This window comes from Medicago truncatula, chromosome 3 (genome assembly GCF_003473485.1).
Source record: "Medicago truncatula cultivar Jemalong A17 chromosome 3, MtrunA17r5.0-ANR, whole genome shotgun sequence".
Taxonomy (NCBI): domain Eukaryota; kingdom Viridiplantae; phylum Streptophyta; class Magnoliopsida; order Fabales; family Fabaceae; genus Medicago; species Medicago truncatula.
The window spans coordinates 19,976,872-20,048,960 of record NC_053044.1 but is presented as its reverse complement, the minus strand read 5'-3'; the positions used below and the strand labels follow the sequence as shown (position 1 = coordinate 20,048,960).

Genomic DNA, 72,089 nt, shown 5'->3' with positions numbered 1-72,089 from the left:
ATAACCAAAGTGCCTTTCCGAGAGTCAAGTCTCGTGTTTTGGTTCATGTGGTATAACCCCACTCAATGGAGGGATCTTGGAAGTAATTTATGTCGGCATGAGTAGTCGTGTTGGCATTGTATTTTAAAGTAACCGTCGATGTTGAGGACCTTTAGTACCATTAACCCATCTTGGCCTTTTAGGACGTAGTGCGGTGGCTAATCAAGAGTAGTCTTGAATTGGTTGATACGCGATACTACACCCAAACGAGACTTTCCTACGAATACTGTTGGAATGGGAGTAGTTGTTGGAATAAGCCCTAATAGCCAATCTATATTTTATTGGGTTTGGCTTTGTATCATGATATTGATATAAATATATATTGTGAATATATAATAACAAGACATTTCTTTATTGATTTTGTTTTGTTTCAAAATAATAAAGTCCCTAGAATAGTTAGTCCGTTTAATGGAACATTAAGTATAACTTAATTGTGAGACCCCATTAAACATAAGGAAACTATTCTCAAAGTATCCGTAGTCAAGCTTTGTTGAGAAGTGGGATATCATTAAAGCATAGAGACTATTATGTAGGTAGACTGATGATCACATCTCACAGATCATGGATAAAGAGTTATCAAGTCTTCACATAGATATAAATATTAGGAGTAATATTTATATTGGATTGATCCGCCATGAGAATACTACATAGTAAAAGTTATGAAAAGTGTCATAAGATATTCTCATAGTGATAGTGGTGTATTCCACCCTTCGACCTGAAACCACTATGTACCCTAGATGTTGGAGTCGAGTGCTTTGTCACCATTCAAACGTTGTCCGTAACAGGATGACTATAAAGTTGGTTGATGGGTACCCCATGAATCATGCTGAGGGACATGAGTGACCTAGATGGAATTTGCCCCTCCTACATAACAGGAGAAATGTCTACGGGCCCAATATTGAACTAGACAAGGATGACACGGTCTATGCCTTATGTTCAATATAGACATGAGGGCAAAAGGGTAATTATACACATGATCACTATCACAGAAAGGTTTCGTCAGATCACATGACATTCTCGTCACTTGGGTAGCAGTGATGTGTTGCTAGATACCGCTCACTGTTTATAATATTAAATATGTGATTTAATATTATTGCCAACGTTACGGGAACCTATAGGGTCACACACAAAGGACAGATAGATGAGAGAAATAAATAAGTAAGACTTATTTATAAAATAATAAGTGAGACTTATTATTAATTAAATAATTAAATATGACTTTATTATTTAATTTACGAAAAATAGAGAAACGCGGTCCACCGTAAGGTATGGTGTATTTAAGTGTTGTCTTGTTGTCCACACAAGTGATTCTATAAATAGAACCCTTGTGTTGAAACATTACTAACTTTTTGTGAGTGCTTAACCTAATTCACAAAAGTTGTGAAACCCTAGCCGCCGCTCTCTAAACCTTGTTCTCTCTGAATCTTCGTTGGAATTGGCTAGCACCGGTCATCGAAGAAGTTCTGTTCGTGTGGACTGAGTAGAGGCATCGCTGCTTTGCTTTGCTCGTGATCAGAAAGATTTCTGCTACAAAGGTTCTGCTCTTCAAGAGGTAAACACATGAATCTTAAAGTGTTTAAGTTTCTGTTTGATTTGTGATTAATGATTTAATCAAGATCCGTTTCAATGGGATTTCTTCCGCAAAGAGGATTAAAATTTTGAAAAACCCCTCTTAAAATCCCTTCAGTGGTATCAGAGCATCCGGTTATCATTAAATCATTGAATTCGAATCTGTTGTTTTCCTGACATGATTAGATGCTTTATCAATTCGTGAATATGATTCAATTTGATTAGCATGTTCCTTTTTGTTTACGAATCACTTTCAAATCGTTGCGTAAGTTTAGCATGTTATCGTAAATTTCTTTTCATTCGATGAGGTTTAATTTACGTTTTTAATTTGATTCAAAGAAAACGTGTGTTGTTAAATATGTAAGCAATTAGTTGTTTTGATTCCAATTCTTTGAATAAAATTTATGGCATGGGTTTTGAAAGTCAACCGTAGTGTATTTGATGCACGCATAAATATATATGTTAATCCTATATGCTTAGACCTGATTATATGTTTCTGGTTTTAATTGATTTTAGAAATCAATTATATCAATGTAAATTGGCATTGGATGTCTCTGTTTATTATTATATTATGGTGATTTTCCTTTTAAATCAAAATTTGATTTTGGATTTAATTGTTAATAATTAAGAGAAATAACTTTTGATTTTGTATATTGCACGATTGGTTTTGGAATATCTAAAAAATTAAATTTTCAAGAGATTTTGCCTTTTATTTTGAAACCAATCGGATTGTGAAAATCAAACTATATAATTAATAATTAGTTCCATATTGTCAGTTTTAAAGGCATCATGATATTTGCAAGTTTTGTTTTGGAAACAAATCGAATCAAACAATTGTTGTTTGATCTGCGGTATGGTATTACGAAAGCGTTGTTCCGTTTATGTCTCATGCGATTAGGAATATTTGTTTTGAAATCGTTTTAAAAACAAATATTATTTTATTTTGGAAGTTGTTCTAAAATATAGGAATATCTTGTATGCAATGTATAGGATCGAAAGTGGAAATATTTGTTTTGGATATTTTGTGTTTTCAAATATTCCTTTAATTTTTGATTTGGTAAATGAAAGCAAATATCACAATTAATATGATTTCTTGTATTAATACCCTGACATGCGTTTCAATTCAAATCATAATTATTATTAAATATTTAAATAGTAATACATAGTTGTTATTATTTATTATTAATTTAATTGTGAATGGTATATGGTTATGACCTTAGTTTTTGGCGTTGATTTAGCTTATTTAAAAACGGCCTGCGTGTCGTGGTTTATTGTATTTAAATACGACCTGCGTGTCGTGGTTTATTTTAATTATTTTATTTAAGAGTTAAATACTGTAAACTCTTCAAAAGAGTTGAAGAGAAGACGACGCCAAACGATTCTGAATGAGAAACTTTTTGAAGCTTGCTCGCGGGTCAAAGAATTGTAATAAAGTAGTTTATTTAATTCATACGCATTAGAAGGTCATAACCATACTACCTAATTTATTTTATGTATGTGATGCATGAAATGTATGATTATTTAGCGCATGTATATGATGTATGCTTAAACATGTTTTAGATGTATGTTAGCATGTATATTTTAAATGTTTTATATACTTGCTTTCTATGAGCATGACTGTCATGCATCTTTAAAGACGCGTGTATGAGATACACATGTCAATGAGATTAAACTAAATAAAAATCCTTCAAATATAATATGAAGTAAATTATTTTCAAAGTATAACACACTTCAAGACTAATATCGAAATGTGTAGGTTTCGCCTTCGCGAGGTGCACTTTCTATACTAGTAAGTTGTGGTGCGGTAATTCCATTTACCGACTGTTATTTTGGATCTAACTTAACTATATTATTTTAATAAGATTAAAATATATATATATATATATATATTTACTTCAAAAGAATATTAAGTTAATTGCTTTCCAAAGGATGACACCCTTCAAGACTAATATCGAAATGTGTAGGATTCGCCTCCGCGAGGTGCACTTTCTATACTAGTAAGTTGCGGTGTGGTAATTCCATTTACCCGACTGTTATTCTTTGGGTCCAACTTAACTAAATTATTTTAATATGATTAAAATAAATTTAGAAGCAATGTTTGGGAACATCTATATGATAGATTAGAGTAAAAAGTTATTCACTCAAATGATTTGAAAGTTGTATGAGATACAATTGGAAGGAGTTCCTACCTAAATAACTAAGTTTTGAGTACAGCCCCCGTTGACTTAAAGCAAGGTGAAATATGGATTTCAATCCACTAGAAAAACTTCCAATAAGATTTTCCGATTCAAATGTTGAAGGTCATTTGTTTTGAGTAAAATAGTGGGAGCATATTTAATTAAAGACCTAATTAATTACGTTTTTATATCATGATAATTTTTTTTTATTTATTTTCTGTATTTAGAATTTCTTCGGCATATACATTTTATTATACTGTTAAATGTTCTTATGAAGAATAAAATCTTCAGAAAGGTGTTTCTGAATTGGTACAAAGTTAAGAATTGTTCTTAAGAATGAGAAAAACTGTTAATATTATGAAAGAGTCAAAATAGAAGTAAGACTTCTTATTTGGCCATATAGTTATAGAAAGTTAAATTTCTACTTCTGCATCATAAGTATATGATACTTGATGGTTAATCTCATATTTGTTGAAATATAGAGAGTTTTAAAGAAGCGGGACATTAACTATAAGCGAAGTCCACTTACGTCTAGAATGAGACAAATTGTTTCATTGACATAGGAGCTAATGCTTGGACTTAAATTAAACTTAATATGGAACAAAATAATTGTTATTAAATTCCATATAAAATAGAAGCATTAAATCATAAATCTTGTATTGACAAGAAAATGATTGTATAGTTGAATAAAAAGATAAATGTTGTCCTATTATCCAAATAATGTTTTCTATACAAGTGTGCTAATCAAGTAATGGAATTGAGTTCCATGATCTTGATAAGCTGGTCTATAACTTATGAGAAAAGGATCAAATGAGATTAGAACCTTTTGTATATCATTGGCATCCCTGTTTAGTACAAACAAGTGTGAATCACATTTCTAAAATCCATAGATATGGAATATTAGACTCATTTGATTTTATATCATTTGAAGGATCTGAGTCCCACCTTTCAAAATAGATTAGTATACCGGTCACCAACAAAGGTGATAGGACACGTAATTTATTTGAGTTTATATACATATGAGATGTATACGGAGAACTAAACATATTTGCTAGATATTGTTTCTATTACTTCATCTGACATTACTAAATCATTTAGTAGATAAGAAAAGTGTATTTGACACGATTCATGAAAAACTTTGAAATTGTTCAATGATTTCAACAATGAAGTAAAAGGAATAAGTTTGAAAAGTATAAAGACTATACGAGTAAGTCGTGATGGTAAATGCTTGATTAATGAGTATAATGATTATTTATATCGTTTCATTTTTGACATGACTCGATCTAAAATAGTTTGATTATAACTCAAAGACTCTTAAAATTAATTAAATTACAGTTATTCTTCACGCACAACAAGTTCTGATTGAGTAATCATAAATGCACCATATTAGATATGGAGGTAAGAGTACCTATTTTGACTTTATGATAATTTGAGGTTATATGGTTTACTAGATAAACTAAACTTCAAATTAAATGAATGTATACTTGTGGAGGTTCCCTTAGGAAACTAGAGGATACTATTTCTACATCTTCTTCCTTGACAAAAGTTGTTTGTCGCTAGAACTAGAGTATTCCTTTTCAAGGAGTATAGCTTTGCAAGAGCTAGTGGGACTGATGTAGAACTTGAATTAAGTCAAGTACCACAAAATACATGTTTCTCTAAGAATGGAACATGAATTGATTCAACAAAGGGTTGTTGGTAATTCGCTAGTTCGAGTAGCACATGATCTAGATGAGTCTGATATGTCATAACACTAGGATGAGAAACATGATTTTGTCATGACTCAACAAGGTGATATGATGCTCATGGAAGATGAGTACATGACTTACTAGAAGGTCGCAATGGCCTGATTTTGAGAAATGGCTAGATGCCATGAGATCTTATAAAGAATCCATGTACACAAACCATATATGGATATTGGTTATATCATCCAAATGAGTATGACTCATAAGATGAATGTGAGTTTTCTTGTAGAAAACTGACATGGATGGTATTATGAATACCTTTAAGATGTGATTGATTGTAGAAAGTTTCATGCAACTCATGATGCAAATCATGACGAAACTATTACATCATCGTAATGCTTAAATCTAAAGATCCCAATTGTCTTTGTTGTATAATACGAATTCTAGGAGATGGATAACGATGTTGCATTCTTTAATTAGAATGACCTTATATATGTATTTGACATATATGTAGGGTTCCGTTAATCCAAAGGATACTAGAAAGGTAAATGTATTACAAAATTTATTTATTAGAGAAATCTTCTCAAAGTTAAATTGTTTATTTTATTAACGAAGTTTTATGAAAACTTTGATTAATAAAGAAATCTTGTGCACATAAGGAGATTAGTGGGAGCATTGAAATTAGTTTGGTGGAGTATGTAGATGACATACTAGTCACCAAAATAATTTATCTACACATGTAAGACATGGTTAGAAAATTATTTTCAATATGTACCAAAATTGATTATAGTGTTCGACACTATAATACCTTCAAGAATATCCATGGATGTCTTAAAGGACTATAGATTGTTTCTTGAACACAGATGAAAGAAACATTGTAAATGAGTTACAATGATGTTGACTTTCATATCAGTGTACAGTATATCCAGATCGTAACTTGGAATAAATGTTATGCTAGGATATCAACTATGAAATTTGTAAAAGTACAAGCTTCAAATAGTTGTTGTTTCTATTACAGATGTCAAATATATATGATTTGGATTGTTTAGCTCATAACTCAGTGAAAACATGTGTTTCTTGCGTTGCGGGTTCCATTGATCTCGTATGAGGTAAAATTGGTTTAAATCTTGCGAGCAATGAAAACTTGATCTCACCAATGATCCAAATGTATACTTTGACACTTCAATTTCTTTTCGATAGAAGATTGATAGTGGAAATTGAAAGAAGTATAACCTACCAACATAGGAAAGAGTTCCTTATCTGCTAGTATAGTATCTTGTCAAGAGTGTGCTTGATGCTAACACTTGACCAATAGATATTGAGTTAATATTTGATTGGCTTTTAGTGCTAGTGGGAGATTGTTGGAATAAGCCCTAATAGCCAATCTATATTTTATTGGGTTTGGATTTGTATCATGATATTGATATAAATATATATTGTGAATATATAATAACAAGACATTTCTTTATTGATTTTGTTTTGTTTCAAAATAATAAAGTCCCTAGAATAGTTAGTCCGTTTAATGGAACATTAAGTATAACTTAATTGTGAGACCCCATTAAACATAAGGAAACTATTCTCAAAGTATCCGTAGTCAAGCTTTGTTGAGAAGTGGGATATCATTAAAGCATAGAGACTATTATGTAGGTAGACTGATGATCACATCTCACAGATCATGGATAAAGAGTTATCAAGTCTTCACATAGATATAAATATTAGGAGTAATATTTATATTGGATTGATCCGCCATGAGAATACTACATAGTAAAAGTTATGAAAAGTGTCATAAGATATTCTCATAGTGATAGTGGTGTATTCCACCCTTCGACCTGAAACCACTATGTACCCTAGATGTTGGAGTCGAGTGCTTTGTCACCATTCAAACGTTGTCCGTAACAGGATGACTATAAAGTTGGTTGATGGGTACCCCATGAATCATGCTGAGGGACATGAGTGACCTAGATGGAATTTGCCCCTCCTACATAACAGGAGAAATGTCTACGGGCCCAATATTGAACTAGACAAGGATGACACGGTCTATGCCTTATGTTCAATATAGACATGAGGGCAAAAGGGTAATTATACACATGATCACTATCACAGAAAGGTTTCGTCAGATCACATGACATTCTCGTCACTTGGGTAGCAGTGATGTGTTGCTAGATACCGCTCACTGTTTATAATATTAAATATGTGATTTAATATTATTGCCAACGTTACGGGAACCTATAGGGTCACACACAAAGGACAGATAGATGAGAGAAATAAATAAGTAAGACTTATTTATAAAATAATAAGTGAGACTTATTATTAATTAAATAATTAAATATGACTTTATTATTTAATTTACGAAAAATAGAGAAACGCGGTCCACCGTAAGGTATGGTGTATTTAAGTGTTGTCTTGTTGTCCACACAAGTGATTCTATAAATAGAACCCTTGTGTTGAAACATTACTAACTTTTTGTGAGTGCTTAACCTAATTCACAAAAGTTGTGAAACCCTAGCCGCCGCTCTCTAAACCTTGTTCTCTCTGAATCTTCGTTGGAATTGGCTAGCACCGGTCATCGGAGAAGTTCTGTTCGTGTGGACTGAGTAGAGGCATCGCTGCTTTGCTTTGCTCGTGATCAGAAAGATTTCTGCTACAAAGGTTCTGCTCTTCAAGAGGTAAACACATGAATCTTAAAGTGTTTAAGTTTCTGTTTGATTTGTGATTAATGATTTAATCAAGATCCGTTTCAATGGGATTTCTTCCGCAAAGAGGATTAAAATTTTGAAAAACCCCTCTTAAAATCCCTTCAGTAGTCCCGTCACCTGATAATATTCGAAAGTGGTTAATGACTTTGGGAACTTGGTAGAACCCGTGATACAGGTACATCTGAAACCGTAGTCCTTACCAAATGACGTCTTTACCCTTGACTCCAACACTTAAACCTCACCATGCATTCCATGTTCTTTAGCATAATCATGCATACATGCATTCATTCATAAAACTTTTTTTCCTCTCATCAAAATATCGAAGGACTTATACAGTTTCTTTTTAAATATCATAGATATGGAGAGAAGGAACACTAGGAAGTTTACTTTCAGGAAATTGGATTTGGTGAACTTAAGGGAGCTTGCAGTTAAGGTAGCTAGTCCGGAAGACTTTTGTGATCGTCATGGAGGGTTGCTTGGTATCCTCTGGACAAATATTGAGAAGGGATGCTTGGAGACCTTGGTCCAGTTCTATGACCCTGCTTACCACTGTTTTACTTTTCCTGACTACCAACTTGCTCCTACCCTCGAAGAATACTCCTACTTGGTTGGCTAGCCAGTGCTTGATAAGGTACCGTTCACTGGCTTTGAACCCATTCCAAAAGCTGCCACTATTGCGGATGCTCTCCACCTCGAAACCTCTCTCATAAAAGCGAAACTCACAATCAAAGGAAATCTTCCAAGCCTGCCTACCAAATTCCTTTACCAACAAGCCTCCGATTTTGCCAAGGTCGACAACGTCGATGCCTTCTACTCTATCCTAGCCTTACTCATTTACGGCCTTGTACTATTCCCAAATGTTGATAATTATGTTGACATCCATGCCATTCAAATGTTCCTCACAAAGAACCCTGTCCCCACATTGTTAGCCGACATGTATCATTCCATCCATGATCGAAATCAAGTGGGTCGTGGAGCTATCCTTGGATGTGCACCCTTACTATACAAATGGTTTATCTCTCATTTACCTCAAACCCATTCCTTTCAAGCCAATCCAAAAAATCTCTCTTGGTCAAAAAGAATCATGTCCCTTACTCCATCTGACATAGCCTGGTATCACGCTCCTTGTAACTTCAGCAACATCATTGTTAGTTGTGGAGAATACTCAAATGTACCCCTTCTTGGTACGCAAGGAGGAATTAGCTACAACCCTATCCTTGCAAAATGTCAATTTGGATGCCCGATGGAAACTAAGCCGGATAACATCTACTTGGAGGGTGAGTTCTACTTTAACCATGAAGATCCCTCAAACAAAAGAGGGGAATTTGTTCAAGCTTGGCGTGCTATTCACAAACTTAATAGAAGCCAATTGGCGAAGAAATCAGACTTTTCATATGGGTCTTACACTCAATGGGTCATTGATAGAGCTTCCAATTTGGTTCTACCCTATCACCTGCCAAGATACCTATCTTCAACTACCCCAGCACCATCCTTACCCATGGCCCCTGAGACAGTGGAGGAGTGCCAGGAGGAATTGGCCGAATCAAACCGCGTAGGTACTACTTGGAAAAGGAAGTATGATGAAGCTATGCTCAAGATGGAAACTATGGGTGGTAAAATAGAGCAACAGGAGCATGAGATTCGCAAGTATAGGCGACAAATAGTAAAGAAGGATGTTCAAATCCGAGCTCAGAGCACGAGGCTTGCACAATTTATCAGTGCAAGGGAGCGTTGGGAGTTCTTCAAGGATGCACATTCAGATTCCGAGGAGTAGTCTACTTCAAGAGCTCAAGCGTTTCCCATTTGTTTTATCTTTTATGTTTTTAGCTTTGGAGTCTATCCCTTGGCTCAATTTGTTAAAAAGGGAATTATCTTGTTTTAATTTGTAAGTTTATCCCTTGGCTTTGTTTTTAGAAAGGGAATTATCTTGTAAGTACTTTTAATTATTCAATGAAGCTCTCAGTTATAATGTTTACAAAATTGCTTTATAAGTCCTTCGATAAATAAAATATGTCTATCTTTTTGCATAACATCATGCATCATCCTGCATTTCATAGTCTCAAATCAAAGTCTCACACAAATTTTCTTTTCCAGAAAAAAGGTCAACCCATTTCAAAAGGTGGCCCCACGTATCCTCTACAAGTCTACCCGTACTCACTACACTCGAGCAAACGTAAAGAGGAGGATGGATTATCTCGAGCAAGAAAATCAAGTACTCCGGGGAGAAGTGGCATCCATGCAGGCTCAAATAAATGAAATGACTGAAGTGATGAAGACAATGAGGGAAGCACAAGCTCAAGCACAAGTTCAAGCCCAAGCTCAATCACAAGCTCTAGCACAAGCCCTAGTACAAGTTCAAGCACGATCAAAAGCGCCTCCACCTCCTCCTATCAGTACTCAGGCCGAAGCATCTTCCTCTGCTATCCCTGAATGGACAATATGTGCCGACACACTCTACTCCACAACGTTCCGTGCCTTGGTTCCAGCCACTTACTACAGGAGAAATATTCCGCCCTATTGCTTGTGAAGCTCAGATGCCTACCCATCAATACATGGCTCATGTTCCCCCGCCTCCCGTAAGAGTTCCTCTAGCTGCTATGACCTACTCAGCACCTGTGATGCATACAATTCCACAAAGTGAAGAACCAATTTTCCATTCAGGGAATATGGAGGCCAACGATAAGGTGAATGACTTACAAGAGAAGTATGAGATGATGAACCAGGAAATGAAAGCTCTCCGTGGGAAAGAGAAGTTTGGGAAGACCGCCTACGATCTCTGTTTAGTGCCGAATGTCCAGATACCCCACAAATTCAAAATTCCAGATTTCGAGAAATATAAAGGGAACTCTTGCCCTGAGGAACATCTGAAAATGTATGCAAGAAGGATGTCCGCATATGCCCGGGACGATCAAGTCCTCATTTATTACTTTCAAGAGAGTTTGGCCAGTCCCGCCTCAAAATGGTACACGAATCTAGACAAAACAAAGATCCAAACTTTCCGTGATCTATGTGAAGCTTTTGTGGAGCAATACAGTTATAATGTGGATATGGCTCCAGATCGATGTGATCTTCAAGCTATGACTCAAGAGAACAAGGAAACATTCAAGGAGTACGCACAGCGATGGAGAGATACCGCTGCCCAAGTCAACCCGCGTATAGAGGAAAAGGAGATGACCAAGCTCTTCTTAAAAACTCTCAACTCTTTCTACTACGAAAGGATGGTTGGAAGTACGCCCAAGAACTTTGCTGAGATGGTTGGTATGGGTGTGCAGTTGGAAGAAGGGGTCCGACAAGGACGTTTAGTAAAAGATGCAACTTCTGCCAGTGGAACCAAGAAATTCGGGAGTCACCTCCCAAGAAAGAAAGAACAAGAAGTCGGTATGGTGGCTCATGGAAGATCTCAACAAACTTATCCAATCTATCAACCCGTTGCTGCTATCACACCCGCCGCCCATACTATTCAACCAACAAATAGCCATCCTCAATCCCCACAATATCCTCAATTCCCACAATATCCCCAACAACAATATCCTCAACAACAATATCCTCAACCACAATATCAACAACAATATCCTCAACCACAATATCTTCAACAACAATACCCTCAACAAAATCTCCAACAACCATACCAACAACGCCCATATCAACAACAACCTTATCAACAACAAAAACCTCGACCACCAAAGATGCCGATTGACCCATTTCCTGTCCCCTATGCAGAGCTGCTTCCAGGGTTACTCAAGAAAAATTTGGTCCAAACTAGAGCACCTCCTCCGGTACCAGAAAAACTGTCGTCCTGGTATAGACTTGGCCAAACTTGCGATTTCCATCAAGGGGGTCGTGGTCATAATATTGAAACCTGTTATGCCTTTAAAAGCACGGTACAGAGGCTAATCAATGACGGAAAGATAACTTTTACGGACTCAGCGCCGAATGTTCAAACAAATCCATTACCAAACCATGGTGCTGCAGCCGTCAACATGGTCGAAGATTGCCAAAGGACTCACCTCATTCTTGACGTCCAACACATCCAAACACCCCTAGTCTCGTTACATGCCAAGTTATGCAAGGTGAACCTTTTTGAGCATGATCATGATATCTGCGAAGTGTGCCAGCTAAAATCCGGGGGATGTCAGAAAGTAAGAGGTGACATTCAAGGACTTTTGGACCGAGGAGAACTCCTGAACAGCCTTTTGAGATATTCTGTGACAGTCGGAAGTCAACAGCTGCTCCTTTAGTGATCTGCTTGCCTGGTCCAATACCGTATGTATCCGAGAAGGCTATTCCTTACAAATACAATGCCACTATGATAGAAGGTGGTCATGAAGTTCCAATACCGCCTTTGCCTTATGTGAGTAACGTTGCCGGGGACAGTAGAATACTGAGAAATGGGCATGTTGTTCCTATAGTGTTCTCGAAGAAAGATAGTGCTCCAATGATTGAGGAAGCTCCGGCTAAGGATCCTAGTGCTGTCAAAGAGGTAAGCCAGTCCAATGGGGCCAATCCAAGTTCAGAGTTCGATGAAATTCTCAAACTGATAAAGAAGAGTGAATACAGGGTTGTTGACCAACTGATGCAGACTCCGTCAAAAATATCCATAATGTCTTTGTTACTGAATTCCGAGGCTCACAAGGAGGCACTGATGAAGGTCCTGGAACAAGCTTTTGTGGACTATGACGCAACCGTGGGCCAATTTGGTGGGATAGTCGGGAATATCATTGCATGTAACAATTTGAGTTTCAGTGATGAAGAGCTCCCAGCAGAAGGAAAAAACCATAATTTGGCATTACATATATCAGTGAATTGCAAGACTGACGCTTTGTCAAATGTACTAGTAGACACCGGTTCGGCTCTGAACATGATGGCCAAAACAACCTATGACCAACTCTCTTACCAGGGTATGCCTTTGAGACGGAGTGGAGTAATGGTGAAAGCTTTTGATGGTTCAAGGAAGAATGTTCTTGGAGAGGTACTCCTGCCTATTACAATTGGGCCACAAGTTTTCCAGATTAATTTCCAAGTGATGGACATTCAGGTATCATATAGTTGCCTGCTAGGCCGACCCTGGATCCATGAGGCGGGGGCAGTGACGTCTACACTGCATCAAAAGTTGAAATTCGTGAGGAATGGGAAGCTGGTAACAGTGAATGGTGAAGAGGCTTTGTTGGTGAGCCATTTGTCGTCTTTCTTATTCATCGGGGCTGACAGTGTTGAAGGGACACCTTTTCAAGGATTTTCCATGGAAGAGGAGCGTACCAACAAGAGTGAGGCATCTATTTCTTCTCTGAAGGATGCTCACAAGGTAATACAAGCCGGAGGATCTGCAAGCTGGGGAAAGTTGATAGAACTGCCAGAAAACAAACGCCGAGAAGGGCTGGGTTTCTTTCCATCAGCTGATTCGTCCAAGACAAGAACCGTCGTCGAGCCAATAAAGGGTACTTTCCACAGCTCCGGTTTCATTCATGCAATCATCAAAGATGATCCGGAAGAAGTGCCTCGAAGTTTTGTGACACAAGGAGGGTCTAGCCACAATTGGGTTGCTGTTGATGTTCCTTTTATTGCTCACTTGTCCAAGTAATGCACTTGTTTTGTCTTATGCTTTTACAAAAAAATCCTTTCGCCCCGCCCCAAGCGAAAGTGAATCTATCTAGGGCTTTTTGCTTTAAAAGATTATCATCAATCAAATAAAAATGTCGTTTTGTTCCCGAATTTTTCTGGTCTTATTTTAAGCTTTTCTGAAAAATGGTAATACAAAAAACCAAAGAAAAAACATAATAACCTTCGAAAAATCTGCATTTACTAATTTTCTAAAATCATCAATCATATGTGCAGATTAAAAAACGATGAACCCTTTGAGCAACATAGCCCTATGATCTCTCCCAACTTTGAGTTCCCTGTGTATGAGGCGGAAGAAGAAGAGGTTGAAGAGATTCCCGACGAAATCTCTCGGCTACTCGAACGGGAAAGAAAGACCATTCAGCCTTTTGGAGAAGAATTAGAAATGATCAATTTGGGTACCGAAGAAGACAAAAAAGAGGTCAAGATTGGGGCATCGCTCGAAGTAAGTGTCAAGAGGCGAGTGATAGAGCTTCTTAAAGAATATAGTGATGTGTTTGCCTGGTCGTACCAAGATATGTCGGGTCTTGATACTGATATTGTGGTGCATCATCTGCCTTTGAAGCCTGAGTGCCCGCCAGTCAAGCAGAAATTGAGAAGAACCCGTCCTGACATGGCTCTCAAGATTAAAGAGGAAGTACAGAAACAGATCGACGCGGGTTTCCTTGTCACATCAAAGTACCCTCAATGGCTAGCCAATATAGTGCCTGTTCCAAAGAAGGATGGTAAAGTCAGAATGTGTGTTGATTACCGGGATCTAAACAAAGCCAGTCCCAAGGATGATTTCCCGTTGCCTCATATTGATGTGTTGGTTGATAGTACTGCAAAATCCAAAGTCTTCTCATTCATGGATGGTTTCTCCGGTTATAATCAGGTCAAGATGGCACCCGAAGATAGAGAGAAGACGTCTTTTATTACACCTTGGGGCACTTTCTGTTACAGAGTAATGCCGTTCGGGTTGATCAATGCTGGAGCTACTTATCAGAGGGGTATGACTACTATCTTTCATGACATGATACATAAAGAGATTGAGGTCTATGTGGATGATATGATAGTCAAGTCGATTACCGAAGAAGAACATGTAGAGTATTTGTTGAAGATGTTCCAGCGGTTAAGAAAGTACATACTTCGTCTGAATCCCAACAAGTGCACTTTTGGTGTTAGATCTGGGAAGCTTCTAGGCTTCATTGTCAGTCAGAAAGGTATTGAAGTAGATCCCGACAAAGTTAGAGCTATCCGAGAGATGCCTGTTCCGAAAACAGAAAAACAAGTAAGGGGGTTTCTCGGACGACTGAATTACATCTCCCGTTTCATTTCTCATATGACAGCAACGTGCAGGCCGATATTCAAATTACTCCGCAAAGAACAAGGTATTGTGTGGACAGAGGATTGCCAGAAGGCTTTTGACAGCATCAAAGAGTACTTGCTAGAGCCTCCGATTCTCATCCCTCCAGTTGAAGGAAGACCACTGATTATGTACCTGACTGTGCTAGAAGATTCTATGGGTTGTGTACTCGGACAACAAGATGAAACTAGAAGAAAGGAGCACGCCATTTATTATTTAAGCAAGAAGTTTACTGACGGTGAATCTCGCTATTCCATGCTTGAGAGGACTTGTTGTGCTCTAGCCTGGGTTGCCAAACGCCTCCGTCATTATATGATTAGTCATACTACTTGGCTGATATCTAAAATGGATCCGATCAAGTACATATTTGAGAAGCCCGCTTTGACAGGGAGGATTTCCCGGTGGCAGATGCTATTATCCGAGTATGATATTGAGTACCGTTCTCAGAAAGCAATCAAAGGCAGTATCCTTGCTGATCACCTGGCTCACCAACCACTTGAAGACTACCAGCCTATGAAGTTTGACTTTCCCGATGATGAGATTATGTATGTAACACCCCGTTTTCCCAATATACAAATTTCTTAAACATTTATCAGAGTAAAAACCATAAACGGGATATCACATAGAAACGTAATCCAAAAACAGTTAAATAATAATTTAACTTCCACATAATATCTTAACATAGCAGCGGAGTATTAGTTCAGAAATCATAAATCGGTTTGGCACGCAGGCCCCAACAAAGTATCTCAAAAGAGTTAATCAAAACAGAAATTATCATAATAGTTCACGTAAAAGAACGAAGCATGTTATAGCATATAACCCCATCCCGTTACGTATCAGAGCGACCTAGACGACACAGAGAAGGCAAGGCCACTCACGACGACAACTGCACACTAAGCACGATCACCTGCACGTTACCCACGGTCGAGGTAACATTCAAACAGAAGGGGTGAGATTTCATAACAGAATAACATTAATCAATGCAATAAAGAATCATGAATTAACATCCTAATTAATCTTGATCATAATCAATTTAAAACATAATCATCATTGTAACCTTAATAAGCTTTTATCAAGTAATCACATAATTAATCATCTTCAACAATATAACGTTATCACGTAATCACATAATCAATCATCATCAACATAGCATAATAGACATGACAATGTGACAATGCTCCTAGACTCCGTATATGCATGTGGTACCAATCGTCATCATAAGTATAAATATACTTTAATCGTGCGGAGGACAAAGCTCCTATAAAACGTGCGGAGGACAAAGCTCCTAATATTCGTGGTGAGGACTAAGCTCAATGATATGCTATGCATGGACTCTTAACAACAAAACATCGTAATCATGTGCATTCAATAACTTGAAGCGAAACGTCATCATTTTCATTATATTCATAAATAAACATTGCATACTCAGTTAAATAACAGCAGCAGCATAGTCAAGTCACATATCAGCAGGGAGATATCAATATATCAACAGCAATTCAATAGAATCATAATCGTTTCATTATATCTCACATATTGCATAATACATTAATCATGCTCAATTAATATCAACATATCTTAATAGCTTTTACAGACTGCATTAAACGTTATCATAAGGTCTCATTACCAATTAGGGGTTCACTCTTGATCAAAAGGTGCGACACAGATCGCACCACCACTCAAACAGCTACATTCTGGACTTGCTCGCGAGGCGAGGGTTCTTACTCGCCATGGCGAGTACCACTCAGATTCCCAACTAATGTTGTTTTGGGTTCAATCCTGTCCTAAAATCATTCCTAATCATCTCTAGGTATGTTTAGGCACTTAAAGGCACTCAAGGTCCAACTAAAAAGTCGAAACTACAAAATATGACATGCACTCTGCCTAAGCTCGCGAGGCGAGGAAGGTTTTCTCGCCATGGCGAGTTGCACCAAACAACTCGCGAGGCGAAGGGAAAAGGCTCGCGTGGCGAGCGATGAACTTCATCACTCGCGAGGCGAGGATCATAGCTCGCCGTGGCGAGCGATGAATGTCGCTACGGCCAGGCTTCCTAAAAACACCAAAATCCGTCGATTCACATGGTTCTAAGCTTGGTTTTGATTCCAGAATTCTTCCTAAACATATTCTAAGGTTAAAGGATGGTTCTTTCATCAATCTAAACAAGTTTTACCGTTTATTCTCAAATTTTAGGGTTTTGACCTAATTCCAAAACTTCTCTAAATCAATCCTAACTTTGTCAACTAATCATCAGAATTACAGAGATTAATGTTACTGAGTTATTAGTCCCACCCTTACCTGGTTATGAAGAAAATCGCAGCCCTCTTGGTCTCTTGCTCCTCTCTAAGCTTTTCTCCCTTTTCCAAAAGTTTTCACGTACAATGAGTTTCTAAAATATTAGGTCCTCTCCTATTTATATCTCTTCCTAATTACTTACCTTATCTCACTTTCACCCCCAAAACTATCTAAAATATCAAAACAGCCCTCAACTAAATATTTTATATTATTTTCAAATCTTTATTTTATTTAACAATAAAATAAATCTCATATCATAATCAAATCCTCCAAAACTCATAACTTATCACGTCATCAATCAAGTCATCAAAACATACCAAAATCATGCATATACTATATAATTATAATATAATTGCCTAAACTCAATTAAATCAACGATTAAACGAAAGTGGGCGTTACAACTCTCCCCCACTTAAAAGATCTTCGTCCTCGAAAATTTACCTCAAGCAAACAACTCTAGATAAGACTCCAGCATCTTACTCTCAAGCTCCCACGTCAAGCTTTCACCAGTCGCTCCCGACCAAACGACTCTCACGAGAGGTATCTCCTTGCCTCTCAACGTCTTCACTTTACGATCATCAATCCTCAACGGTAAAGTCTCTACCGTAAGGTTGTCTCTAATTTGCACATCGTCGCTTTGGATTACATGAGATGGATCCGGAACATACTTTCGAAGTTGCGACACATGGAAAACGTTGTGCAAATTCGCAAGATGCGGCGGTAAACCCACTCGGTAAGCCACCGTTCCAACTCTTTCCAATATCTGATACGGACCAATGAACTTCGGGGTCAACTTCTTTGACTTCAAAGCACGTCCTACACCAGTCATAGGAGTGACTCTCAAAAACACGTGGTCTCCTTCCTGAAATTCAAGATCTTTTCTACGCTTATCATGATAACTCTTTTGTCGACTCTGCGACGCCTTCATTTTCTCTTGGATCATCTGAACTTTCTCAGTAGTTTGCTGAACAATCTCTGGTCCTAAGACCACTCTTTCTCCTGATTCAAACCAACACAACGGAGTTCTGCATCTCCGACCATACAAAGCCTCGAACGGTGCCATTCCAATACTAGAATGATAACTATTATTATAAGTGAACTCGATCAACGGAAGATGACTATCCCAAGTTCCTCCTTGCTTAAGAACACAAATTCTCAACAAATCCTCTAGCGACTGAATTGTCCTCTCCGACTGACCATCTGTCTGTGGATGATACGCCGAACTCAATCTCAACTTCGAACCCAAAGCCTCTTGCAAACTTTTCCAAAATCTAGAAGTAAATCTTGGATCTCTATCTGATACAATGCTCGAAGGAACACCATGCAGCTTCACAATCTCTTTGATGTAAATCTCTGCCAACTGGGCAACAGGGAAACTAATATTAATAGGTAGAAAATGAGCTGACTTCGTCAACCGATCAACAATAACCCAAATTGCGTCGCTCCCTCTCGGAGTATTCGGCAAACTCGTCACAAAATCCATCGATATACTATCCCATTTCCATTCTGGCACGTCTAAAGGTACCATCATCCCAGCAGGTTTCTGATGCTCAACTTTCGACTTCTGACAAACTAAACAGGAATACACAAACTGTGCCACATCTCGTTTCAAACCAGACCACCAGAAAATCTTCTTTAGATCATGATACATCTTCGTAGCTCCCGGATGAATACTCAAGCTACTTCTATGACTCTCTTCAAGAATCATCTTCTTAATCTCTTCATTGTCTGGGATACAAATTCTTCCTCGGAATCTCAACACACCTTGATCATCGATTTTAAAATCACTGTCTTCAGTCTGATCTCTAGCAACCAACAAGTCTACAAACTTTACATCAACTTTCTGTGCTTCCTTGATACTTTTCAGAAATTCACTATCAATCTTCAGCATACCCAGTTTCACACTCTGAGGTGACCATTCGCAAACCAAACTCATATCTCTAAACTGTTCAAGCAATTCGAACTCTCTGACCATCATGGCGGACATATGCAATGTCTTCCTACTCAAGGCATCTGCAACAACATTAGCTTTACCTGGATGATAATTCAAACCAAAGTCATAATCCTTCAACAATTCGAGCCATCTTCGCTGCCTCATATTCAATTCCTTCTGATCGAACAAATACCTCAAACTCTTGTGATCACTAAACACTTCAAATCTCGAACCATACAAGTAATGTCTCCATATCTTCAATACAAAGACTACGGCCGCCAACTCGAGATCATGCGTAGGATAATTCTTCTCATGAATTCTCAACTGTCTTGAAGCATAAGCTACCACTTTACCTTCTTGCATAAGTACACCTCCTAAACCCAACTTGGACGCATCACAATATACCACAAAAGGTTCATCCGACTTCGGCAAAATTAACACTGGAGCAGTCGTCAAACGCTTCTTCAATTCACCGAAACTTTTCTCACAATGGACGTCCCACACAAAAGTTTTACCTTTACAAGTCAACTGCGTTAGCGGAAGAGCTAACTTAGAAAATCCTTCAATAAACCTTCTATAGTAACCAGCTAAACCCAAGAAACTTCTAATCTCAGTAACTGACTTAGGAGTCTCCCACTGTGATACCGCTTCAACTTTAGACGGATCCACTGCAATTCCATCACCAGAAATAACATGGCCTAGAAAACTCACTTCTTTCAACCAGAATTCACACTTAGACAATTTAGCATAAAGTTTCTTCTCTTTCAACACTTGTAAGACAATCTTCAGATGCTCAACATGTTCTTCTTCAGTCTTGGAGTAGATCAAAATATCGTCGATAAACACAACCACAAACCGATCCAGAAATGCATGGAAGATGCGATTCATATACTCCATAAACACTCCAGGTGCATTGGTCACACCGAAAGGCATAACTTTATATTCATAGTGACCATATCGCGTTCTGAAAGCTGTCTTCTGCATATCTTCATCCTTTACTTTAATCTGGTGATAACCTGATCTCAAATCAATCTTGCTGAAAACTCGTGCACCCACTAGCTGATCCATCAAATCATCAATTCTCGGAAGTGGATACCTATTCTTGATAGTTACCTTGTTCAACTGTCGATAATCAATACACAACCGCATACTACCATCTTTCTTCTTTACTAACAAAACCGGCGCTCCCCAAGGTGAAACACTTGGTCTAACAAACTTCTTCTCAAGCAAGTCTTCCAACTGTTTCTTCAACTCAGATAACTCGGAAGCAGACATACGATAAGGTGCCATCGAGACCGGCTTCGTTCCAGGAACAAGATCAATAGAAAACTCAACTTCTCTCTCTGGAGGCACATCAGGAATCTCATCTGGAAAAACTTCAGGAAATTCACACACCACCGGTAACCTATCAATCACTGCTTGATTCTCAATAGATAAAGTAGCCATTAACGAAAACATCAAGATACCGTCGCGTTCCAGTTGCTTCAGCTGCTTAGTAGATAAAAACTCTGCACCACTTTCCTCTTCGACGGAAGAGAAATGCACTGACTTGCTAAAACAATTAATAAGAACGTGATTGTACTCTAACCAGTTCATACCCAGAATCACATCCATACCATTCAAAGGTAGACAAACTAAATCCATTTCAAAATCACGACCAAACATAGACAAAGGACATTTCAAACATACGAGAGAAGTAGTCACCGAACCCTTAGCCGGAGTTTCGACAACCATCTCTCCATTCATATCAGACAAATCAAGACCCAAAGCAGAAACACAATCGAAAGCAATAAAACAATGCGTAGCACCAGTATCAATAATAGCAACTAAAGGAGTATTATTAATATAGCAAGTACCTCTGATCAAACGATCCTCATTCTCTGTCTGAGTCCCAGTCAAAGCAAAGACCCTACCAGTAGTCGGCGCCCTCTTAGGCTGAGTACACTGTGAACTAATGTGACCCTCTCCGTTGCAATTAAAGCAAACAATGTCTGTACGGTTGCAATCAGCCACCACATGACCCTTCTTACCACACCGGACACACTTCTTGATTTCCTCAGAACAGGCGTTGCTCTTGTGGCCTTTCTCACCACAATTGAAGCACACAATCTCCGCAGCATCCTTCCTCTTAGGCCGCCTAACATCGACCATCTTCTGTTTCCCTTTGTCAGCGGGGGCACTGTACGGCTTAGGACGACTTTGTTGTCCCTTGCCCTTCCTTTCATTCACTACCTTGTAGTGAGCCTTCGTATCCTCTTTGTAGATCCTGCAGCTATTAACCAAATCCTGAAAAACTCTCAGCTGTTGGTATCCAATCGCCCTCTTAATGTCGGGCCTCAAACCGTTCTCGAACTTGATGCATCTCGAGAACTCAGCATTCTCTGCAGTATAGTGCGGATAGAACTTAGACAGCTCCACGAACTTGGCAGCATACTCTGTCACAGACATATTTCCTTGCTTCAGCTCAAGGAATTCGATCTCTTTCTTCCCGCGAACATCTTCCGGAAAGTATCTTCTCAGGAACTCTCTCCTGAAAACAGCCCAAGTCACAACAGCTCCCTCCTGCCCAAGGGTAGGCAGAAGAGCAACCCACCAGTCATCAGCTTCCTCGGCCAGCTGATGAGTACCAAATCGCACTTTCTGATCCTCCGTGCACTGCATAACCCGGAAAATCCTCTCAATCTCCTTAAGCCACGTCTGGGCTCCATCAGGGTCATAACGTCCTTTGAAAGTCGGAGGGTTCTTCTTCATGAACGTCTCCAACATCCTAGCTTCAGCATTTGCACCAGCATTCACGTTAGGTTGTTGTCCCACAGCTTGGGCAACAGCTTGTAGAGCAGCAGCTAACGCAGCATCGTTTCTTCCAGCCATTTTCGAGATTCTACAAAAGTAGCAACAACAACATAAGATAGTAATATAAATATTACTAAGACTCGACACGACTCTCTAATTGACCGGACGGATCGACCTGCTCTGATACCAATTGTAACACCCCGTTTTCCCAATATACAAATTTCTTAAACATTTATCAGAGTAAAAACCATAAACGGGATATCACATAGAAACGTAATCCAAAAACAGTTAAATAATAATTTAACTTCCATATAATATCTTAACATAGCAGCGGAGTATTAGTTCAGAAATCATAAATCGGTTTGGCACGCAAGCCCCAACAAAGTATCTCAAAAGAGTTAATCAAAACAGAAATTATCATAATAGTTCACGTAAAAGAACGAAGCATGTTATAGCATATAACCCCATCCCGTTACGTATCAGAGCGACCTAGACGACACAGAGAAGGCAAGGCCACTCACGACGACAACTGCACACTAAGCACGATCACCTGCACGTTACCCACGGTCGAGGTAACATTCAAACAGAAGGGGTGAGATTTCATAACAGAATAACATTAATCAATGCAATAAAGAATCATGAATTAACATCCTAATTAATCTTGATCATAATCAATTTAAAACATAATCATCATTGTAACCTTAATAAGCTTTTATCAAGTAATCACATAATTAATCATCTTCAACAATATAACGTTATCACGTAATCACATAATCAATCATCATCAACATAGCATAATAGACATGACAATGTGACAATGCTCCTAGACTCCGTATATGCATGTGGTACCAATCGTCATCATAAGTATAAATATACTTTAATCGTGCGGAGGACAAAGCTCCTATAAAACGTGCGGAGGACAAAGCTCCTAATATTCGTGGTGAGGACTAAGCTCAATGATATGCTATGCATGGACTCTTAACAACAAAACATCGTAATCATGTGCATTCAATAACTTGAAGCGAAACGTCATCATTTTCATTATATTCATAAATAAACATTGCATACTCAGTTAAATAACAGCAGCAGCATAGTCAAGTCACATATCAGCAGGGAGATATCAATATATCAACAGCAATTCAATAGAATCATAATCGTTTCATTATATCTCACATATTGCATAATACATTAATCATGCTCAATTAATATCAACATATCTTAATAGCTTTACCAGACTGCATTAAACGTTATCATAAGGTCTCATTACCAATTAGGGGTTCACTCTTGATCAAAAGGTGCGACACAGATCGCACCACCACTCAAACAGCTACATTCTGGACTTGCTCGCGAGGCGAGGGTTCTTACTCGCCATGGCGAGTACCACTCAGATTCCCAACTAATGTTGTTTTGGGTTCAATCCTGTCCTAAAATCATTCCTAATCATCTCTAGGTATGTTTAGGCACTTAAAGGCACTCAAGGTCCAACTAAAAAGTCGAAACTACAAAATATGACATGCACTCTGCCTAAGCTCGCGAGGCGAGGAAGGTTTTCTCGCCATGGCGAGTTGCACCAAACAACTCGCGAGGCGAAGGGAAAAGGCTCGCGTGGCGAGCGATGAACTTCATCACTCGCGAGGCGAGGATCATAGCTCGCCGTGGCGAGCGATGAATGTCGCTACGGCCAGGCTTCCTAAAAACACCAAAATCCGTCGATTCACATGGTTCTAAGCTTGGTTTTGATTCCAGAATTCTTCCTAAACATATTCTAAGGTTAAAGGATGGTTCTTTCATCAATCTAAACAAGTTTTACCGTTTATTCTCAAATTTTAGGGTTTTGACCTAATTCCAAAACTTCTCTAAATCAATCCTAACTTTGTCAACTAATCATCAGAATTACAGAGATTAATGTTACTGAGTTATTAGTCCCACCCTTACCTGGTTATGAAGAAAATCGCAGCCCTCTTGGTCTCTTGCTCCTCTCTAAGCTTTTCTCCCTTTTCCAAAAGTTTTCACGTACAATGAGTTTCTAAAATATTAGGTCCTCTCCTATTTATATCTCTTCCTAATTACTTACCTTATCTCACTTTCATCCCCAAAACTATCTAAAATATCAAAACAGCCCTCAACTAAATATTTTATATTATTTTCAAATCTTTATTTTATTTAACAATAAAATAAATCTCATATCATAATCAAATCCTCCAAAACTCATAACTTATCACGTCATCAATCAAGTCATCAAAACATACCAAAATCATGCATATACTATATAATTATAAATTATATCCTAAACTCAATTAAATCAACGATTAAACGAAAGTGGGCGTTACAATGTATCTGAAGATGAAAGATTGTGACGAACCACTATTCGGAGAAGGTCCTGATCTAGACTCAGAGTGGGGTTTGATATTTCATGGTGCTGTTAACGTCTATGGTAATGGAATAGGGGCAGTAATCCTTACCCCGAAGGGTACTCACATCCCTTTCACTGCAAGACTTCGGTTTGATTGCACGAACAACATTGCAGAATATGAGGCTTGCATCATGAGTATTGAAGAAGCCATTGATTTGAGGATTAAGAATATCAAAATATATGGAGATTCAGCTCTCGTGATTAACCAGATCAAAAGAAAATAGGAAACTCTCAATGCTGGACTAATACCTTACAGGGACTATACAAGACGTTTGTTGACTTTCTTCAACAAGGTGGAGTTGCACCATATCCCTCGGGATGAGAATCAGATGGCGGATGCCCTTGCTACTTTATCTTCAATGATCAAGGTGAACCATGGTAATGACGTGCCACTAATCAGTGTCAAATTCCTTGATAGGCCCGCTCATGTGTTTGCTGCCGAAATAGTTTTCGATGATAATCCATGGTTTCATGATATTAAGGTGTTTCTTCAAACTCAAGAGTATCCTCCCAGAGCATCCAACAAAGACAAGAAAACTCTAAGAAGACTGTCTGGTAATTTCTTCCTGAATGGGGACATTTTGTATAAAAGAAACTTTGACATGGTCTTACTCAGATGTGTAGACAGATACGAAGCTGATTTATTGATGCATGAAATACACGAAGGATCCTTCGGAACTCATCCTAGTGGGCACACAATGGCTAAAAAGATATTGAGAGCAGGCTATTACTGGATGACGATGGAGGCCGATTGTTACAAGCATACCAGGAAGTGTCATAAGTGTCAGATATATGCCGATAAGATTCATGTGCCGCCAACTGCACTCAGTGTTCTTTCTTCTCCGTGGCCTTTCTCTATGTGGGGCATCGACATGATTGGAAGGATTGAGCCCAAAGCTTCAAATGGACACCGCTTCATTCTAGTGGCTATTGACTATTTCACCAAGTGGGTTGAAGCTGCTTCTTATGTTAATGTGACTAAACAAGTGGTGGTCAAGTTTATCAAGAATCATATCATCTGCCGTTACGGTGTCCCCAGTCGGATCATTACAGACAACGGGACGAATCTAAATAACAAAATGATGAGAGAGATGTGTGATGATTTCAAAATCGAGCACCATAACTCTTCGCCGTACAGACCGCAGATGAATGGTGCTGTCGAAGCTGCAAACAAAAACATAAAGAAGATTGTCCAGAAAATGGTGGTAACTTATAAGGATTGGCATGAGGTGCTTCCCTTTGCATTACATGGATATCGTACTTCGGTACGCACATCAACAGGGGCAACCCCTTTCTCTTTGGTATACGGCATGGAGGCGGTACTTCCGGTAGAGGTTGAGATTCCTTCAATGAGAGTTTTAATGGAGGCGGAATTGTCAGAGGCTGAATGGGTTCAAAATAGGTACGACCAATTGAATCTGATCGAAGAAAAGCGCATGGCTTCTCTTTGCCATGGACAACTATATCAGAAGAGGATGAAACAGGCTTTTGACAAGAAAGTTCGTCCCCGTGAGTTTAAAGAAGGTGATCTTGTGCTCAAAAAGATTTTGACTTTCCAACCTGACTCCAGGGGCAAATGGACGCCTAACTATGAAGGCCCATATGTTGTCAAGAAAGCCTTCTCAGGTGGTGCCATGACTCTGCAAACCATGGATGGTGAAGAACTTCCACGTCCTGTAAACACGGATGCAGTCAAGAAATACTTTGTCTAAAAATCTTACAAGAACAGCTCGGTAAGTCGAAAACCCAAAAGAGGGCGGCTTAGGCAAAAATTAGCGTCTCGGTGGACTGAAAACCCGAAAGGGCGGTCCAGGCAAAATTTAGAGACAATAAACAGAAATCATTATCCTGATAGGCTGAAAACCCGAAAGGGCGGTCTATGCAAAAGTTAAGGATCAAAAAGACAAAGTAATTGCATCTGGTCAGGCACAAATTCACTTGGAGCAGGCCTACTATCAGGGTATCTCCCGATCTGAAGCATCAATAACAGCGGATTTCAAAGTTGCTAGAGAGAGTAGGGTTATGAGGCTCAATGTACCACTCCATTTTAAATTACCATTTTTTTTAAAAGTTTTGTAAAAAATCTATGAGTTCGTGCCTTTGGCAGAATGTCATTCAATCAATAATATTTGAGCCTTTGCCTTTTTGTTCGAAATTCCCCGTTTATTTTATCTCCCAAATTTCTTCTACTTTTTTTTATGATAAGATCTTGAAGCAAAATTCTAAAAAAAAAAAAAGAAAATTTCATGTCTCTTAAAAGCATAAACAAATAAGTGCAGCTCAGGACTTGAGAGTGAAAGAAGCATACGTCAACACGTTTCTCGAGAGTGGTTGGACCCCACTAGACAAACATGGCTAGGCATTGTGGTAAGCCTTCGAAAAATTAAAAAAATATATACAAAAAATCAAGGCTCGCTAAGTTGAAAACCTGAAAAGGCGACTTAGGCAATAGAGTTCGTCCCGGTGGACTGAAAACCCGAAAGGGCGGTCCAGGCAAAAATTAGGGGCAGAAAAAAGGAATATACTCCCGGTGGATCGAAAACCCGAAAGGGCGGTCCAGGCAAAAGTTAGGGGGTCAAAAAAAAAAAAACAAAAAAAAAAACAAAATGGCACGATGACTAAATGTGTAAATGGAAGGACATTCTGTGTCAGTTTGCAAATGGCGACTTCTTCTAGGTTTTTGATGGACTCTCTCACCACAGGGCACCAATTGTCACTTTGTCTTCAAGGAGGATATCTCCAAGGAAAGTTTGTCGAGGGTGTAGTACTGAAATGTTGGGCCATTTCCCACCTCACAAGCCCTACCTTTGCCTCATCGAGTTTCATCTATCACCTACAAGAGTACAGTCATACAAGTTCCATTCATGCATACATGCATTCATGCATCAATACTTTCAAATATTCACACACATCATATACATTTCGCATCAGTAATCCAAAGTTTTATTTGACAGCGTCTTTCCAGTTCAGCTCTCGTACCATCATTATGTCAAGTGTCAAATTCTAACAGGTGAACATCTTGTTTCGCTTTCTTTATCAAAAGTGTCATCCCCAGCGTAGCTGTTCCAGAGATGTCACCAATCAAACATTTCAAGTGACCAGTTCCAACCAACGAACAGCTTGCATCTATCCTCTTACCTTATAACAAGTGACAAGTTCCAACCAACGAACAGCTTGTGTTTATCTTTTACCTTCTTTATGTCAAGTGACCAGTTCCAACCAACGAACAGCTTATGTTTATTCTTTTACCTTTATAACAAGTGACAAGTTCCAACCAACGAACAGCTTATGTTTATTCTCTTACCTTTATAACAAGTGACAAGTTCCAACCAACGAACAACTTATGTTTTTTCTTTTACCTTTATAACAAGTGACAGGTTCCAACCAAAGAACAACTTGCATTTATCTCTTTACCTTATAACAAGTGACAGGTTCCAACCAAAGAACAACTTGCATTTATCTCTTTACTAAGTGACAGGTTCCAACCAAAGAACAACTTGCATTTATCTCTTTACCTTATAACAAGTGACAAGTTCCAACCGACGAACAGCTTGCATTTATCTCTTTACCTTATAACAAGTGACAAGTTCCAACCAACGAACAACTTGTATTCAGCTATCACTTTGTTTCAAGCCACCAGTCCACCAACGGACGCTTGAGTTTACCCTTTTATCTCATTTCAAACTGCCAAAACGACGGTAGACAATCTCTTTCCCAAGTGAAGCTATATTCCCCTAGTGGAGTCGGATCCCTCCCTCAAAAAATTCGGGTATTCGTTGTCATTTCTCAATCGAGTCAAGTCATCTTTGTCGTCTTGCATTCATAATTACATCATGAGCATTCATAACATCTTAGGTCAAAATTCGTGCACTTTTGTATTTAAGTCTCTTCGACCCATCGAATCAAAGATTTCATCTCAAAATCTCTGGACGAAGAAACTTAAATAGGGCAATCTGTCATACCCCAGTTTTTGACCTAAGGTCCCACTGACGCGTGTCGCTTAACCCTAATCAATCTCTGACGTTTTAGTAAAAATTCGGTAGGGAGGTATTTTAAAATACCTCATTTGGTTCCAAGTCAGGCCTTTTCGCTCCGTCTTTAATCATTTATTTCCATCTTTTATTTTTCAATTAATCCTAATTTTATTTTATTTTTCTTTTAATTTTAAAATCAGTATTTCTTTTAATTCCATTTTAGATAAGTCCAAAGTCAAGTCTGCATTTATTTTTTATGTTTATTTTTATTTTTATTTTCTCATTTGTAATTTTATTCATGTGTTATTATCCGAAAAAAAATCCAAAGGTCCTGATCCAAAAAACAGCCTGTCTCACGCGTTTCAATCATCCAAATCCGATTCCAACTCAATCCAGCTTTCACCAAGCCGCATCTGCAGAAACTCAGGAACAGAATCACACTCCTCTCTCCATCCCGATCACCTAATTTCTGCGGATTTTAAACAAACCCTAGCCTCAGCCCAGCACTATAAATACAGAACCTGCAGAGCACAAAAAACAAACGGCAGAACACAAAACACGCACAGAAAGCAGAGAAGAAATACACACACAGAAAGTCAGAGACGCACACAAGAAGCTAGATCACGCAGCCGGAGTCCAACCGCAAACCTACCACGCCGTACAACACCAAAACCGTGACACAACAGCACCGGTAGCCGTTTCCAGCATCAAAGAGACCGTGAAACGCTTCAATACAGGCCGATTCAACACCGTTCAAAGAAAATCCGAATTAAAAAAAGGTATAAAAAATTTCTTCCCTTTTTAGATCTAGGTTGAACCGTGCCTGTTTTGAAAGTTTCAGACATAAAATTGAAACCAGAAGAAGGAATAGAGTAGGTTTAGAGAAAAATAAAATAAAAAAACTATATGTTTAGGGTTCCAGCACGGTGGCGCCGCCGCACCGGCCGGCCAGCCGCCACCAGAACCCCTCAACTTGCCGTCGGAGAAGAAGAATAGGAAGAGAGAGAAGAGAGCAATTTTTGAGAGAAAATAGGGAAGAGAGAGAATGAAGGTGTTAAAATAAAGAAAAAACCGGCACACCACGTATATATAGTACCCTGAACCGGTTCGGTTCTCCTGAACCGAACCAGGCTTAAACCGAACCGGTTTAAGCCCAATTTCCCCAACCCGTGAGGCCCAACGCGCGCCTCTGAGCCCAGTTCTTTTTTTTTTCTGCACCTCCTGAATGCTGCTACAGCCCCTACCTTGTGATTGAACCACTTTTTATTCGTTTTATTTATTTCATGCATTTTTATTTTTATTTTTATTTTTTTTTAGCATTATAATTATTATTCTATATACTCTCATGCATATTTTATTTATTTATGTTATTTATTTCATGGCATAGAACTTAGAATGTGTAAATAGGCTTTAATGTAATTTATTTTTTTATTTTTATTTTGTGCATAGAACTTAGAATGTAAATATAGGCTTAATATAATTTATTTATTTTATTGTAGACCTTAGAATGTAAATAGGCTTTTATGTAATAGTTGTAGGTGCATGGGTGTGTGTGTGGGTGTATGCTTTATTTTTACGCTTTTTTTTTTAGTTTAGGATAGTGGTCTTTGTGGTGATCCAACATCACTACAAAGTACCTACGCATTTACTTTCTCGCTCCGTTAGTTTTAACTTTAGTTATTATTCAAAAAAAAACAACAAAAACATGCAAATAACAAAAATCACAAAAACATTTTCATAAACAAACCTTGATCAAATATCAATTAATTTAATCATACTTTGAGTCATCTTCCTTTTAATAAAAGACACAAATCAATTCTTATTTTGCCATTTGGCTTTTCCTTTTAAAACCTTTTTCAAAACCAATAAAAAACACACCACCAACCAAACGTCAATTTTTACCCCGAACTACGAGATTTTGATCCCTCACGGGTACGTCGGCAGAGGACCATGTCCTTCCAAACAATAAAAAATGTAGATAAATTAGGTCTCACTTTCTTTTTCTTTTTAATCGTCTCATTAGCTTATTTTTCAAAAGCAAGCAAGTTATAGCACATTAAATTAAATAAATTCAAGAGGTTCCCGTAGAGTACTACGGACATAAAGGGTGCTAATACCTTCCCTTTATGTAACTGACCCCCGAACCCTAAATCTTTTCAAAATGGGGTTAGTTTTAACTTTTTCCCCCTTTTCATAAAAAAATTAAATGTTCAGTCGTGAAATAATTAGTGAGTCAAAAGCTAATCAAATAGCTTTGATCTCCGAAAAATGACACGACACGTTGTTTGTGCCAGATTGGAAATGGGATAACATTTCTATGGATTTTGTTGGAGTGTTGCCTAAGACTAATAAGGGTTTCGATTCGATTTGGGTGATTGTTGATCGGTTGACGAAGTCTGCGCATTTTGCTCCTATCAAAACTGGTATGTCGGTAGCGAAGTTGGCTGAGATCTACATTGAGCAGATTGTTAGATTTTATGGTATTCCTTCTAGTATTGTGTCGGATCGGGATCCGAGGTTTACTTCTAAGTTTTGGGAGAGTTTGCAAGCTGCTTTGGGAACTAAGTTGAGATTGAGTTCTGCTTACCATCCTCAGACCGATGGGCAGACAGAGAGGACTATTCAGAGTTTGGAGGATTTGTTGAGAGCTTGTGTTTTGGAGCAAGGTGTCAGTTGGGACGAATGTTTATCGTTGATTGAGTTTACTTACAACAACAGTTTGCATGCTAGTATCGGAATGGCACCGTTTGAGGCTTTGTATGGTCGGAGGTGTAGAACACCGTTATGTTGGTTTGAGTCTGGAGAGAGTGCTTTGTTTGGACCGGAAGTTGTGCGAGAGACTACGGAAAAGGTTAAGATGATTCAGGAGAAGATGAAGGCGTCTCAGAGTAGACAGAAGAGCTATCATGATAAGAGGAGAAAGGATATTGAGTTTCAGGTTGGTGATCATGTGTTTTTGAGGGTGAATCCTGTGACCGGAGTTGGTCGTGCTTTGAAGTGTAGGAAGTTGACTCCTCGTTTTGTTGGGCTGTTTGATGTGATTGAGAAGGTTGGGGTTGTAGCATACCGGATTGCGTTGCCACCGTCTTTGTCGAATCTTCATAATGTGTTTCATGTGTCTCAGTTGAGGAAGTATGTGCATGATGCGTCTCATGTGATTCAAGTGGATGAGTTGGAAGTAAGGGATAATTTGACGGTTGAGACTTTGCCGGTTAGGATTGAGGATCGTGAGTTGAAGCGTTTGCGTGGCAAAGAGATTGTTTTGGTCAAAGTGATTTGGGTTGGACCAACTGGTGAGAGTGCCACTTGGGAGCCGGAGAGTAGGATGAGGGTTTCGTATCCGGAATTGTTTCCTTCAGGTAAATTTTCGAGGGCGAAAATTCTTTTAGGGGGGGAGAGTTGTAACAGCCCGATTTTTAGCTAGATTTCTTTTAATTACTTTTATTATGTGTTTGTGTGTGATTATTTGTGCTTGTGTGTATTTAATTGTCATCGGGTGCATTTACGTGGATTACCGTATTAGAAGGGTATTTTGGTAATTTTGTGAGGATGGTTAAAATTATAATTTTTAGTTGGAATTGCTTTTAGTAATTAGTGAGAATGGTTATTTCGTTAAGTACTAGAGAAAGTTGAGATTTTACCGTTAGTGACATATTACCGTTATTAATTAAAATATCGTTTGGAGTGTAGTAATATTTTTGGTTTGAATAGAAATGGGTTAAGCCCACTAGAAACTAAGTTAAGCCCATTAGTAGAGATAACACTAGGGTAGTGTTAGAAGAACCAAATCATTTTCATTTCACAAAACATTTCTAGAGAGAGAAAGTGGGAAGAGAAGATAAGGGTTTGAAGAGAAGTTAAGCCCGTAACTTTTGTTCTGCAGAATTTTGAATGGTCACTTAAGCGATGCTGCAAGCGACGCTAGTTGATGTCTGATGAATGCACGCTTAAGCGTGCTGTAAGCGAGCTGGTAAGCGTGCAGTCACAGTAGCTACTGGAACTTGGACGCTTAAGCGTGCAGGTGGACGCTTAAGCGTGCAGTTCTTTTTCCAGCACTTTTGAAATTTTGTTCAAAGCTTCCTAGGGCCAATCCAAACTTCTTAAAACACTTCTTTTAACTTGTATAATCATTAGTCTCATACTTAATCCTACTGGAACATCTCCTTGAATGAAATTTGGACTTGGTTTGTAAAATCAAAACTTAACTTTGAAAATTGTTCAAAAACGTTGATTTTTCTGGAAAATGGAATCTTCAAGGAAATGAAATGGGATTAAGATAGAATAGAGATTATATGATTACTGAAAATGGTAGTGATTGGTTTCCTTGAGTTTTATTTGGTTTTGGTTTTGAAAATGGAAGATTCTTGTAAAATGTTAAAGAGAGACGAACATTGATGAAAATATCCTTTTAAGCCAATCACCTTATGAATCTTTCATATTTAGTGTTGTATGACTATATGGAAGTATTTGATTGTTAGTTCAGTATTGAATATGATGTTCATCATGAGATGTGTATGCTATCTTACTAGAATGTAAGGAATGTTTGAAGTGGTGAAACTAAATGTGGTAGTTGATGTTGAATGACATTGATGATTATTGATAATCATGTTGATATGTGATGATGAATACTATGATTTAATTGTGTGTGGACATGTTTCCTTGGTAATGCAATGTTGTGGAGATGATCAATATAATTGGGTGTTGTCCTATATATTGAGTTGAGATTGTGATTTGTTGTCGCATTATCGAGTCCTTACACATGTCCATGCATCATAGTCGAGTTGTTGTAAAAGAGTCCGGCTCTTTTACTTCGAAAATTATGTAAGGAGTGACCCCTTACATGCGACTTTAACTTGTCCATCGGAGGTGACGACCTTTTGGAGATTTGGTACCACATGCATTTATGTGTCAATAAGTGCATATCATAACATGAGTCTTATGTGAAATTCGTGATTGGTGATGGAATGAGATGAATGATTATTGATGATGTTGTGATCGATGCTTGCGAATGAATAACTATGAGTGGATAATTGTTCAATAATTGATGTTTGTGAATCAAGATTTATGATTGGATAATTTTTCATGTGATTGATATATGTTGATATGAGTTATCAAGTTGCAATGTAAGTATCTATGCATGAATAATATTATTCAAATACATGATATTATTGAATTTGATTATTATCTCGATTATGATAATGTAATGCTTACCCCCAGTGGTTTTAACCGCCTACTTGCCTGTATGGGTGAGTAGACGTTGTGCAGGAGTAGTCTCGGTGAGTCTTTGCTTGGGATATCGGGAGCTTCCTCCGATATCGGTGTCGTGTCGGCTCTGATCTAGGCTTGTCGTGTCGGTCTAGATTAGGTTGTTTATATTTTCATTTGGATTATTATTTTGTTGTTGACTACCCGTATGTTTGGGTTTTGAGATTTATCCTTGGGATATGATTTATTTGCTCATGGCATGTATATATTTGATCACTCTGATTTATATTCCGCTGTAACTGTTGAGGTTTACATACATGTCTATTGGTTTTTGAATTTTGAATAAGACGTAATCTCTATTTCTTGAATAAATGTATTATTCGCATGTTTAATTGCTTTAATAGAAATAGGAGTGTTACACTTTTTAGTTTAGTTTTATTTAGATTTTATTTGATTTTATATTAGTATTATTTCCTTTTTAGGATAGTTTACTTTAAATTGCATTTTATTATATTTCAAGAAAGAATATTCGATGGATTGAATCTTGGAGCAAAAGAAAGGTACTTGGAGCCGATTGGATGCAAAAATATGAAGATTGAGAGACAAAAATATGTCTCCCACAAGTCAGAAGCTTGGCACGGCCGTGCCACCCTCCAGGGTGCCTTTTGCTGCTTTTGCTTAGATTTTAAGCTACTCTATTTTTAGCCCAAATGTAATAGCTTAGATTTTAAGTCGATCGAATGCTATAAATAGAGTAGCCATCCATCACAAATATTCATCTTTACTTGGAATACAATAAGTGACAGTTGCTTTTCTAATTAAAGTTCTTTTCTTTTCCTTTACTTTCTTGTCATTTACTTTTATGCTTTCTCTCTTCTCCCCCATGTCTACGATGAACATGAGTGAGTAGACTTCTCCTTGTCTTGGGATTGTTGGATAAGTCTAAATGACATAATCCTAATCAAACCAAGCTCTAAGCCTTAATCTTATGTAACCCTAACTTCTTATCTGAATTCACCGTCTTAACATGGATCAACCATTATCAAACTGTGGAAACGAAAGTGGAGGGTTTGATAATTGTTTATCCATTATTCCAAATATCAATTCATAAAACGAAAGTGGAACTTTGATATTCGAACAAGTGAATTCAGACAAGGATTGCAAAGTCAGCGAAATAGGCTTTGCAATCTTTGAGACATATAGTTTTGATCTTCAAGGGAACTAATAACAATCAAGTCAGCGAAATAGGCTTGGTTGTTAGAGGAACCAAAATCTAATAGTAATCAAGTCAGCGAAATAGGCTTGGTTGCTAGAGGAACATAAGAGAAACTATCTTGAGAAATTAGGTCTAACATAAGATTATAAGCTTATAGTTTTGGTTTGAGAAGGACTTGTCATTTAGAGGAAACCAACGATCCCAAGGCTCTTTTTATTATTATTATCTTTCCAACGCTTGAAAACCCCCAACTTACAATTCTCTTCTCTCTTCTAATCATCTCTAAAAAGTTAATTGAATTGAACTACTCCCTGTCGGAACGATACTCTTTTATACTACTTCGGTAAGACCGTGCACTTGCGGTTTTATCTCATCATCTTCCTTATATATTGAAGCAGCTTAAGCTAAATAATTCGTTGGGCTTCAACACAATGCAGATCGGTTAAGCTAATCTGCAAATTAGAAACAAATCAGAAAAGTCTTAAAATGTCGGAACATTTATAGGATCGTTCCAAACAATAATAAATATTTCCTAAAATATAAAATACACTTTTGAAATATTCCACAGATGATTCTTAGAAGATATACGCGTTGGTTGATCAATAAGATAAGGAAATATTGTTTCCTTAAACAATAAAGGGTGTGCGTACAAATAGCCGATAACTCAGGCACACTGAACCTTGCCAACATGTTAGAGCGTTGTATCCAACATCTTACAGAGACGCCTAAACACTTTGAACATTGGTTCCAACTTACAGATCAAGGATATTTGTTTTAGCAACAATGCAGCCAATACAAATACCCAACAATCTCCCCCTTTGGTAAATTTTTGGCTAGAACAAATTAAGGCCAATACTTATAAAACAGAGGGATAGAGAAGACCATTTCTTCAAGAGGATGAACACATAGCTATGAAGAAACAGCTAGCACATAAAATCTAAAGAGATACCTTAGATACATTTCCTCAAGTCATCACGAACACATATTCAAGAAGAAGAAGTAGCAGGCAGTATGACTATAGAGATGTAGCCGAAGTGTGCATACATAGAATACCTCACGAGTCTTCAATCTCAACTTCAGCTGGTAGAGGTATTACACTTGATCAGAGACATGCAGCAGCGGATCAGATAAATAGCATAGTCTCACAAGAGCTGAGGAAGAAATAAATTCCTATGCTACATAGAGGAAACATGAGTTCCCTACAAACTGCATGTTTCAACATCCTTCACAACATAAAGCATAGGAAAAATAAATTCCTATGCTACACTCAGGGAAAATGAATTCCCACAAACATTAGGATGTTCCAGCATCCTTTAGCACAGAGAGCAGAGGAAAAATCCTATGCTACAACTAGGAAGAACACTTCCTACAGATAGGAGAACCTACCACACATAGAGGCAAGGAAAGCAAACTTCCAAACCTACGGAATATGATGTTTTAACAACCTACACCACATCAGACAGGATCACCTATCACACATAAAAGCAAGGAAAAAATAAATTTCACATATTTACAGAGCACTGTCAATAACGACGACTAGAAGTGAGGAAAAATAAATTCCCACACCTACAAGTGACATGTATGGATCTCTTCAGAGTACTGTCACTAAACACATAGAAAAGTAAGGGAAAAATAAATTCCCATACTTACAAATGATAGACATGGATGTTTAAACATTTGATCTGACATCCTGTCAACCAGCTTGAACTAGCGCAAGCACACATAGAAGTATCACTCCCCCTGAATATGAGAACATATGAGTGATTACTTACAGGAATATTCCATTACTCCCCCTGAATACATGCATACAGATATTTTGAACAAACAAAAAGTCCTAATGCATAGATAGAATAAATTCAGGATCTGGGCATAACATCTTTCAAGGTATTTTCTCTAAGCTAGCAAACAACAGTCCTAAGCTAGCAGACCTATCAAAGGTCACACAAAACCAATCAGACTTTTAAAAGTCATACACATAGACATGTTCCAATAAAAATTATCAGCAGCAGGAACATGTACACTTAAAGTTCTAAGAAAAATAAATTGTCAGAACCACATAGAGATGTTGTAGCACAAGTGCTAACATCTACACAAGTCTTCTTAGACAAGTTCCAACATTCCAGAGAAAATCAGCAAGGAACATGTACACAATAAAAGTTGAGAGAAATAAATTCTCAAACAAAATATAGATGTTGCAACATCAGTAACAACATCTACACAACCTGAAAATAGTTGCAAAATAAATACAACAACATGAAAGTAGGTATGATAACATAATCTGGCATACATAGCTGCAAAATAAATGCAGACAGAAAGATACATGTAGAAGCACATATACAAATACAGGCACATATAAGGAGTATAGAGTATACATTTTTCACCCCCTCTTTAGCCACAAAATATGCCAACACACACATCAGGAGTACTTCAGTGCAGAATACCCCTCAAATCAAAGACGTGCAAAAAGTAGAGATTTGACATCACGTCTCACAACACAGATGATCAAGCCTTCTCATGCAGGCAAATTCCCAATTTTCCCCTTAGTTTTTCAAATTGTTTAGCATCTAATGCCTTGGTGAAAATGTCTGCCAGTTGCTCCTCTGTGTCAACATGCTCAAGTGTCACAACCTTTTCTTCAACAAGATCTCTGATGAAATGATCTCGAATGTCAATGTGCCTTGTTTTGCTATGTTAAATAAGATTCTTGGAAATGTTGATAGCACTTAGGTTGTCACATTATAAGGTTAGAACATCTTGTTCAACATTATACTCATTCAACATCTGCTTCATCCAAACAAGTTGAGAACAACTACTCCCAGCTGCTATGTATTCAGCTTCCGCAGCAGATAGAGACACACAATTCTGCTTCTTACTAAACCAGGAAATCAGATTATTTCCTAGATAGAAACATCCTCCAAAGGTACTCTTTCTGTCATCAGCACTTCCTGCCTAGTCAGCATCACAATAACCCATCAGCTTAGAGTCTTCATTGTATGAGTATAAGATCCCATAATCACTTATACTATTGATGTATTTCAGTATCCTCTTAACTTGAGTAAGATGACTCATCTTTGGTTCAGTTTGATACCTTGCACACACACCTACAACAAAAGTAATATTTGGCCTGCTTGTAGTAAGATACAGTAAACTCCCAATCATGCTTCTGTACATGCTTTGATCAACAGATATAGCATTTTCATCTTTTGTTAGTGGCCCAGTGACCCAGTGGTTCAACCAATGACCCAGTGACCCAGTAACTTCACCGAGTCAATGACCGGTCTGAGTTTTAAAACTATAATAAATATATTAATCTAGTTTGTTTCACTTTTTAAGTGATAAAGGAAAAAACCAAACACACACACACACATACATATATATATATATATATATATATATATATATATATATATATATATATTCATATCGTATTTTTTACATTTGTTTTAATAGTTAAATTTATTCTTATTTATTTGTTACATGTGTTATTTATATTAAAAATTGAGGGTATTTTTGGAAAGGAAAAGCAAGTCCAACAGTACTGAAATGGGTAGTTTTCTTTATATATAATATAAATCATAGTTCCAAAAGTTCACGAAACAAAAAGTACTAGAAAACAACTCTTTAAAAGAAATACAAAACAAGAGTAAATATTTACACCCCAAACATAAAAGAGAGATAAGCCACCACTTGTGATAGGTAAAAGCAAAATTTGAGTGATTTGTCTTTAACTACAAGAAAGATTGAAACTTTATTTTCTCATGAAGATGCTAAAGAAATTCCCTTTTTGTTTGAAACTTCATGAGTTTCTTTTGTGTAAGATGGTCTAACGCAAGAAAGCCAAATTAATTAAATGAAGAGCAGAGAAAAGTTTCAAGAGAAGATTCTTTTGTGTAAAAGTACAATGTATTATTTATTTAATCATCCGGTTACAAGAGAAGATTTGATGAATAAAATATAGTTTGTTTTGAGAGAGTATCTGATAATTAGAAGTTCAATCAATAAATATGAAAAAGAGTTTGTCTAACATGTGCAACATAGTACGTGTTAAAACAACAAATATTAGTAACCTTTTCTTGAAAAAAATGAACTTGATGATTGTTTTAACTTATGATTCCCACTTGAATTTTTTAAAAAAATGTTGCTAATTTTAAAAGACAATTTCAAATTTAGTTTTAAATCATGACAATTATTTGACTATTTAAGTAAATAAAAATGCATCATTTCACTATTCTATGTAACTTCCTAAACCATGTCTTGAATGCCTCATTTTCATTTTTTTTGACCAAAAAAGAGGCATCACAAAGTTCAAGTTCATCCTAAACATTTTTTTTTTACCAAATCCAGTTACAAATATTAAAATTACTTTTTTTTTAAGGGAAATATAAAAATCACTTAACTTTGAAAAAAATGTGCATGGCATGGATCAAATTAAATTAGAAAAATGCTAACAAATGTTCTTAAAGCATTGTTTAAATATTCAAAAGTAATAACTTTTATATTAAAAATTGTATAGTTATGCTTTTTATATGTGTTTGACTTGCATTTTTAAGATAATTTATCTTTATAGATTTCTTGAACAATGTTCGTACGACACTTGTGAACCATACACATTAAATTATTATACCTAGAAAAAACGTGAAAAGCAGGGTTGAAAAAATTGGTTCTATGTCCAAAATCATTAAGCAAGATTCATTGAACGCACACAGGGTTGAAAAATTGGTTCAAGTCCAAAATCATTTAGCAAAATTGGTTCAAGACCAAAATCATTTAGCAAAATTGGTTCAAGTTCAAAATCATTAATGCATGTTAGCAATGTCCATGATTTTGACCCTATGCTGCGGCAGAATTGCGAGAGGAAAAAATAATACTCCATCTGTTTCAAAATAATGTCGCAATTTTACAATGTGCATTATTTACATAGTTTAATTTGATCATATTTTTTAACTAATATATAAATACAAATGTTACCGTGTAAGATATTGTTTTATTTGTCTCGATTAATATTTTCAAAATATCAAATTTTTATAATTTTTTATTATATATAATTAAAAAATTATTGGTAAAAACTGTGTATTGGCATGTGTGCGGTGGTTGACTTGGTTAACTGCGACATGTATTTTAGAACAGATGGAGTAAAATGTAATTTATATATGTGTTATCTATAATCCTTAAAAAAAAAAAAATCATTGTTATTTATCTATAATATATAAAGAAAATAACATGTTTCGACTTTTTTGGGCTAACTTTTTCAATTAGACCCTTAAACATATTTTTCTATAATAATGTCAATATGAAAAGATAAATACGGTTTATTGAGTTTGTTACATTTAAAAGTCATAAATATCTATTTTATATTTTTAATCTATGAAAAATTTTATATAAAATCTTGTTTGTAATTTACATGCAAATTTTTATCAAATATCGTTGATAATATGCACATGTTAGCGAAATCAAAAAATCAAAAAAAAAAAAAACAAAAAGACGTGCCCGTCTTTTCGCTAGTACTATATGAAGACCCTCTAGAAGTATTATCTCAATATGTATCCCAATACTTCTTTGAGAATTGAAAAGCAATAGCTTGGGTACATATTCCAGACAAGGCTAATGAGCCTCTGAAGGTAATCAGGAGGAGGAGTGTAACGCCCTATTTTATTATTTATTTATTTATTTTAATTGATTTTAGATGTCTTTTTATAATTTAGTCGATTTATTTTGATGAGGGATATTTTGTTATGTTATATGTTGGTATATATTAGTATAATATAATATGTTATTTGGTGTAGAAATATTATGTTATTTGGTGTTGAAATATTATGTTATTTGGTATGGAAATATATATGTTATGTGATGTAGAAATATATTTGTTATCTGGTGTAAAAAATATATTTGTTATTTGATGTAGAAATATATATGTTATCTGGTGTAGAAATATATTTGTTATTTGGTGAAGAAATATATATGTTATAGAAATATATTTTTTATAGAGATATATTTGTTATTTGTTATAGAAGTATTATATATATATATATATATATATATATATATATATATATTAGAATAGAATATTGAGACTTGGATGGCAGATTTGGAAATAAGAGAAAATAAGTAGGTTAAGGATTTATATAAAAGGGAAGAGTTGGAATTAGAAAATAAGGATTACGTGAAACTGCTTTTGAGAGAAAAGGGAGAAAGTGAGAAGTCAAGAGAAGAGAAGAGTCAGAGAAGAGAAAGCGGTAGAATCTTGTTGAGTCCGATCATGTAATCTAAAGTAAGGGTGGGACTAACTTTCTCTAATTCTAAGTTGTATAATTCTGAAAAAGGGTTTAACCTTGTAGTTGTTAATAGGTTTTGATGTGGTAAACCCATTTGGGTTGGCCTAGTGGTTGGCTTGAGATCTTGGAGTTTGCTCCTCCAGAGGTCTCAGGTTCGATTCCCTCTAGTGCCAATTTCGGTGGGCTAAGTCCATACAGAGCTTGCTCTGGCTTTAAACGGGCCCCCGCAAGTGGGCGGTGGGATTGGTCCCCTCAGATTAGTCGATTCTTGGATCGGATACCGAGTTTTCAAAAAAAAAAAAAGGTTTTGATGTGGTAAAATTAGGGTTTAAAACTAAAATTGATCGTAGAAATAGTAGATAATCTGATGAATTAGGTTGATAATTGGTGACTTTCTAAAATAATATTTGGGGTCAATTTTTATATAGTTTTGAGTGTCTTATCATATGTAGAAATGGTTAGACAAGTTTTGAAATCAAATTTGGGCATTGGGAAGTCAAAATTGGGATTTTGGGGTGAAAAGTGGGTTTTTCCCGAGTTGCTCTCTCACAGCATGTCCTGTTTCATGTTCTTGCATTTTTTTCACACGTTTCTGTTTTGAGTTAGCCTTTGGCGTAAACATGAAAGTTGTAGATAATTGTGTTAGCTTTCCAGTGGCATCAGTTTGACTTGAAAATGATTTTTGGTTTTTGAGTTATGATGAAAATACTCCAAGGAGGTCATAGTGAAATTTTATGAAAATTTCGCATAACTATTTCTAAGTCAACCCAAAACTTATGGATTGTCTCCAAACTTCAAAGCCTATTTACTATGAGTTCAATTAAGGTGTTTAAGAGTATTTAACCTATGTTGTGTTGGATCTAACTTGGTTTGACGTAAATATCTTTGTTGGATGATTTAATATCTATATGAATGTATATGTTGAAGAATATGATGTTATATGATGTTGAATTATTATATGAAGGTATATGTTGGTAAATATGATGTTACATGATGTTGTTTATAATTGATGAATTATGATATTATGATGCAAAGTCGTCGTCGTTGTTGTCGTTGCCGCTGTTGTCGTCAATGTCGTTAAAGTTGTAAGTTGTTGTTCTAAGTTGTTGAAGTCGTATAAGTTGTTGAAGTTGTCGAAGTTGTCTATGTTATATGTTGTTGTTCCAAAGTATTGGAGTCGTATAAGTTGTTGATGTTGTCCAAGTTGTATGTTGTCGAGTCCATGCATACATTTAAGTTAAGGGCTTGATGCCCTGGAGCTTTTGCTCAACACGTTAAGGGCTTGATGCCCTGTGTATTTATGCTCAATATGTTGAGGGCTTGATGCCATGGATTGGTGCCACATGCATGATTAAGAATAAGAAGTTGCATTGTCGAGTTAAGTTGTTGATGAATTGTCATCATAAGTTGTTGTTAAGTTGTTGATGAATTGTCATCCGTGAGTTGTTAGGTTGTTGATGAATTGTCATCCACGAGTTGTTAAGTTGTTGAGTTGAATTCTACCCATGTGTTGTTAATGAAGTGCTTATGTTGTTATGATGAATATATGTTGCTGATTATAAGATTACATAAAGATGTTTATGATGTTGTTTATGAAGTTGTTTATGAGATTATATGATGATGTCTATGATGTTGTTTATGAAGCTGTTTATGAGATTATATGATGATGTTTATGATGTTGCTTACGATAATGTTCTATGATGTTTATGAGATTATATGATGTTGTTTATGATGATGTTTATGATGATTACCTGATGTTGTTTATGAGGTTGTATATGAGATTAAATAACGATGTTTATGATTGTTGTTATGATGAATACATGTTGTTGTTTATGTAAAGTTTTATGAAGAATTATCATTATGAATTGATAATGTTTACGTTATTGATAAGTGGTTATCCACGAGATGTTAAGTTGATGTGTTGTCTTCTGTTCATGAGTTGCTAATGAAATGTTTTATGAAGAATTATTATTATGAATTGATGATGTTTATGATGAGTCATTTATTGTTTATTTTAATATGCTTTTTAGTTTAGTTTTATTTAGATTTTATATATTTTTATATTAGTATTATTTCCTTTTTAGGATAGTTTACTTTAAATTGCAATTTATTATATTTCATGGAAGAATATTGGATGGATTGAATCTTGGAGCAAAAGAAAGGGGTTTGGAGCGAATTGGACACAAAAATATAAAGATTGAGAGACAAATTATGTCTCCCATAAGTCAGAAGCCTGGCACGGCCCGTGCTAGCCTTTGCACGGCCGTGCCACCCTCCAGAGCACCTTTTGCTGCTTTTGCTTGGATTCTAAGCTATTCTATTTTGGCGCACAATCTACCGTGGAATATTCTTGGAATATACTTGCTTAGATTTTAAGTCAATTGTGTACTATAAATAGAGTAGCTAGCCATCACAAATAATCATCTTTACTTGGAATACAATAAGTGACAACTGCTTTTCTAAATAAAGTTCTTTTCCTTTCCTTTATTTTCCTGTCTTTTACTTTCATGCTTTCTCTCTTCTCCCCCATGTCTACGATGAACATGAGTGAGTAGACTTCTTCTTGTCTTGGGATTGTTGGATAAGTCTAAATGACATAATCCTAATCAAACCAAGCCCTAAGCCTTAATCTTATGTAACCCTAATTTCTTATCTGAATTCACCGTCTTAACATGGATTAACCATTATCAAACTGTGGAAACGAAAGTGGAGGGTTTGATAATTGTTCGTCCATTATTCCAAATATCAATTCATAAAACGAAAGTGGAGCTTTGATATTCGAACAAGTGAATTCAGACAAGGATTGCAAAGTCAGCGAAATAGGCTTTGCAATCTTTGAGACATATAGTTTCGATCTTCAAGGGAACTAATAACAATCAAGTCAGCGAAATAGGCTTGGTTGTTAGAGGAACCAAAATCCAATAGTAATCAAGTCAGCGAAATAGGCTTGGTTGCTAGAGGAACTTAAGAGAAACTGTCTTAAGAAATTAGGTCTAACATAACATTATAAACTTATGGTTTTGGTTTGAGAAGGACTTGTTATTTAGATGAAACCAACGATCCCAAGGCTCTTTTATTATATTGCTTTTCAAACCGCTTAAAAACCCCCCAACTTACAATTCTCTTCTCTCTTCTAATCATCTCTAAAGGTTAATTAAATTGAACTACTCCCTGTCGGAACGATACTCTTTTATACTACTTCGGTAAGACCGTGCACTTGCGGTTTTATCTCATCAAGTTTTTGGCGCCGCTGCCGGGGAGTAAAACTAATTTGATTAACTCTTTCTTTGTGATTAGAACTCTTTTCTCTCCCCTCTTCTTCCCTTCTTCTTTTTTTTTTTCTTTTCTTTTCCTACACTTGATTTGGGTGGCTTAAAGGTAATAGATAACATGGCTGAGGAACGCACTCTTAAGGAGTATTCAATCCCTTTTTCGGATGAGCCATGCACTATTATAGTCTACCCAACAGTTCAAGGTAGCAACTTCAAAATAAAACCTGCACTACTTATTCTGGTGCAACAAAACCAGTTCTCTGGATCACCTTCCGAGGACCCAAATTTACATATCTCAACCTTTTGGAGACTTAGTGTAACTTGCAAGGACGACCAAGAAACCGTCAGGCTACATCTCTTCCCTTTTTCTCTAAAAGATAAAGCCAGCAATTGGTTCAACTCTTTGAAACCTGGTTCCATTACCTCATGGGACCAACTGAGGCGAGAGTTCCTTTGCCGTTTCTTTCCCCCATCGAAAACTGCCCAACTTAGGGGAAAGCTTTACCAATTTACTCAAAAGAACGGGGAATCTCTTTTCGATGTGTGGGAACATTTTAAAGAAATACTTAGACGTTGTCCCCATCACGGTCTAGAAAAATGGTTAATCATCCACACCTTTTATAATGGTCTAACATCTAGCACTAAATTGACTATTGATGCAGCTGCAGGTGGTGCCCTAATGAACAAAGACTTCACAACAGCTTATGCGTTAATTGAGAACATGGCTCTAAACCTCTTCCAATGGACAGAAGAAAAAGCAACCATCGATCCTTCACCCTCTAAAAAAGAGGCAGGTATGGATGAAACCTCTTCCATTGACTATTTATCTACCAAGGTGAATACATTATCTCAAAGACTTGATCGCATGAGCACACCTACCTTCTCACCTCCTTGTGAAGCATGTGGCCTATCTAGTCATTCTAACACCGATTGCAACCTAAGTAGTGTTGAGCAGTTAAATTTTGTTCAGAATGGCCAAAGAGTTGTTCAAAAATCTCACATTGAACTTTTAATGGAAAACTATTTTCTTAAACAATCCGAACAGCTCCAAGAGCTCAAGGATCAAACTAGACTTTTGAACAACTCTCTTGCTACTCTCACAACAAAGATAGACTCCATCTCATCTCACAACAAAATTTCTGAAACTCAGCTCTCCCAGGTAGTTCGTAAAGTTGACCACCCCAATAAAATGAATGCTGTTACACTTAGGAGTGGTAAGCCACTCGAAGACCCCATAAGGACAGCCGAGACCAATGACAGTGAGAAAGAAATCCGCCAACCACCATCTAGGGAAACCAGGGCAGAAAGAGAGGAACCACGAGTTGAGGAAAACACACCACCTCCCTTTAAGCCAAAAATCCCCTTCCCACAAAGGTTTGCCAAATCAAAGCTCGATGAGCAATTCAAAAAGTTCATAGAGATGATGAACAAGATATATATTGATGTGCCATTTACCGAGGTCCTAACCCAAATGCCCACATATGCTAAATTTTTGAAAGAAATCCTCTCTAAAAAAAGAAAGATTGAGGAAAGTGAGACGGTTAACCTTACGGAAGAATGTAGTGCCATCATCCAAAATAAATTGCCACCAAAGCTTAAAGATCCAGGTAGTTTTTCCATACCCTGTGTCATAGGGTCGGAAGTTGTGAAGAAAGCTATGTGTGATCTAGGAGCCAGTGTCAGCCTAATGCCCTTATCACTTTATGAGAGGTTGGGAATAGGGGAACTTAAATCAACAAGGATGACCCTACAACTAGCAGACCGTTCTGTTAAGTATCCAGCTGGAATCATAGAAGATGTCCCCGTTAAGGTAGGAGAGGTATATATCCCCGCCGATTTTGTTGTGATGGAAATGGAGGAAGACAATCAGGTACCAATTCTTTTGGGAAGACCTTTCCTTGCCACTGCAGGAGCTATCATTGATGTAAAAAAGGGTAAGCTTGCCTTCAATGTAGGTAAGGAAACTGTTGAATTTGAACTTGCTAAACTAATGAAAGGTCCCTCCATTAAGGACTCTTGTTGCATGATAGACATAATCGACCATTGCGTGAAAGAATGCTCTTTAGCATCAACTACACATGATGGTTTGGAAGTATGCTTGGTTAACAATGCAGGTACAAAACTGGAAGGGAGGCAAAAGCTTATGAAGAACTGTTAGATAGAACTCCTCCAATGAAAGGTCTAAGTGTGGAGGAGTTAGTAAAAGAAGAACCAACACTTCTACCCAAGGAGGCACCGAAAGTAGAACTCAAAACACTTCCATCAAATCTAAGGTATGAATTCTTGGGCCCTAACTCCAGTTATCCTGTTATTGTAAATGCAAGTCTCGATGAAGTAGAAACTGAAAAATTGCTTTATGTCCTCAAGAAATATCCTAAAGCCATAGGTTACACCATTGATGACATTAAAGGAATAAATCCTTCATTATGCATGCATAGGATACTTCTTGAAGAAGACTATAAACCCTCCATTGAACACCAAAGAAGACTAAATCCCAATATGAAAGAAGTTGTGAAAAAGGAAGTCTTAAAACTCCTAGATGCAGGTGTTATTTATCCAATTTCTGACTCCAAATGGGTTAGCCCCGTGCAAGTTGTACCAAAGAAGGGTGGTCTCACAGTTATTAAAAATGATAAAAATGAATCCATTGCCACTAGAACCGTCACCGGTTGGAGAATGTGTATTGATTATAGGAAGCTTAATAAAGCAACCCGTAAAGATCACTTCCCTCTCCCTTTTATAGACCAAATGTTAGAAAGGTTAGCTAAGCATTCGCATTTTTGTTAACTAGATGGCTATTCTGGATTTTTCCAAATACCCATTCACCCTAATGACCAAGAAAAGACAACTTTTACATGTCCCTTCGGGACCTTTGCTTATAGAAGAATGCCTTTTGGTCTCTGTAATGCCCCTGCTACTTTTCAAAGATGCATGATGTCTATTTTTTCTGACTTTGTTGAAAAGATAATGGAAGTCTTTATGGATGATTTTTCTGTGCATGGTTCTAATTTTGATGATTGTTTGACTAACCTTGAAAAAGTTTTGGAAAGATGTGAACAGGTGAACCTAGTCTTAAATTGGGAGAAATGTCACTTCATGGTAAGAGAAGGAATTGTCCTAGGACACTTGGTTTCCAACAGAGGTATAGAGGTAGACAAAGCAAAAATCGAAATTATTGAAAAAATGCTACCTCCCACCTCAGTCAAAGAAATTAGAAGTTTCCTAGGACATGCAGGGTTCTACCGTCGTTTCATCAAAGATTTTTCATCAATCACTAAGCCGCTAACCAGCCTGCTTCTCAAGGATGCAGACTTTACCTTTGATGATTCTTGTTTGCAGGCATTTTGCAGGTTGAAGGAAGCACTAATTACCGCCCCAATCATACAACCACCAGATTGGAACTTGCCTTTTGAAATAATGTGTGATGCAAGCGACTATGCGGTTGGGGCAGTATTAGGTCAAAGAAGGGACAAAAAGATGCATGCCATATACTATGCCAGTAAGACCCTAGATGAGGCACAGGTAAACTATGCCACGACAGAAAAAGAATTGCTAGCAGTTGTCTACGCCATTGACAAATTTCGGCAATACTTGGTGGGATCAAAAATCATTGTTTATACAGATCACTCGGCCATAAAATACTTGCTAAACAAAAAAGATGTCAAACCGAGATTGATCCGATGGATTTTGCTCCTCCAAGAATTTGACCTTGAAATAAAAGATAAAAAGGGCGTAGAAAATGTTGTCGCTGACCACTTGTCCCGACTTCGGGAGACCAATAAGGATGAGCTACCCTTGGATGACTCATTCCCAGATGACCAACTATTCTTATTGGCACAAACTGACGCACCTTGGTATGCAGATTTTGTTAACTTTCTTGCAGCAGGAGTACTACCACCCGAGTTAAACTACCAACAAAAGAAGAAATTCTTCAATGATCTTAAGCACTACTATTGGGACGAGCCCTACCTCTTCCGAAGAGGCTCAGATGGGATTTTCAGGCGATGCATTCCTGAAAACGAGGTAAGTAGTATTCTAACTCATTGTCACTCCTCTTCTTATGGCGGCCACGCCAGTACACAAAAGACTTCTTTCAAAATTCTTCATTCTGGTTTCTGGTGGCCATCACTTTTCAAAGATGTGCATCTCTTTATCTCTAAATGTGACAAATGTCAACGCACCGGTAGCATTACAAAAAGAAATGAAATGCCTTTGAATAACATCCTTGAAGTGGAAATTTTTTATGTTTGGGGTATTGACTTTATGGGACCTTTCCCTTCCTCTTTTGGGAATCAGTACATATTAGTAGTCGTTGACTATGTGTCCAAATGGGTTGAGGCCATTGCTTCCCCCACTAATGATGCACAGGTAGTTATAAAAATGTTTAAGAAAGTCATCTTCCCTAGATTCGGAGTGCCACGAGTTGTGATAAGCGATGGAGGGTCTCACTTCATTTCAAGACATTTTGAAAAACTTTTGCAAAAACTTGGAGTGAGGCACAAAATTGCGACACCCTATCACCCCCAAACTAGCGGACAAGTGGAGGTCTCAAACAGACAAATTAAAGCTATCCTTGAAAAAACTGTTTCCACCTCTAGAACAGATTGGTCAAATAAGCTTGACGATGCCCTTTGGGCCTATCGAACGGCTTATAAAACCCCCATTGGGATGACCCCTTTTAAACTTGTCTATGGGAAATCTTGTCACCTTCCTGTTGAGCTCGAGCATAAGGCCTATTGGGCAATTAGAAACCTCAACTTAGATCCCAATTTAGCCGGTGACAAAAGAAAACTTCAATTAAACGAGCTAGAAGAACTTAGGATGGATGCCTATGAGAATGCCCGCATTTACAAAGAGAGAACTAAGACCTGGCATGACAAGAAAATCATCAAAAGGCACTTCAAAAGTGGTGACCTTGTGCTGCTCTTTAACTCTAGGCTAAAGCTCTTTCCAGGTAAACTGCGATCACGATGGTCCGGTCCTTTCCAAGTTCGCACATTCTACCCTTATGGGGCGATTGAAATCTTTTCTGACGAAACAGGATCCTTCACGGTTAATGGCCAACGGCTTAAAATCTATAATACCGGGGAAGTAAATGAAGTAGTGGCTGATTTCACCCTTAGTGACCCACCTTAAGGATTTTCATCCTCATCTTCGTCAAGCTAGTGACGTTAAAAGAGCGCTTCATGGGAGGCAACCCACCAATTTAATTGCTTTCTTTGTTTTCTGTTATTTCTCTTTATTTTGTAGGTAAGTGTCCGAGATTGATTAAGAAACGCAAGAAAATCAAAGTTCCAAGAACCAGAAAGGTGGCACGGCCCGTGCTTGATTTGGCACGGCCGTGCCAAGAAACACAACCACATCTTCAATAAAGTTGGTAGAATGCTGGCACGGCCCGTGCTACATCTGGCACAGCCGTGCCAACCTGAAGGCCTCCGGAGTTTAAAATTTCGACAAATTGTGAGCTTTCCGCACCCTTTCTCAATTTTTCCTTATTTCTTTCGTTTCTATCATTTGAATCATTGAGGACAATGCTTCTCCTAAGTGTGGGGGGAGCCTAATAAAGTGTCTTTAGTCGTAGTGTTTCCAAACTCCCTTGAACTTTATTCTTTTGTTTCGTTTTATTGTGAAAGGCATGTTTAAGTAGCTAATTTTTATTGAAAATATCGTGACACAAAAATTTTCATTGTCTCCTCTTATTTTGTTGATTCTTGTACATGAAAGCAAACTCTTGTGTTTTTTTTAGTCTTCTTGATATACCCACATCTTGTTTTAAAGTGAATAAAGTTCTTCAATGAGAAAAACACAAAGTTGCTTCCCTTGAGTAAATGTATGAATAGGTATTTTAAGGAAACACGTTTTAATCTTAGTGGTGCATTAACCTTTAAAGATTCTCAAAGCGCCAGTAGTATAAGTGAGTATAAGGAAATTCATAAGAAGCCAAAAAGCCAAATAAATTCCAAGATCTCATCACTGAATCTAGATTGGGGAAGGAGGTAGGCCCTCCGACTTCCTACGTGAAGGTGATTGTTATCTTGAGAAAAAACTTTAAAAAGCATCATTGAATCTAGATTGGGGAAGGAGGTAGGCCCTCCGACTTCCTACGTGAAGATGATGTTTTAAGGGGTACCATTGAATCTAGATTGGGGAAGGGGGTAGGCCCTCCGACCTCCTACGTGAAGATGTTGTTCCTTAAATAAAGAACTTAAAATTTGCAAATGGCAAAGAACAAAGATTCTCAAATACTCCCATCTCTCTTATATGAATTGTAGAAGGAATCTTTCTTGGTTAGTTTAGTGCTAGGATTAGACCATGTTTCCTCATAATACCTATCTTATACAGGAGCAAGAAAAGGGTTGGACTTCATACACACACTCACTTGAAACTTGATCGTTGGGTTGAATAAAGATTTCAAGAAATGCTTAAGTTTGTGATTAGTGTACATTTGGGATTTAAGCCCTTGAGGAGACATGTGCTTTAATTGAATTGTCATTTGAATTAACTATTGATGCTACTATGTTTATGCCTTTTTCTTGAGGACAAGCAAAGATTCAAGTGTGGGGGAGTTTGATGAGTCATTTATTGTTTATTTTAATATGCTTTTTATTTTAGTTTTATTTAGATTTTATATATTTTTATATTAGTATTATTTCCTTTTTAGGATAGTTTACTTTAAATTGCAATTTATTATATTTCAGGGAAGAATATTGGATGGATTGAATCTTGGAGCAAAAGAAAGGGGTTTGGAGCGAATTGGACACAAAAATATAAAGATTGAGAGACAAATTATGTCTCCCATAAGTCAGAAGCCTGGCACGGCCCGTGCTAGCCTTGGCACGGCCGTGCCACCCTCCAGAGCACCTTTTGCTGCTTTTGCTTGGATTCTAAGCTATTCTATTTTGGCGCACAATCTACCGTGGAATATTCTTGGAATATACTTGCTTAGATTTTAAGTCAATTTTGTACTATAAATAGAGTAGCTAGCCATCACAAATAATCATCTTTACTTGGAATACAATAAGTGACAATTGCTTTTCTAAATAAAGTTCTTTTCCTTTCCTTTATTTTCCTGTCTTTTACTTTCATGCTTTCTCTCTTCTCCCCCATGTCTACGATGAACATAAGTGAGTAGACTTCTTCTTGTCTTGGGATTGTTGGATAAGTCTAAATGACATAATCCTAATCAAACCAAGCCCTAAGCCTTAATCTTATGTAACCCTAATTTCTTATCTGAATTCACCGTCTTAACATGGATTAACCATTATCAAACTGTGGAAACGAAAGTGGAGGGTTTGATAATTGTTCGTCCATTATTCCAAATATCAATTCATAAAACGAAAGTGGAGCTTTGATATTCGAACAAGTGAATTCAGACAAGGATTGCAAAGTCAGCGAAATAGGCTTTGCAATCTTTGAGACATATAGTTTCGATCTTCAAGGGAACTAATAACAATCAAGTCAGCGAAATAGGCTTGGTTGTTAGAGGAACCAAAATCCAATAGTAATCAAGTCAGCGAAATAGGCTTGGTTGCTAGAGGAACTTAAGAGAAACTGTCTTAAGAAATTAGGTCTAACATAACATTATAAACTTATGGTTTTGGTTTGAGAAGGACTTGTTATTTAGATGAAACCAACGATCCCAAGGCTCTTTTATTATATTGCTTTTCAAACCGCTTAAAAACCCCCAACTTACAATTCTCTTCTCTCTTCTAATTATCTCTAAAGGTTAATTAAATTGAACTACTCCCTGTCGGAACGATACTCTTTTATACTACTTCGGTAAGACCGTGCACTTGCGGTTTTATCTCATCAGTTTACGTTGTTGATGATTAGTTATCCATGAGATGTTAAGTTGTTAAGTTGTCTTATATTCATGAGTTGCTAATGAGATGTTTGATGAAGAATTATTATTAGGATGAATTGATGATGAATTATTATATGTTAAATATTATTGTTAAATATGATCGTTGTTATGATGAATATATGTTGTTGTTTATGATGTTATTATGATGCTATTATGATGTTGTTTACGATGTTGATTATGATGTTGTTATGATGTTACATGACGTTGATTATGATTGTTGTTATGATGATTACATGATGTTGTCTATGAATTGTTAAATATGATTGATGATGCTTATGTTGTTAAATGTACTTGATGATGTTTATGTTGTTAAATGTAGTTGATGAATTATATTCTTATTATTATTGTTTGAGAAATCTCACCCATTTTGCTTTGAAATGTTGCCTCTATACGTGGGTAACTTGCAGCTAACCAAGATTAGTCGCGGTCGTGTGAGGATTTTTCTCACGTGTGTCTTAGGTGCTCTGATACGTAACGGGATGGGAATTTGTTATTGCTTTCTGTTCCTTACGTATTATTTTATGAATTTTCATGAACATGATGTTGGAAAGAATTTATGAGATTTTACGTTAAGGCCCTTGTGCGAAAGACTGTTTTAGGTGTTGAATAATTCCGCTGCGAAGTATTAATTATTATGTGTTGAATTTTGAAGGATAAATAATTATTTATTCAGTTTATGGCATCCAGAAGGAGGAAGTGTGACATTCCGTTTATGTGAATACTCTGACTATTTATGTGAAATTTTTATGTTGGGAAAACGGGGTGTTACAAGGAGGAAGGAGGCTAAGTCTAAAGATGGAAAGGAGGAGCCTCAAAAGCAAGCAAAGAAGGCTAAGGATACTAAACCTGCTGCTTATGGCATCCAGAAGGAGGTAAGAGAGTTAGAGCCTTCACATATTCTAACTAAGAGACCTAGAGGTGGAGGTTCTGATAGAACTTAACATGTTCAAATAGTTGCTCAGGAACCTCCACACAAGACAAGGAAGCTAAACTTGTATGCTGAAGGTTCAGAAGAAGTAGCTCAATAAGGTGGAAGCTCAGTTGCTCATCTTGTGGAGGAAAAATATGTGGAAGCTGCTAAGCAGGTGTTGGACCTTTCAAAGAAGTTGGAAAAGTCTATTGTTGGACAAGCTAGTGAGGTCCTTAAGACTCACATGAAGGTTAAATTGGAACAAGGTTATTCAGAAACTTCTACTTCAAAAGCTGGTGGTTCTACAGCAGGTAACTTTGCACAAACATCTATCTCAGAACCTATTAGTCTTGAATCACCCATACACACATCCTCACCTATAGATGATCAAACCCTTAGCTCTATATTTACAAAATTACCAAAGGCTAAGAACCCCACACAAACAACTGCACCTAAACCTAAACCAGCTAATGTATCTAAATCTAATGAGGTTCAAACCACCATATGTGTTACCGCTTCAGACTCAACTTCCTGGTGAAAAGTTTGAAGGAGACACAAAAGTTCCTCAAGAGTTTCTAGATAATCAAGAAAAATTTAAGCTCTTTATGCTAGGAGTGTCAAATTAACTTATGAGCTCTATTGTTAGGAAAGCGCACTCAAAGCTAAACAAGCATAAGATGCTAAGATAGTTGCTTCTGGTACATCATCATCCTCATCCAACCCTTTTCAACCTACACAATGTTCGTCATTTGTGTTAGACAATTTGTCTCAACGTTGACATGGTGAACTCCCCTCACTCAACCTGAATTAAACCTACAAACAACCTCTGAAACATTTCTTGACATTGTTGTTTCAGAAATCCAACAACAACCTTTACATGCACTACAAATAGCCTCTTAAATTATAATTTGTTACAATAATATTGATGATGTAAGCGTAATGTTTAGGAACCCCTTGTCCCCTAGGAGCCAACCTATTATAACCCTAGCCACTTATGACAATACAAATGCAATAGAATTATCTAAAGATGAAGAAGATATTCCAGAAATCATTGTCACAGAAACTCAAACCATCATTCTAGCCTCAACATCTCACCTCCACCAACCTTAACCTCAAACATGGTTCTTAGAGAGGTGTGCAATATTATTTTCAAACATCTGGAAGAGTTAATGAACTAAAGGAATAAGGCTATTTACTTAGAGAATTATGAAGATAAGTGGAATAAGTACCTCAAGGAGCTGGTGAATAAAACTCTTGACGAGCTTCAGACTCTGTCCATTCAAGCTCATGAGCAGGCTCTGAGGAACTGGTTTAATGAAGTGGTCAATACTATGTAAGTTGTGGAGTTCAAAAGATCAATCAAACAATTGTTAGACTCTCCACACTTCATTGATCATACTAAAGATATTCTTGCAGTAGTCAAGACTGACCTTGATACTTCCTAGATCACAAGCATGTTTATCAAGCCAAAGAAGGTAGTTATCAAGAGACAGGATCTTGAAGATACTGAAGAATCAATATAATTGAGAAGCTGCAAGGACATCTGAAAGAGCATAATATTATTTCATAGAATTTGCAAAAGGAATTAGCTGAATTAAAGCAGAGTAGAATCAACAAACTTTGAAGCACGAGGAGCTTGAGAAGAATATGAAGCTGCAACATGAAGAAGCTATGGCTAAGCAAAAATCTCTGGAAAAGAGAGTTCAGGAGAACTATTTGGAATCTTTAAGGAAACAAGATGAGACTAATGCTGGGATTGCTCCTATTATGAAGATGATGAAGAATCATCCATCTTAGAGCTTTAGTTGTAGACCCTTTTGTGCTTATACTTATGTTATTTTAGCTTCTGATATTTTGTAATTATGTTTCTTAACTATTATATCTTATTGCATTTGATACTTAGAAGTATTCATGTTTTTATCCATCTTTTCTTACTCTTTTTATATTTTAGTCTTTTTGTTGATGACAAAACGGGGAGTAAGATATATAATGACATTTAGGCTCTGAGTCCACTAAATTAAATAAAATTAATTTTCAAGAACCTTATTCTCATCTTTTAGTCTTTCGTTTACATGTGAATTATTTCTGAGTGACGTTTTTGTGCTAAAAATGAATTTAAGTAACTTGAATAGAACTCCAAGGGCGCTTACAAACCTCACCTTAAGGACTATTAGACTCAGGGGGATCTTACAAACCTCGGACCCTAAAAATAGGGGAGATTGTTGGAACAAAATGTGTTTAACATTGTCTCTTTAAGTTTTGACGATAACAAGGTATTAAAAATTCAATTGGATATGCTTATATTTATTTAAGCGTACACGACCATAGACTAAAATTTATACGTCTTAAAACAAGGTATTGGTTATGGAAGAAAAATTGAGAGCAAGCGAATTTACAAGAGAAGCTTTGTTGCAAGTCTTAGTCTGAAGACATCAGAGTCTAAAGAGCATCGAAAGCTGATTGTCAAAGTTTGAAGACATAAGTGTGAAAAGAAATAGAAACTGGAGCAACGACTATTTCGGATGAATTAGAAGGCTTTGAATGCTTATCCACTAGAGAATGTAACGCCCTATCTCTATTAAAGCGGTAAAACACACGAATAATAAAAATATTCAAGAAATAGACGTTACGTCTTCAACAAAAACCAAATCAACATGCATATATAAAAATTCTCAACAGTCGCAGCAGATATAAATCATACATCTCCAAAATATACATGTCATGAGATCAATATACATCATCATATAAATTCTCTAAATCCCGACAAATGGGCAAATCTCCACAACATAAATAAGTCTAGAATAAACAATCTAGAATAATCATAAAGACAAACATCCTAGATCAGAGCCTAAATCTAAGACTCCAAGAAACGATAACGGAGATAGCTCCCGGTATCCAAGCAACTCACCAACAACAACTAATCATACACTTCGTCTACCCATCCATACAGACAGGTAGGCGGTCCATCACAGATCCACAGGGGGTAAGCTTCACATCAATCATAATCAACATAAACAAACATAGGCATTCAAGGATTTCATGCATAACACATATACATAACCATCCCTCCTAGAATAATAACATCACATGATTATTATCCCCCATCACATACAAATCCAGCTATCAAATTACTAACATATCATAGCAACATACTCTATCACTAATTAAGTCATCGACATAAGCTCATCATTCATTAACAATAATCAAGAAAGGACTACTCACCTTATTCTTCATTTAGCATACTTAACTCAATAAATACAATTCATCATTTCCAGGTTAAAAGCAAGCAATCATCATTTTCAACGGAATCACCACATCATATATGTACACATATACGATTATCACCTCATCACTATCACTAAAATAATTATCATCAAACACATTCACCAAGTGTATAAGCACGAGCAAGTAAGACATGCAATTATAGCATAATTCAATTATTCACAACCGTCAACAAAATCCACCCATGTACATATACACCACTCCACATAATCACAACATTCACCGAATTCCACCAATTCACAAATTCATCAAGTCACATATTCATTTATGACACGACTCATCAATTACTCAAATGCATGCAATGTTCTAGACTCTTCTAGATGCATGCGGTACCGTCACCAACAACAAAGGTCGTTGCCCAAACTAGACCACTAAATGGTCTCTACAAGGCCGAAGTCCAAAGAACTAGACCACTAATTGATCTCTGCAAGAGGAGCTTGAAGATTCAAGAGTTGGAGAGATCCTACGAGTTAAAGTGAAGCTTGGGCTAGGAATTGGTGATAATTAAGATAAGGGGGTTAGAATTCATCATAATCACTTAGTTAATTTCTACTCTCTCTTTTTATGCATAAGTGCTAATTTGAATAAGTGATTATTGTGAACCCAACTTTTGAAATTCGTGCTCATGTTGTAGTGATATGTTTGAGTATGTTAATTTGATGATAATTGAATTTTTGATGATGAAATTGCATGTTCATGATGTATATAAATGGGTAGTTTGTGAATTGTGCTCAATTGATGAATTGTGACATGTTGAATTTTGATGGAATGCATGATTATAAGTTGTTGATTGTTGTTGATAATCATTTATCATGATTTGGGTATGAATTATGATTGAAGTTGTTGTTGTTGAATTGAGTTGTTGTGATGAATTCAAGGTTTAATGATGTTGTTGTTGTTAATTTATGTCACGAGTGTTCCATTTTATGAAATTGTTGTTTTAAGAGTTTTGATGAAAGTGGGTCATTCATGGTGGATTATGATTCTTGATGAATTAAGATGAAATGTTGGTGTTGTTGCGTTGATATAAGTTTAATGAACTTTTGTTTTTGGGTATAAGATTTGGTTGTGAAAAGTTTTGGGAAGAAACTTGGGTTTTTGTATGAAGAGCTAGTTAAGTGATTTTGGAAAATAAGTGATTTTGAAATGGAAAATGATGTTTCAAGTGTTTTAAGTGGTGGTTATAAGGGGTTCAATAATGGGTTAAGTTTTGGAAATGATTGGGAAGTATTGGAGTTGGATTAAGTGACTTAAAAGCAATTATTTGAGAAAATTCGTATTTGAAAGTTGAATTCTGCATAGTCTGCTACTGTCAAAATCATGAAGCGATCTTACAGATCGTGAGGCGATTTTGACAGAAACAACAAATTTTCTGCATAGCCTGATGCTGTCGAATCATGAAGCGATTTTGCGAATCATGAGGCGAGTTTGACAACAACATCAAAATTTTATGCTCAGTCTGATGCTGTCAAAATCATGAAGCGATATTACGAGTCATGAAGCGATTTTGGCAGCCTAGAAACCTTAAAAATGCATTTTCTTCTTCAATCCATTTGTTTCCAAACTTCAAAATTAGAAGTATTAGGAGTTTAATTAAGGGGTTTAAGAACATTTAACTTATCTCTTGTTGAATCTAACTTGGTTTTGTTTTGAAAATGAATTGGTTTTGTAATATGGAAGAAACGATACGAACTTGTCGTAACTTGGAGATTTTGATGATGTTGTCGTAGTCGGCCGATGAAACGCACATGTATATTCAACTACACTCATATGTGATCTAAGTGTATACATAGTCGAGGCCCTAGAGTTTATATACTTGGTATTGGTTCATTTGTCTCAATTATTTTAGAGTTGTAGAATGAGAGACGAACTTTGCCGGAAATAATTTCTTTAAGCCAATTATCTTATAAATCTTTCGTGACTATCCTTATATGACTAAATGAAGATGTGTATATGTTGGATATGATATTTTCCATGAGATGTTGTATGTTCTCTTACTTGGAATATGAGACAATTGGATTGGTGAAACTACATGATGTAGTTGTTAAATGAATGTATGTTGATGAATTGTGATATTTTGGTGGTGATACTTAATTGAATAATGACATGTTGGTTGTGTTGATGTAAATGCTTAATAATGCAATTGTTGTTGGAGTTGTACAATGTAATTGGAGGTGTACTTTTACATTGTGTTGTTGTAATTTGTAGAGTTGCATTATTTGCTCTTTGCTATGTCCATGCATCATAGTCATATGTGAAATGTAAAAGGAGGTGTATTTTTACATAGTTGTGCGTAAGAGGAGGTGTACTTTTACAAATGATGTGCGGTTGGCATCATGGGGTAACGGCCTAGACGTTGTTGTGCTTGGTACCACATGCATGTAGGTGTCGGTGTTAGGCGCATTACATAATTAACATGAGTGAATGGTTGCATGCGAATAGTAATTGTTGAAGTTTGTGAAGTTGTGATAAGATTTTGAATGATATGGATTGATGATAAATGTGCTTGGTGAATACTTGATTGTATTATCTTGGAATGTTATGTAAATGCACATATTGAATTAACTGTTTATGTTAAGTACTTAAACTTGAATTATTCATGTATAACTGTTATGTGGATTATGATGATGTAATACTTACCCCCAGTGGTTTTGACCGCCTACCTGTCTGTATGGATGGGTAGACGTTGTGCATGATTAGTTGCTCTGGTGAGTTGACTGATGCTTGGTTGGATATCGGGAGCTATTTCCGGTATCGGTTTAGTTGAGTCTATGATGGCTCTGATCTAGGCGTCTGTTTGTTGTCTAGATTATTTGTTTGGATTATTTATTCATATTGGAGATTTACCCATTGTTGGGATTTGAAGATTATTTATGTTGTTGTATTTTTGGACATCATGACATGCATGCTTTTGAATTATATGGTTTATAATCCGCTGTGACTGTTGAGATTTATATGTATGCATGTTGTTTTGGAGTTTTGTTTGATGACGTAGCGTCTATTTCTTGAATATATGCCTTATTCGCGTGTTTTATCGCATTAATAGAAATAAGGCGTTACAAAAAGCATACCTTGACTGCTATTTCCACTATGGAAGTTGTGTTTGTTTCTTGTTTTGATGCTACCTCGCATGGTGTGAGGTTGAAGAGTTTCATATATGGGCTTAGAGTTGTTGACTCTATTTCGAGGCCATTGAAGATGTTTTGTGATAACTGGTTTTTATGGCTAAGAACAACAAAAGTGGAAGTCAAAGTAAAAACATTGACATTAAATACACTTCATTTAGAAAATAAAAATGGTCATTGAACACGTTAGCACAGACTTGATGATTGTTGATCCTTTGACTAAAGACATGCCACCAAAGAATTTTAGGGATCATTTAGTATGGATGGGACTTGGTTCCACGATGTAATTTTCATTAAACTTTTGTTATTTTGATGAAACTCTTATTCAGTTTGAATTTTTTTCTCATTTTGTTACATGCATATATTTATTTATTTTGAGAAAATTCACTTCATTTAGACCTGAAATAAACATGTGGTTATTCATTAAGTTGGGGATTGATACCGAGAGACTTATATATTGTAATACGTGGAAGATACTACTCATAGACGATTTCTATGTTTAATTTCTTGTTGTGATTGATTATGGGTTAGATGGACCAAGTGGGAGAATGTTAGTTTTTTCCTATTCTTCATCTTCCACGTGAGCCAATTTTTGAGTCACAGATGAGTTATTGTGGATTGCTATTCTTACGGAAAAAATTTGCTGAGTTGGTCCACTCCTTTTCCCACTTATCCCATAATTTGATCCACCTTCACTATAGTAACTAACTAGTGCTAAAGATCAGCTCTCAAAGTGTTACACATTTCCAGACTTTTTGATGGGCAAGGCTAAACGTATTCACTATGTTTCATGGTCACTAACCTACTCTTCTCTCTATAGAAAACTACACCATCGAGTTTGAGTGAGTTAAAGTTTAGAATAGTGAAACAATTCGGTTGTAGCAGCAACAACAAGCTCGGTAGTGTTCTTAATTTGCTTCCGCTTACTGATTTAAATGTGTTGTTTATGTTGTTTAACATGTTTAATCGATTAGAAATAATTTACAGCTGCATGTATGATTTGCAAAAGAGGGAACATTGTGCAAGGTAAAGCAAAGTTTCTATTTAATATATTCCAATTAATTTTTTAGTCTTAATCCTTAGATCTCAGGAAAGGGGCATTGGACAGTTTGGAGTTCATCTGTGAGGGAAATAAAGTCTATCCGAACAATATTCCATCTATGTTTGAAACTGTCCAAAAAACATTAGAGCTGCAATTACAGAAGAATGACTTACATATTGTTATAAGATCAAATAGTCCAACTTTTCCAACAAAAAAAAAAAAATTACAAGGTATTAACACAAGCAAATAGGTATATAAAGAATTCATTTTGAAACCAATGAGAGCAAGACCTTATTATTTACTTGCCTTTCCCTGCAATACTTGAGAAGAATTACTACTACCACTTGTATACAAAGATTTAAGCTGCCTGCTTATGAGTTTACTAGTATGAATAGTCTGCTGAAGCTGTGAATCATTAGACCACCATTGTTCAATTCCATGAGCTTCATGAAACTTCTGCTTTTCCTTATTCACAACAAACACCTTTGCAGCAACATGACAACCATTATTATTTGGACCAACATTCTCCTTGTTATTTTCACCACCATCTTCTTTCTCATTCGATTTATCAGGTTCGTCATTGTACGAACAACATATATAGTCACTATTGTTCACATAAAGATGAGGAACCCATTTTCCAACACCAAAATTATGATTCTTCAAGCTAGTTAACCATGGCATCCAACTCTTCTTGTTGTTGTTGTTTCCATCATTGTTGATATTATTAACTCCTTCACTGCTTGAAGGAAGCATTGATTTGATTCTCTTCCAAGCTAACTCAGCTTTTTCTCCAATGTTTCTTAGACTCATAGCAATTGAAACAGAAGGTGGGTTGAATAAATGTGTTTCTACATAGATACCTTCTTTTGCTAATGATTTTCCAACTTGAAGTGCAAAACCAGCTCCTAATGAATGTCCTGCTACACAAACATTGCTACTTCCATATGCATCAGACACTGATTTTAGTGTCTCTAAAGCTACATTGAACCTTACAGAACCTTTTAGGCTTTCCCAGGCGAGGAATCGAAGGTCATCTTGGATGTCTCTTCGCATTGTGTGGCTTTTGAGTAATGTTCCTCTTAGTGCTAAAACGGCTTTTGGTGCACCACTTGGTCTGATCACTACTAAATCGGACATTGCTGCAGATCTGTCCCATTCGAGTATTGCACCGAAAATTGAACCGTCTCTTTCGTCTATCAGTGTTTTTGTTAGCTTGTACTTGAAGGGAATCCACCAGTTTGGAGCTAGAGCATTTTCTGGTGTTCGTTTCTCTTGTCGATCAAGTTCAAGCAAGTACACTGCCTGTATAAAACAAGCAATGACAGTTCTCTTGTAGTTTGGATCCTTCCTGCATGCAACAAAATTGGTATCAGTAATTGTATGAAGTTCCAGTAAATGTTGGAGGATTCTCAATCAGGTTCAACAAGAACGAAAATGAAAACTAGGGACCTCTTGCTGAAAATATTAGCAACATGGTCCTCTCTCAAACAATATTATAAAACTCATACCGATAATACAGTCAAATAAGGTATTAAATCAATAGATCACTAGTCAAACCAATAAGTTACAATTGTACAAAGGTGATGCAAACTGAAATAATTGTAAAATTTGCATCCTTCTATGTTTCCTTGACATTTCAGATTGAAGTGTGTTTGGTGTGTGTTAGTGTCCGACACCAACACAATACTAACAAAAGTGCACAAAGTAGAAGGAAGCATCTGAAAAATAGGGGACTCTGGCTGGAGTCAGTAGTAAAACGATCCTATTAGACAATGTTAAACTCATATCCATAATCAACTCAATTATGCTATTGATTATTGACTCAATGTCGAACCAATAAATTACAAATGCATAACATTGATGCAAAACTTAAATAATTTAAAGCTGGTTTAACTGATTCATTGATTCAAAAATCAAACTCGTTTCCACAGGTCCAGATGCATTTCCGATTGACATGCTGACTCTGACCGATTTCTGGTCTAACAACTAATCCTAGGTAGCATCGACTCGACAACAGCATATGTAGTGTGCCATCATTTCTATTTTATTAAATTATTATCCATGTCTACATGTTAGTATCGTGTCTGGTTTGTGTCTGTGTTCATAGATCTAATCAGCCAGTTGAAACAGGTTTTTATAACATTGATTTATTGTCTGAGTCAGAGTGACATATATTACTAATAATAAAATAAAGAAAAACATATTCATGAAATTCTAGTGTCCTTTATCTCAATTTAAAAATAAAAATAAAAACTCATAAAAACTAAACAGGGAATTGAGAAAATCCATGATATTAATATTAATGGCCAATGCTCCAAATCAGGATCCCCAAATACAAAACAAATAAGGAAACAAATAAATAGGGAATCAGAATATATTATCCAAAGCCTGTAGTTAAATTAATGAAGCTATTATCTATCTAATTCTATAATTTATAGTGTAAATCACAAAGATTCTAGAAACTCACCAAAAAATCATCTATCATAAACTTTGAAGCACGGACACTCCTCAGATAAGGCGTGTCTGACATCAATACGATACCGACACACACACATAATTATACAGAATTATGTGATTTTATCAAATTATTAGCGGTGTCAACGTGTCAGTGTCGTGTCAGGTGCATCCGTGTTTATAGATCATAAACAATCACGGTTAATAAATCTTAAAACCTCGAACCTAAAAATTCATTGTTCCGTCAAACAAAAACCTCAAATCTGAAAACCCAATTTTTTCTGAAACGGATCAAACTAAAAACATTATAAAGTGGATGAATCCTAAATTTAAATTCAAAATTCTAAACAAACCCATTTTGAAACTTTAACCTAAAATCTCAAAACCCATTTTCTCAAAAAATTCACACTCTGTTCATCCATTTCAAATAAAACCAAATTTCAAATTTTCACTCAAAATTTCAAAAAATAGAAACAAACCCACATAACAAAAAGCAAAATTCAAATCAAATCTAGTTAAAAAGAAGCTATAAATGAAAAGGGTACTTACCAGCTAGAACTAATAAGATCTCTCCAATTTAGGTTAACCAAATTCCTTGGACCAGACACATGAAATGCATAAGGATGATGAGCTTCACCTTCTTCTCCTTGCTTTTCAATCACAACAACCTTTTCCTTTTCCACTTCTTTTACTTCTTCTTCCTTTGTTGTTGTGATTTCCATTTCCATGTTCATGTTGTTGTTAAGGTTTTGGAATTGTTGTGTTTTTGTATGAAAGAGATTATTGTGTTTGAAATTTGAAGAGGAAAGAGCGATAGTGAAGGTTGTTTTAGATTATTTCCTTTGTGAGAACTAGCTTCGTTAAATTGTTTTGGAAAGAATAATTAATTATAATTAATTTTAAACTGACGTCATTTGAAACAGTTTAGTTATTTGAATCTCGGGTATGTACAACGGTCATATTCCCCATAATGCCTCCGATTTTATTTATTTATTTATTTTATTTATTTAGAGTTTATTTATTTATTTGGAAATAATAAAGAGTGTCACAGTGACTTTTTAAAGATTTTAAAAGATAAATTTTTATGAAATTTTTTGTACTCAATGTAATAAGAATTAAATGTTTCACTTTTTTAAATAACATTTGCTTAACTTTTTTTATTTTATTTAAAATGTTTAAAAAGTGTTATGGGACATTCTTTAATAAGATCCATATTTCTTTTATAACATCCAGTGAACAATAACGAATAAAGATAAGAGAAAAGACTCCTCAAAAAGTAAATAAATAATCGAAGAATATAATGTTTGTACAACTAATTTATTATGTTTTTTTTTAAAGAGTTAATTTTTTGCGTTATTACTATCTTTTTCCACATTGCATTTGTCTAAAAAGAAAATGAAGGAAAAATAAAAATGTTGTCATAAAAGGTTGTTATTATTACAAAATAATTATACAAACTATTGTCAAGACGGACACGTGGCGTCTTTTTACACTGCTATTGTGTTTAACAATATGTTTATTTTAGGCATAATTACACTTTTAGTCCCTTAACTTAATTTCAGGTAACAGTTTGATCCTTTATCTTTTTTTCATTTTAATTTGATCATTTTTGTCCATTTTCATATGAATTTTTAAGCTTAAAATTCATGATTTTATTTTCTTATGGTCTTTCAATCTTCAAATCTATGATCCTCGTCTATGTTTGCATAAGAATATTAGATTTGAAGCTTGAAAATGTATATAAAAATGGACAAAAAGGACCAAATTGAAATGAAAAAAAGATAAAGGACCAAACTGTTACATGAAATTAAGTTAAGGAATTAAAAGTGTAATTTTACCTATATTTTATCATATTTCACTATAAATTTTATTGGAATATAATATAATCAATTAAGGATTTAATTTTATTGTTCCTAACGTAGTGAAGTTGCTCCTATTATAAAGAAATTTAACTGATTTATTAATTAAAATTTTAAATAATAGTATACAAAAGATAAAGTTGTGATTAGAATAATATGGTAAATGAAGAGTATAATTGAAAGATAAAAAGTTAATCGAAAATCATATATTCTCTTTGTATATAGAATATAAATAACTACCTAAGATCTAACTTACCGAGATCCTCTAAAACATATCTAATATGTCAACATTGTTATTGGACAACAAATCGACTACTTGATAAGGCGCTCTCCATTTGTTATTGTACAATGACATACATATAAAAAAATATATTAAATGTACTTTTGGTTCTCAATTTTAAAAAGAAAAATGAAGTTTTGTTCTCAAGGGCGAAGGGAAACTATGGCCATCGTAAGGTTGGTATTATGGTATAAGAGTAATTGATAAAGTTTTGTTAGAGGGTTAGTTAGGGAGTTAAGATGTTAGTTGCTCAAACTAACTTTATAAATAAAAGGTTTAAATGCACTTTTGCCCCTTCAAGTTTGCAAAACTTGCGATTTTGGTCCCCCTATTTTGAAAATAGCACATTTGGCCCTCAAGTTTATGCCCCTTTGCAAAAGCATGGTTCCCTTTGATTTTGACTCGGTCAAAACTGACATATCCCATTTTTTCTTTGTTTTTTCGCCATAGTGGATATTATTAAAAGTAAAATTTTGCCAACATTTATTATTGGAAAAAAATTAAAATTAAAATTTATAAATGGTGAGATTTCTCACGTGACCCATTCCATTCCAGATTAGAAACCAAAATTGAATTGGGAATTATGGTTAACTCCAAACTCCAAATCTCACTCTCATCTTAATCGAACTAACTCGAAAGCTCACTCTCATCTCAATCGAACTACTAAGATTAATTGAAGAAGATGATGAAACGTTCTCCAAAGGGAAAATCGAAAGTAAGAACGAGTTACAAAGTCAGGGAATCAAAAATGAAGAAGACAGATGCGAAGGTGGGGGTTGCGAAGAATTCCAATAGTTATGAAAAATGTTGGAATCAAATGAATGGGTTTGAATGGCAGAGAATCCATAAGAATGATAAGAAGATTGGTTTGAATCGAGTGAACAAGAAGGATGAATGCAGATTTGTGTGTGAAGAAGAAAAATGGTTATGGAGATGAAGAATAGAACCATATTTATGAGTGAAGAAGGAGGATGCAGATTTGTGTATGAAAAAAGAGGATGAAGGACAAAGGGTAATGGAGTTAGAAGAGGAATTGATCTACGAGGAAGAAGAATAGAACTGTTGTACAACGTTCACCTGAGGGATGAATTTTTATTTATTTTTCTTTCTAGAATCCATGTAGGTTGTCTACGTGGAATAAAAAAATGACATGTCAGCTTTGACCAAGTAAAAATCAAGGGGGGCATGGTTTTGCAAAGGAGCTGAAACTTGGGGGGCAAAAAGTGCTATTTCCGAAATAAGGGAGCCAAAATTGTAAGTTTTGCAAACTTGAAGGGCCAAAAATGCATTTAAGCTTAAATAAAGCAAGTCATTTTATAATTTTACTATCTTTTATTCGATCATATCATTGTGATGACTCCTCATGAGCAATACACACTTTATTTTTAGATTGTATTTGGTCTATAACAATGGAATCCTTGATTATTAATATGGTATCAAAGCGATATCTGATGTACGATGTTGAAGATGTCGCATTCAATCTAGAAAATGATGCAAAAGAGGATTTTGTTGGTGCTGAAGATGTTGCGGCTTCTTCACCAGAAAGTTCATGTTCTTTTGCTTCCTAAGATTGCATCGTTTTTTTGTTGTGATTTTGGAGATTTATATGACATTGTTTTTCCTTAACCATCAGTTACTCCAATTCAGCACAAAATTGATGGATTCTTATGGAGATTGGAAGGATAACATGATTTCTCATTGATTCACGTTTGTTTCATTTTCGAAAAACTAGAATCAATCACATATGTCATCATGGACAAGTTTTAGTTCTTTGAACTCTATGACTAGCACATCATCAATTTTGATCCCAGAGGAATAGTTTCTTCGTCTTCGTCGGTTTGCACAGTGATTAACAAATATCACTTGTGGTGGATGCCTTGTGATAGAGGGTGTAACGGTCTGTTTTTCACTAAAATTATTTTAATTATTTATTATGTGTGTTTGTATGTATTTGTGTATGATTATTTGCTTGTGTGTATTTTATTTTGGATTAATGAATTTATTTTTGTCTAGAAGCGTAATTTAGTAATTTTTAGACTTGGAGGTATTTTGGTCATTTGGTGAGAAAGGGTAAATTATTCATTTTATTAGGAGGGTAATTTTTACTAAGTTACTAGTGAGTTTGGGGTAATTATTTAGAGATGGTAATTATTCGTTATTTGACGGTTTAAGTGAGTATTAACTTTTGAGAATTAGTTGGTAAGAATGTTAAGCCCATTAAGACAATTAGAAACCTAACCCAATTAAGTGGTGACTATATAAACATAACTCTTGTGAGAAATTTGGCTAAGCCTTCATTATTTCATTTCACAAAAACATAAGAGGTAGAGAGAGAAAGTGGATCAAGAGGATAGAAGAGGAGCTAGAGAAGGAGAGCTTGGGGTTTTGAGAACTAGGAGGTAAAGTGAAGCCAAAGTTAGGATTCTTGAAGACTAGAGATAAGGAGTCCAGATCCTCTCCATTTAGAGAAGAAATGGCAATCACAATTTCCATCATAAAAAGATGACACGTGGCAAAAAGCAAATCAATGGCCCAGATTTTTTCAACTTAAATAAATTTAGAGTTAATAGTGTTTTTTACTCCTGTAATATATGTCATTTTCGGTTTGATTTGCACCCTCGTAAAATTATTTTTTTTCGGAAAACACCTTTAATAGGCCATTTTTAGATTTTTTTTCAAGAAATTTTGGTTTTTGAATGACCTATTAAGGGTGTTTTCCGAAAAATAAAATTTTTACGAGGGTGCAAATCAAACCGAAAATTTTATAGGGGTGAAAACTGGAAATGACATATATTACAGGGGTGAAAAGCATTATTAACCCATAAATTTATTTAGAATATCAAAAACAGAAAACTTGTTGAGATCCACTTTCCCCTTCTCTATCACGATGCTCACCCAATGGAGCCCGGAGACCACAACTCAAGGTTGTGTTCCGTCTGCCATTCATGAGGAATTCATCTCTTTCATTTTCATGTCTATATGTTATTGTCTCTCAAACTTTCTCTATATGTTCCTCAAATCTAGGTTCTAATAATGAAAGGAGTTGGTATGATTGTGGGATCCGAAAGTGAGGAGCAACGGAGTGAGGACCCGAAAGTCGTTGAGCAACGGAGTAAGGGGGCGAAAATCAGTGGAATTAGCAACGATGTAGAAACCGATAGCTAGGGACGAAGATGAAATGCCCAACAGCGGCGATCGACGCCGGAAACTTCAACAGGGACAATGGTGAAAAAGATAACTGAATGCGTCTTTTCATTTCTTGTTGTTGATATTTTTTAAATTAAATCTGAGCCATTGATATACTTCTTGCCACATGTCAGCTTATTTTAATTGGAAATTGTGATTGCCATTTCTTCTCTAAATGGAGAGGATCTGGACTCAGAGATAAGGGGATGGTTTCCTTTTCATAATTAACCTATAATCTTCTATTTTTAATTATGGGTTTTAAGTGCTTTTTTGTTAACTGTGACTTTTGTGATTTTTGAATAATGAAATTTGTGCTCCTAATTCATGTGAATTTGTGGATATGATCAACTTCATGAAATTGTTGAGTTATGTGATTAAACTTGATAGTTGTTGTTGTTGTTAAGTGATTTTGATGATTTTTGCTTATTTGAGTGTAAATCATGAATTGATGAGTGATTATTGTTGAAACATGTTTAAATTCACTTTATAAATGTTTGATTATGTTTGTATGTTGATGGGTTTTGAATTGGTGTGATTGTTTGTGAAGTTTGAATGAAAAATGAGAAAATTGTGGGGTGTTGGTGAAAAATGAACATAATGATGATTTTGATGAGAATTGATGTTATGATTTCATGTTTGTTGTTGTTTTGATTGCCTTTTGATGTATATAAACTAGTCTTAAGCAGTTGTTCTTAAGAAGTTGTTGAGCATACAAGTCTCTTGACGAAGCCTTGAGCAAGTAGGAAGTCTCAGTTAGTTGTGATTGAGCAGGGTAAAGTCTTAAGCAGTTGTTCTTAAGCAAGGGAAGTCTCTTGCATAGGTGCTTGAGCAAAAGAAGTCTTTAGGTAGGGACCTATAGTATAGTGAAGGGAAATCGATTACCAAAAACAGGAACCGGAATAAACATTTTGATTTTCTTTCCTTGGATCATTAAGAAATTGACATGATAAGTGATTAGATGTTACCTTTCGAAGTGGAGACATGAATCTCGATCACAGCAAAGCAAAAAGTAGAGCCTCTATTCGTCCATATGAACGGTTCTCATATGGTTCCCGTTGCTAGCCAAGCGATTAGAGGTTTAGGAGAATTAGGGTTTCTGAAAATGTGTAACCTTTGACTTCAGCACAAGGGTTCTGTTTATAAAACTCCTACTGTGCTCTGTAAGCCCATTAACGCATTTAGCCTTATGCTAACTAGTTAACGTTATTTGCTAAACGCATCCGTATTATAAGAGTCTTACTTATATTTCTCCTTTTGATCGTTCTTTTGTGTGTGACCCTATAGTTTCTTGCCACATTGGCAATAATATTAAATCTTATATTCAATATTATAAAAAGTGAGCGGTATCTAGCAACACATCACTACTACCCAAGTAACAAGAATGTCAAGTGATATGACGAAACCTTTTCCATGATAATGTTCATGTGTACAATTACGCATTTGTCCTCATATCTATATTGATCACAAGACATAGATTTTGTCACCCTTATATAAATCAATATTTATATTTCTAGATCCCAAAATATATTGAATAATGAATAAGCCCAATGTCTCATATTGACTTAATTCAGCATGACCATGAAATTTTACAGTCATATTTCATCAAGAGGCCTAAAGATATATCTCTTATTATGAAGGAGGGACAAATCTCATCTAGGTCACTCATGTCCCTCAGCATGATTCGTCGAGTGTCCATTAACCAACATTATGGTCATTGTCATACCCCAAATTTTGACCTAAGGTCCCACTGACACACGTCTCCGAACTCGGATCAGACTCGCATTTCAGTGAAAAATTCGGCAGGGAGGTATTTTGAAATACCTCATAAAGTTCCGAATCGGGCCCTCTTCTCTCAGTCTTTAATTATTTATTTCCATCTTTTATATTAATTTAATCCTAATTTTATTTCTTTTAATAACTCAATATTTCTTTTAATTCAAATTACCTTTTTTAGATGAATCCAAAAGTCAAAGTCTGCATTTCTTTTATTTTTGATTTTTAATTTATTATTTTGTCCTTATCTGATAATGTCCATAAAAATCCCAACAAAAAATTGGTTCATATCCAAAAAAGGCCTGTCACGCGTGCTTTAGTTCCAATCCAGCAACAGCTCATCTGCAAGCAATTTACCAGGAGCAGACTCACGCTCCTCTCATCCTAATCCAAACACAAATTCTGCATCCTCCAACAAACCCTAGCCTCAAACCCAGCACTATAAATACACCTGCAATCATACAACAAAGGGAGGACAGCAGCGCGCACAAAAAGCCAGAAAGAAACACAAAGAAAAACACGAAAAAACAGAGGACGGCATCGTACAACAGGCAGCATCAACACGCAGCAACACAACAAAACACACACACGCCCAGGAAGCAACACCACAACACAGTCAAAGACGCGCCCACACAGCCGGAGTCCAACCGCAACACCTACCACGCCGTACAACATCGAAGCCGTGACACAACAGCACCGGCAGCCGCTTCCAGCATCAAGGAGACCGCGAAACGCTTCAATACAGGCCGATTCAACACCGTTCAAAGAAAATCCGAATTAAAAAGGTATAAAAAAAATTTCTTCCCTTTTTAGATCTAGGTTGAACCGTGCCCGTTTTGAAAGTTTCAGACATAAAATTGGAACTGGAAGAAGGAATAGAGTAGGTTTAGAGAAAAAAAAATAAAAAAAAAACTAAGTTTAGGGTTCCGGCACGGTGGCGCCGCCGCACCGGCTGGCCAACCGCCGCCGGAACCCCTTACCTTGCCGTCGGAGAAGAAGAGGGAAGAGAGAGGACAGAGAGCTAGAGAGAGAAGGAGACGGAAGAGAGAGAAGGAGGGGAAGGAAATGAGAGAATTTAGGGTTTACAACCCTTATATATCCTTCAAACCGGTTCGACCCATTTGGTTCGACCCATGACCCACGACCCGATTCGGTTACGTAAGCCCAATTTCCTTTTTTCTTTGCTTCCTGCAATACCCCTGTTTACTACTGCACCCCCACCGTGTGTTTGGACCATTTTTACTTTTATTTTTTATCCTTTTTCGTATTTATTTATTTTTTTTAGCATTTTAATTTTTATTGCAGACCTTAGAATGTAAATAGGCTTTTTATGTAATAGTCATAGATTTTATATTTCTAACTTAGGGTAGCCGCATTTTTTATTCTTTATGCTCCGTTAGTTCTATCTTATTCCGAATATAACAAAAATCACAAAAACATTTTCATAAACAAACCTTGATCCTAAATCAAGTGATCGTCCTTTTTTTTCATTTTATTTTCTTAATCAAATATCAATCAATTTAATCATACTTCGAGTCATCTTTCTTTTTAATAAAAAAACACAAACAAATTCTTATTTGCCACTTGGCTTTAATTTTTAAAACCTTTTTCAAAACTAATAAAAAACACACAACCAATCAAACGTCAATTTTTACCCCGAACTACGAGGTTTTGATCCCTCACGGGTACGTAGGCAGAGGACCATGTCCTTCCAAACAATAAAAAATGTAGATAAATTAGGTCTCACTTTCTTTTTCTTTTAATCATCACATTAACTTCTTTTTCAAAAGCAAGCAAGTTATAGCACATTAAATTAAATA

The 72,089-nt window shown here is 36.3% G+C and overlaps 2 protein-coding genes and 1 non-coding gene across 3 annotated transcripts; 1 reads left to right on the top strand and 2 right to left on the bottom strand.

Annotated features, from left to right (window-relative positions):
- Positions 1-10,718: 10,718 nt before the first annotated feature.
- LOC112420115 (uncharacterized) lies at positions 10,719-13,744 on the top strand. The gene is made up of 3 exons (XM_039831962.1): positions 10,719-11,802; positions 11,887-12,274; positions 12,379-13,744. Exons 1-3 carry the CDS (start codon positions 10,719-10,721, stop codon positions 13,742-13,744), a joined length of 2,838 nt encoding a protein of 945 aa, XP_039687896.1.
- Positions 13,745-44,978: 31,234 nt separating this feature from the next.
- Positions 44,979-45,085, bottom strand: LOC120579818 (small nucleolar RNA R71). Its single transcript, XR_005645561.1, has one exon. It is a non-coding gene; the product is annotated as a small nucleolar RNA R71 (small nucleolar RNA).
- A 15,753-nt stretch (positions 45,086-60,838) lies between these two features.
- LOC11405564 (GDSL esterase/lipase At4g10955) lies at positions 60,839-64,041 on the bottom strand. The gene is made up of 2 exons (XM_003599752.4): positions 63,721-64,041; positions 60,839-62,065 (listed from the first exon to the last, which is right to left on the bottom strand). The coding sequence occupies exons 1-2, from the start codon at positions 63,903-63,905 to the stop codon at positions 61,012-61,014; spliced, it is 1,239 nt and encodes a 412-aa protein (XP_003599800.1). The 5' UTR covers positions 63,906-64,041; the 3' UTR covers positions 60,839-61,011.
- Between the last annotated feature and the right edge of the window lie 8,048 nt (positions 64,042-72,089).

Bases quoted from the DNA above. Each gene is read 5' to 3' on its own strand.
- LOC11405564 (XM_003599752.4), bottom strand. From the start codon at position 63,905: ATGAACATGGAAATGGAAATCACAACAACAAAGGAAGAAGAAGTAAAA. The intron at 62,066-63,720 runs GTAAGTACCCTT...TGTTGCATGCAG, and splicing joins GATCTTATTAGTTCTAGCTG to GAAGGATCCAAACTACAAGA.
- LOC112420115 (XM_039831962.1), top strand. From the start codon at position 10,719: ATGGCTCATGTTCCCCCGCCTCCCGTAAGAGTTCCTCTAGCTGCTATG. The intron at 11,803-11,886 runs GCCCATATCAAC...TCCCCTATGCAG, and splicing joins CCAACAACCATACCAACAAC to AGCTGCTTCCAGGGTTACTC. The intron at 12,275-12,378 runs GTGCCAGCTAAA...ATTCTGTGACAG, and splicing joins GATCATGATATCTGCGAAGT to TCGGAAGTCAACAGCTGCTC.